This window comes from Pelecanus crispus, chromosome 26 (assembly GCF_030463565.1).
Source record: "Pelecanus crispus isolate bPelCri1 chromosome 26, bPelCri1.pri, whole genome shotgun sequence".
NCBI lineage: Eukaryota > Metazoa > Chordata > Aves > Pelecaniformes > Pelecanidae > Pelecanus > Pelecanus crispus.
The window spans coordinates 1799439-1851040 of record NC_134668.1 but is presented as its reverse complement, the minus strand read 5'-3'; the positions used below and the strand labels follow the sequence as shown (position 1 = coordinate 1851040).

The following is a 51602-nucleotide window of genomic DNA, read 5'->3' as shown; positions in this document are numbered from 1 at the left end:
TGCACTGCAGCAAAGACCCCATGCTGGAAACCCAGCCTTGCACCAGGATCCTGTGCCAAGACTTTGTGCTGGAACCCCAGCCTTGCACCAGAATCCTGTGCCGGGACCCAGCCTTGCACCAGAATCCTGTGCCAGGATCCTGTGCCGGTACCCAGCTTTGCGCCAGGATCCTGTGCCGGTACCCAGCTTTGCACCAGGATCCTGTGGCAGGACCCAGCCTTGCACCAGAATCCTGTGCCGGGACCCAGCCTTGCACCAGGATCCTGTGCCGGTACCCAGCCTTGCACCAGGATCCTGTGCCAGGACCCAGCTTTGCACCAGGATCCTGTGCCAGGACCCAGCCTTGCACCAGGATCCAGTGCCAGGATCCTGTGCCAGGACCCAGCTTTGCACCAGGATCCTGTGCCAGGATCCTGTGCCGGGACCCTGTGCCGGGACCCAGCCTTGCACCAGGATCCTGTGCTGGGACCCAGCTTTGCACCAGGATCCTGTGCCGGGATCCTGTGCCGGGACCCTGTGCCGGGACCCTGTGCCAGGACCCAGCCTTGCACCAGGATCCTGTGCTGGGACCCAGCTTTGCACCAGGATCCTGTGCCGGGACCCTGTCCCAGGACCCAGCCTTGCACCAGGCTCCCGCACCAGGCCCCTGCTCCGCTCCGAGGGGCTGGGGGGGGTGGGTGCTGGGCACCCCGGGGTGACGGCGTGGGGGAGGGGGCGTGCAGGAGGGGGCATGCGGGGCGGGCGGGGGGCCGGGCATGCAGGCGGTACCTGGGGGCTAACAGCTGGACTCGTCGTGGTGGGACGGGTCGCAGAAGAAGCGCGAGCCCCGTTTGGCGGTGCGGGCCGTGAAGGGGACGCTCTTCAGCGCTGCAGGGGGGCACGGTTTGGGGTACGGGAGGGGACAGGGAGACGTCAGCCCCCGCACACGGGTGGGAGCCAGGCACCCGGGCTGGGGCGGGGGGCGGCGGGGGCCGTACCGGTGATGATGTCCTCGATGGTGCCATCCTTGCCCTCGTAGACGGGGTGATGGTCCTTGGCCTGGCGCCGCCGCAGCTCCGCGATCAGCTCCTGCTGCTGCCACTTGTTGCGCTGCGAGGGAAGCGCAGGGGTGCCAGGTTGGGGACACAGGTGGCCCCTCCGTGTGCCCCCCGCCGCCACCGACCCGTGCGCCAACCCACGCTCACCTTCTCCTGCTTCTTCGCCTCCTGCGCCAGCAGCTTCTCCCGCATCACCTCCTCCTGCTTCTTCCGTGTCTCATTCTCCTGCTCCGCGTCCTGCCAGGGCGCAGGGTGGCGGTGGGAGCCAGCTCCCCGCCACCGCCGGTGCCACCGCCGCCCCGCGTGTCCCCCCTGCCTCACCTTGTAGGAGCGGATGAACCGGACAAAGACCGGGAAGAAGACAGATGGCGGGGTCGTCTTGGGGCTCTCGCCGAAATACCGCACCACGGTGTTGTAGGCGTCCTGGAACAGGGGCCGGGGCGGTCACCAAGGGGCTGCACGTCCCGCAGCTCCCGGTGCCCTCCCGGCACGAGGTGCGTGCAAGGCAAGGCTTGCACGAGGAGGGTGCAAAGCAAGGTGTGCACGAGGGCCGTGCAAAGCAAATGTGCATGTGGAGTGTGCAAAGCAAGGCGTGCACGGGGGCTGTGCAAAGCAAGGTGTGCACAAGGGCTGTGCAAAGCAAGGCAGGTGTACATGAGGAGCATGCAAAGTAAGGTGTGTGACCAGACGTGCACAAGGAGCACACAAAGCAAGGTGTGCACGAGGGCTGTGCAAAGCAAGGCATGCACAAGGAGCATGCAAAGCCAGGTGTGCATGACAAGGAGTGCCCAAGGAGCGTGCAAAGCAAGATGTGCATGAGGGCCATGCAAAGCAAGGCACAGACAAGGGCCATGCAAAGCAAGGCATGCACAAGGACCATGCAAAGTAAGGTGTGTGTGACAAGACGTGCACAAGGAGCATGCAAAGCAAGACAGGTGTGCACGAGGAGCGTGCAGAGCAAGGCAGGCGTGCACGAGGAGCATGCAAAGCAAAGTGTGGCTGAGGGCTGTGCAAAGCAAGGCATGCATGACAAGGCGTGCACGAGGGCTGTGCAAAGCAAGGCAAGTGTGCATGTGGAGTGTGCAAAGCAAGGCGTGCACAAGGACCAGGCAAAGCAAGATGTGCATGAGGGCCGTGCAAAGCAAGGCAGACAAGGGCTGTGCAAAGCAAGATGTGCATGAGGGCTGTGCAAAGCAAGGCAGACAAGGGCCGTGCAAAGCAAGATGTGCACGAGGGCTGTGCAAAGCAAGATGTGCATGAGGGCCGTGCAAAGCAAGATGTGCACGAGGGCTGTGCAAAGCAAGATGCGCACGAGGGCCATGCAAAGCAAGGCACAGACGAGGGCCGTGCAAAGCAAGGCGTGCGTGACGAGGTGCGTGCAAGGGCCGTGCGAGGCACGGCTGCTCCGCAGCCCTCACCTCGGCCGTCCGCGCGTCCTTCTGCAGCCGCTCCAGCTTGCCCTCGCTGGCGGCCAGGAAGGCGCGCAGGACGCTGTTCTCGTGCAGCCCGCACTCCCGCCGCAGCAGCTCCATGCCCCGGCCCAGCTCCTTCACGTCCAGCAGCACGTTCTCCAGGGACACTGCGGGGACACGGGGACGGGTCAGGGGACCCACGGCCCCGGGGGACGGTGAGCCAGGGGCGCGGGGACAGGGCGTACCTGCGGCTGCCTTCTCCACGAAGTGCAGCTCCTGCCAGAAGGTTGCCAGCTCGGGGTACTTCTCCCGCACCGTCAGAGCAATGAAATGCAGCAGCGTCATCTTCCTGTCCGTCGACTTGGTGTCCAGGAGCTGCAGGGTGATTTTGGGGGGGGGGTTAAGGGCTGTGGGATGGGACCCCCAGGAGCCCACGTGGTCCCAGGGAACCCGCGCAGGGGGGTCCGGGGGTGCCCACCAGGTCCAAGCTCTGCAGTTTGAAGCCGTAGACGGCGCCGCGTTTGCTGCTGTTCATGTAGTTGCCCAGCGCCAAGATGATCTTAAGGGGAAAAACGCCGGGGATGGGGGGATCAGGGAGGAACAAGACCCCCACGGGACCCCCCCCCTCGCCCAGCTACGGCAAGGATGGGGGGCAGGACTCTGACCCAGCTGGTCCCCACTGTCCCCTGGTCCCCCCACGCTCACCTCCAACATGTGCTTCAGCTTCTGGGAGGACTTGACGGAGGCCGAGGCCGCGATGATGGCGTTGAGCTGCTGCAGGGGGACAGGCCGGGGGGGCTCAGCTGGCGTGCAGGGTCCGGGCACCCCCAGCGGGTGCAATCCCCCCCTTCCCAGCTCCGTACCGGCGTCAGCATCTGGAGGTTTTCAGCGAAGTTGCCGAGGAAGGCCATGATGGCCATGCGCTGGGGCAGCCGCTCCACCTTGCTGAACTGCAGCATGAAGCGGTCCTCGTCCGCCAGCTCCTCCAGCGGCTTGCGCTCCCGCTCGTACTGCCGCAGTGCCTTCACCTCCGCCTCCGTCGGCAGGAACCGCATCAGGCACTCCACGAAGTCCACCGGCAGCGTCGCCAGGTCAAACCTGCCCCGCGCCCGCACCGTCGGGGACCAGCTCTCCACTGCGCCCTGCCCAGACCCCCTGCACCCCAGCCAAAGCCCCTGCTCCCTGCCTGGATCCCTGAACCCTACCTGGACCCCTGCACCCTGCCTGGACCCCTGCACCCCAGCCAAAGCCCCTGCACCCTGCCTGGATCCCTGCACCCTGCCTGGACCCCTGCACCCCAGCCAAAGCCCCTGCACCCCAGCCTGACCCCCTGCACCCTGCCTGGACCCCTGAACCCTAGCCAAAGCCCCTGCACCCCAGCCAAAGCCCCTGCACCCCAGCCTGACCCCCTGCACCCTGCCTGGACCCCTGCACCCCAGCCAAAGCCCTTGCACCCTGCCTGGACCCCTGCATGCTGCCTGGATCCCTGCACCTTGCCTGGACCCCTGAACCCCAGCCAAAGCCCCTGCACCCTGCCTGGATCCCTGCACGCTGCCTGGATCCCTGCACCTTGCCTGGACCCCTGAACCCCAGCCTGACCCCATGCACCCTGCCTGGACCCCTGCACCCCAGCCAGACCCCCTGCATCCTGCCTGGATGCCTACACCCCAGCCAAAGCCCCTGCACCCTGCCCAGACCCCTGCACCCTGCCCAGTCCCCTGCACCCCAGCCAGACCCCTTGCACCCCAGCCAGACCCCCTGCACCCTGGCCAAAGCCCCTGCACCCCAGCCAAAGCCCCTGCACCCTGCCTGGACCCCTGCATCCCAGCCAAAGCCCCTGCAGCCCTGCCAGACCCCTACACACTGCCCGGACCCCTGCACCCCAGCCAGATGCCTTGAAACCTGCCTGCCCCCCCCCCCCGAACACCAACCAGCCCCCCTGCACCCCAGCCAAACCCCCTGCACACCAGCCAAACCCCCTGCACCCTGCCTGGACCCCTGCACCCCAGCCAGACCCCCTGCATCCTGCCTGGATGCCTGCACCCCAGCCAAAGCCCCTGCACCCTGCCCAGACCCCTGCACACTGCCCAGTCCCCTGCACCCCAGCCAGACCCCTTGCACCCCAGCCAGACCCCCTGCACCCTGGCCAAAGCCCCTGCACCCTGCCTGGACCCCTGCACCCCAGCCTGATGCCCTGCACCCCAGCCTGACCCTCTGTACCCTGCCAGGGCCCCCTGCACCCCAGCCACCCCCCCAGCACCCCCACCCTGCACCCCGGCGTGGGTGGGCACGTACGTGTGGATGGCCCGGCAGATCTCCTCGGTGCTGCGGCCCGCCTTGCGCAGGGTGATGGCCAGGTTCTTGGCGCGGTTGGCCTCCAGCAGCGTCACTTTGCTGGCCGCCTTCTGCGACGCCTTGTTCTTGGCGCAGACGAGGTCGAGGGCCGGACCCTGCGCCTTGGTCTTGAAGAGCTCCTCGAAGCGCTCCAGGTCAAGGTCCTGGTGGGACGAGGAGGGAGGACTCAGAGGCGGCGGCAGCGGTGGTGGTGCCCACCCAGCCGCTCGGGCCGGGGGTCCCCGGCCTCACCTCCAGCACCCGCTCGTCGTCCAGCTCGCTGAACACCGTCCCGCTGATCTGGTTGGGCTTCAGCGCCGTCCAGTTGAAGACGGGCAGCCGGAACTTGGTCTTGATGGGCTTCTTGATCCGGATGGCTGCCAGCGGGGCAGCGGCCGGCTCAGCCCCCGCCGGGGCAGGGGGACACGTCCTGTGCCCACCCTGAGCCACCCGAGCCCCGTGCATCAGTCCCCAGGCTGTCACCATGCCCTGGGCCACCCCATCCCCGTGCTGTGGTCCTTGCACCCATCCCTTGGCGACTGCAACCCCGACACCCCGGTGCCTGAACCCTTCCCCTTCCTCTGCCCCTGTCCCCATCCCCTGGGTCCCTGCACCGTCCCCCAGGTCCCTGCACCGTCCCCTGGGTCCCTGCACCGTCCCCTGGGTCCCTGCACCGTCCCCCGGGTCCCTGCACCGTCCCCGCGCACTCCCCACCTACCCGAGAGCCCGACGGTGAGGGCGATGGAGGGCGAAGCCCCTGGCAGCGGTGGGGCCGGGGGACATTTGCCTGTGAAGGGAGGAGAGGGTGAGACCATGCCCCAGTGGGGATGGCCCAGTTTTGGGGACGCCCCAGCCTCAGGAGTGGCCCAGCACCAGGGACACCCCGGTTTTGGAGCCCCCCCACCTCCCATCCTGGGGATGCCCCAGCCCTGGGGACAGCGCAGCTCGGGGCTGCCCCAGTTTTGGGGCTGTCCCGGGGACTCCCCCGTCCTCACCTGGGAGTGGGGGCGCGGGGGGCGGCAGGGGGGGCGGCGGGGGGGGCGGGGGGGGCGCAGCCTCCACGGGGGGCAGGACCGGGAGTCGCAGGGCCTCTTCCAGGGGCTCGGGCTCGGGCTGGGGTGGGGGCTCGGTGCCCAGCACAGGGGGCGGCTCGGAGCCGTAACGCCGCCGGAAAGCCTCGTCCTTCTCCTTGATCATCCGCCGCAGCGTGTGCACCTGGTGACTCGTGTGCTCGTACGTCTCCTGGGGATGGCGAGCGTCAGGCCGGGGGGGGGGGGGGCCGGGACCCTGCCCCACCTCCCCACGGCCCCCCCACACACCTTGACCACCTCCAGCTCCTTCTCCCGCTGCAGCAGCTGCTTCTCCAGCTCCGCCACCCGCATCATGTTCTCGTTCTCCAAGTCCAGCAGCTTCTCCGTTAGCTGCAGGGGGAACACGGCTGTGACACCCACTCGGGGACCCCCACCCGGTGTCACCGCTGACCTCCCGGGGGCAAAGCCAAACCCTGGGAGGAGACGTCCCAGGACCTGGCGAGCAGCGTCCCCGCATCCCCCCACGCTCACGTACGTGGGACAGATGCTCCTCCAGCTCCTCCACCTTCTCCAGGGCCACGTTCTTGGTCTCGGCATCCTCCAGCAGCCCGCCCACGTCGAAGACGTTGTCCAGGTACGCCTGGATCTGCACCTGCAGCTTCTCACTCTCCGTGTGCCTCGACTTCTGCGGGCATCGGGGCAGCGTTAGGGATGGGGGGGGGGCTCCTTGGGGTGGCCCCCCTGCTCCCCGACCCCCCGTACCTGCAGGAACTCCTCCAGCCCCAGCTTGGTGAACTCGTACTGGAGATGGACGCGGAAGTTCATGTCCTCCACCGAGTGCACCACGATGTTGATGAACTGCATGCAGGCGACCTGCGGGCAGGGCTGGTGTCATCAGGAGCCCCCCCAGCACCCGCTGGTGTCACCAGGAGCCCCCCCAGCAGCCGCTGCCATCCCAAAGACCCCCCCCGGCCCAGGACCGGGTGTCCCACCATGAAGTCGATGCTGCTGTCCTCGTTGCGGAAGTAGTCCATCAGCCGCTCGAAGCGGTGCTTCTCCTTGCAGACCTGAGCGGGCAGTGGGCACGGGGTTAGCCTGGCTTGGGCCCCCCAGCCCCCGGCCCCCCCAGCCCCTGGGCTCCAGTCCCCTAATCCCAGTCTGGTCCTGGTGCCTCCCATTCCTCCATTCCCTGAGTCCTGGTCCCCGATGCCAGCCTGGTCCTGGTGTCCCCCATTCCTCCAGTCCCCTAATCCCAGTCTGGTCCTGGTGTCCCCTGTTCCTCCATTCCCTGGGTCCTAATCCCAAATCCCAGCCTGCTCCTGATGTCCCCATCCCAACCTGGTCCTGGTGTCCCCCATGTCTCCATCCCAGCCTGGTTCTGGTGTCCCCTGTTCCTCCATTCCCTGGGTCCTGATCCCTGATCCCAGCCTGGTCCCGGTGTCCCCCATGTCCCCATCCCAGCCTGGTCCTGGTGTCCCCCATGTCTCCATCCCAGCCTGGTCCTGGTGTCCCCCATGTCTCCATTCCCTGGGTCCTGATCTCAAATCCCAGCCTGCTCCTGGTGTCCCCATCCCAGCCTGGTCCTGGTGTGCCCTGTTCCTCCATTCCCTGGGTCCTGATCCCAAATCCCAGCCTGGTCCTGGTGTCCCCAGTGCCCCCATCCCAGCCCGGTCCTGGTGTCCCCCATGTCTCCATCCCAGCCTGGTTCTGGTGTCCCCTGTTCCTCCATTCCCTGGGTCCTGATCCCAAATCCCAGCCTGGTCCTGGTGTCCCCATCCCAGCCTGGTCCTGGTGTGCCCTGTTCCTCCATTCCCTGGGTCCTGATCCCTCATCCCAGCCTGCTCCTGCTGTCCCCATCCCAGCCTGGTCCTGGTGTGCCCTGTTCCTCCATTCCCTGGGTCCCGATCCCAAATCCCAGCCTGGTCCTGGTGTCCCCAGTGCCCCCATCCCAGCCCGGTCCTGGTGTCCCCCATGTCTCCATCCCAGCCTGGTTCTGGTGTCCCCTTTTCCTCCATTCCCTGGGTCCTGATCCCAAATCCCAGCCTGCTCCTGGTGTCCCCATCCCAGCCTGGTCCTGGTGTGCCCTGTTCCTCCATTCCCTGGGTCCTGATCCCTGATCCCAGCCTGGTCCCGGTGTCCCCAGTGCCCCCATCCCAGCCCGGTCCTGGTGTCCCCCATGTCTCCATCCCAGCCTGGTTCTGGTGTCCCCTTTTCCTCCATTCCCTGGGTCCTGATCCCAAATCCCAGCCTGCTCCTGGTGTCCCCATCCCAGCCTGGTCCTGGTGTGCCCTGTTCCTCCATTCCCTGGGTCCTGATCCCTGATCCCAGCCTGGTCCCGGTGTCCCCAGTGCCCCCATCCCAGTCTGGTCCTGGTGTGCCCTTTTCCTCCATTCCCTGGGTCCTGATCCCTGATCCCAGCCTGCTCCTGGTGTCCCCATCCCAGCCTGGTCCTGTCTCCCCCCCATCCCCCCATCCCAGCCTGCTCCTGCAGCCCCCACTGCCCCGGTACCTCCTTGAAGTTGTCGAAGGCAGCGAGGATGATCTCGTGGCCGCCCCTCACCAGGCAGACGGCCGCCAGCAGCTCCAGCACCAGCGCCTTCGTCCTAGGGTGGAGCAGCACCGTCGCCGTCGCACCCGGCCAGCACCGGGGACCCCCACCCCGCCAGATCCCCCCCGCTTACCTCGGGTTCTTGTTATTGAGGCTCAGGGCGATCTCGTTGACGGCGTGGGGATGGGACATGACCAGGTTGAAGCCGTACTGCGGGGAAGGAGCGGGGATGGCGTTAGCCGTGCCAGCGCGGCGGCGGCGGCGGCAGCGGCGCGGGGGCGGCAGTACCTGGTAGTTCATGATGGCCCGCAGACACATGATGCAGAGGTGGACATCGTCCTTCTGGCTCACCAGGCGCGAGTTCTTCAGCGCCCTGCGGCTCGGCAGCGTGCCGTAGCTGGGGGGGACACCGGGCACCGGTGAGCGGGACCCTCGCACCGCTGGTGCTGCACCGCCAGCGCGGGAACTGGCCCCGTGGGACCACGGTGGGGACCAGGGTGGGGACAGCGTGGGGAGAGCATGGGGAGAGCGGGGCTTTCGGAGGGGCAGAGGCAGAGAGAAGCGGAGGGCGAGAGGGACAGAGGCCGGTGGAGACGCGGAGCGAAGCCGCCGCGAGCGCCGGGCCAGCCCCGGGCAGCCGGTACTTACCCGGCGGGCGAGCGGCGAGGCGGGCGCGGAGAAGAGAGAGAGAGAGCGCAGCCAGAGAGGGGGGGGCCCGGGCCTGGAAGCAGAGACGGGGTGCGTTACCCCGGGGCGCGGGGGCAGAGCCAGAGCGGGGGGCGAGAGGAGGCAGCGCGGCCGCGGCAGGCAGAGGGACGGGCAGGCGGCGTGGGCACGACGGGGATGGCGGCACCGAGCTGCTGCGGGTGGGCAGGGCACGGCGCCCACGGCCAGCAGGCCGGGACACGGCACGCAAGGCAGCGCGGGATGTGGCATGCGTGGGACGGGACACGGCACGGCCATGCCATGTCAAGGCACAGCCCGGTGCTCAGGGTGCACCACGGGGCAGCCGGCACACAGGACACGGTGTGTACCGCACACGTGATGGGGCACGGCGCAGCACGCGCTGTGGGCAGGATGGTGTGTGGCACGGCACGCACCACAGGGCAGTCGGCACGCGGCATGCACCGCGGGCTGGATGGTGCACAGCCTGGCACGCACCATGGCACGATTGTGCACAGCACAGGGCATGATGGCACGGCACACACCACGGAACGATTGTGCACAGCACAGGGCATGATGGCACGGCACACACCACGGAACGATTGTGCACAGCACAGGGCATGATGGCACGGCACACACCACGGAACGATTGTGCACAGCACAGGGCATGATGGCACGGCACACACCACGGAACGATTGTGCACAGCACAGGGCATGATGGCACGCCACACACCGTGGCATGATTGTGTGTGGCACAGGGCATGATGGCCTGGCACACACCATGGCAGGATGGTTCATGGCACAGGGCACGATGGCATGGCACACAACAAGGCACGATTGTGCATGGCACAGGGCACGATGGCACAGCACACACCAAGGCAGGATGGCGCATGGCACAAGGCACAACGGCACGGCATACACTGTGGCACAATTGTGCATGGCATAGGGCACGATGGCACGGCACACACCATGGCAGGATGGTGCATGGCACAAGGCACGATGGTACATGGCATGGCACACACCCTGGGCAGGACTGTGCATGCCACGACGGCACGGCACGCACCACGGGCAGGACAGCGCACGGCACAGCGTGCACCGCAAGGCAGCGGGCGCACAGCACGCACCCCAGGCAGGACGGTGCACGGCACAGGGCACGACGGCACGGCACGTGCCACGGCGGGACGGCACGTGGCACGGCACGCAGCAAGCGGCAGCGCCAGGGCCGGCAGAGCGGGGCAGCTGCTGGGCGCAGCGGCGGGACGTACCCCTGCAGCCGGCCGGCACGGCGGGTACGTACCGTAGGGCGGTCTGGCGGGCAGAGCGGGCGAGGCTGCTGGCGAAGGGGGCGGGCAGGGCGCTGGGGTGCTGCAGATCCTCGATGGACCTGCTCCAGGCGCGCAGCTTCTCCAGCGCGCCGTCCTCGCCGCCTTCCAGGCCCTCAAAATCCAACCTGGGTGGGACACGCGCGCGGCGGGGGGCACACGGCTGCGGCGCGGCGCAGCCACCGCAGCAAGCGCTGAAGCGGGTGGCGGCTGGGCAGCGGGGAAGGGCAGGGAGAGGCGCGGGGGTGGCCCTGGGACCCCCCAACACCAGCGGGCGGGAGGGTCCGAACATCCCGTGTCCCTCGGGACCCCCGAGGTGGGTCCCCTCGCGCCGGCGGGGCTGCCCCGGTGCCGATAAGGGGCCGAGCGGTATCGGCCGCCGGCAGCAGGGAGCTGCCACCGGGCACCGGGACCCTTCATGTCCCAGGTCCCCCAGCACCCCAGGGACCCCCCAGCACCCTACTCACATGACGGCGCACTGGGCGAAGGACAAGTAGTTCACCAGCACGTCCAGCCCCTTGTTCTCATCGTTGAGGAACTCGCGCACCCACCTGCAGCACCAGGCACCCATCAGGGCCCGCGGGAGCCGGGGACGCCCCCCCAGCATGATCCCCCCCACCGCAGGGACCCCCGGCCCGGGGCAGGGACGCAGAGGGGGCTGCGTGGGTGTCCCGGGGCTCCGGCAGCGGTTGCAGCCCCTCTGCTATCGCCGGTGCCAGTGCTGGCGTGGCTTTATCTGCCCGCTGCAGGGCAGGGAGGGCTCGGCCCCGGGCGCAAGGTGGGAAGCTGAGCTGGGTGCTGGGGCTGTGCCCCCCTCCCCAGTCCTGAGCACCCTGGGGTGGGAGGATTTGGGGTGCCCTGGCCCCCCGGGAGGGTGTTAGGGTGCACGCGTGAGGCACCGCACAGGGCAAGGAGCCCGGTCGAGAGGTGCCTGGGGGCAGAGGGCGGGGTGGGTGTGCAAGTGAGGTGGGTGTGCATGGGGAGGGGGGTGCACATGGTGTGCGTGTGCTTGGGATGTGCATGTGCACGGGGGGGGTGCGTGTGCATAGGGAGTGTGCACAAGGCATGTGTGTGCACAAGGTGTGTGTGTGCATGGGGTGTGTGCATGGGGGGTGCGTGTGCATAGGGAGCGTGCACAAGGCATGTGTGTGCACAAGGTGTGTGTGTGCATGGGGTGTGTGCATGGGGGGGTGCGTGTGCATAGGGAGCGTGCACAAGGTGTGTGTGTGCATGGGGAGTGTGCATGGGGTGTGCACAGAGTGTGCGTGTGCATAGGGAGCGTGCACAAGGTGTGTGTGTGCATGGGGTGTGCACAGAGTGTGCGTGTGCATAGGGAGCGTACACAAGGTGTGCGTGTGCATGGGGGGTGTGCAGAGGGTGTGCGTGTGCATAGGGAGCATGCACAAGGCATGCATGTGCATTGGGGTGTGCATGTGCATGGGGCGTGTGCATGGGGGGTGTGTGTGTAGGGAGCATGCACAAGGCATGTGTGTGCATGGGGTGTGTGCATAGTGGGGGTGCGCACAGGGGGTGCGTGTGCGTAGGGAGTGTACACAAGGTGTGCACGTGCATGGAGGGGTGTACACGGCGTGTGCGTAGGGAGTGAGCACAAGGCGTGTGTGTGCACAGGGTGTGCATGGGGGGGTGCGTGTGCATGGGGAGCGTGCACAAGGTGTGCGTGCGCACGGGGGATGTGCACAGGGTGTGCATAGGGAGTGTGCACAAGGCATGTGTGTGCACGGGGGGGTGCGCATGGGGAGAGGGGCGGCATGCACGGGGGTCATGCACAGGGGGTGTGCACGGGGAGAGGGGCAGCGTGCACGGGGGTCATGCACGGGGTGTGTGCACGGGTGGTGCGCATGGGGAGAGAGGCAGCGTTCATGGGGGGCGTGCATGGGGGGTGTGTGCATGGGGGGTGTGCACAGGGGGTGCACATGGGGAGAGGGGCAGCGTGCACAGGGGGGCGTGCACGGTGTGTGTGCACGGGGGGGTGCGCATGGGGAGAGGGGCAGTGTGCATGGGGGGGGCGTGCACGGTGTGTGCATGCATGGGGGTTGTGCATGGGGGGTGCGCATGGGGAGAGGGGCGGCATGCACGGGGGTTGTGCACAGGGGGTGTGTGCACAGGGGGTGCGCATGGGGAGAGGGGCAGCATGCACGGGGGGGCGTGCACGGTGTGTGTGTGCATGGGGGTTGTGCACGGGGGGGTGCGCATGGGGAGAGGGGCGGCATGCACGGGGGTCGTGCACAGGGGGGTGTGCACGGTGTGTGCGCACGGGGGGTGCGCACGGGGAGAGGGGCAGCGTGCACGGGGGTCGTGCACAGGGGGTGTGTGCGCACGGGGGGGTGTGCACGGGAAGAGGGGCAGCGTGCACGGTGGGTGTGCACGGGGGGTGTGCACGGGGAGAGGGGCAGCGTGCACGGGGGTCGTGCACAGGGGGTGTGTGCGCACGGGGGGGTGTGCACGGGAAGAGGGGCAGCGTGCACGGTGGGTGTGCACGGGGGGTGTGCACGGGGAGAGGGGCAGCGTGCACGGGGGTCGTGCACGGGGTGTGTGTGCACGGGGGCACACACGAGGCGGGGTGTGCATGCACGGGGGGGGGGGCAGCACGCATGCACGGGCAACGAGGGCTGCACCCAGGAGCACGGCGAGCACGGGGTGCACACGCACGGCCTCGGAGCCCCCACGCCTGCCCGCGCCCCTGCCCGCGCCCGGGCGGTGAGTCAGGCCGCAGCGGGAGCCGGGGGGGCTCGGGGGGGCCCGTGGCCGCCCCTTTCCTGCCGGCGCCATCCCCTCGCCCCAGCCCGTTTCCTGTCTCCGGCTGCTGCTATTTTCAGGCGGCAGGCAGGGAAGAGCCGAACGGCGTGGCCACGGCGGGGCCGGTGGCGGGGCCCAGCCTGGCACGTGCACGAGCTGCCCCAAGCACGCGGGCACGACCGCGGAGCCGGGCACCCACCGGTGACATCCCCACCGTCCCCGGTAACGTCCCCATCCCTCCGGCCAACCCGTGCAGCTCCGGCGCATCTCTCCGCACGCCGGCGGGACGAGCGGCCGGCGTGGGGTCAGGGTGCCACCGGTTTGGGGACGGTGCCGAGCCCTCCGGTGCCGGGAGGAGCCGGGCAGGATCCAGCCACGCTGCTTCACGCCGGGCGTCATCGCCGGCCCCATCCGCCCGCGGCATCCGCCCCTGGGACCTGCCCGCCGGCGGCCCTGGCCAGCGGCACGGCCGGGGCAGGAACCGGCCCAGTTCCTGCAGCGCCTTCGACTTCCCCTGCAGCTGCGGCAGGGCCGGTGCCGGGACCCTGCACCCCCCCGGGACCCCGCACCCCTCCCCGGGACCCCACAACCCCCCCCAGGACCCCGTGCTCACCCAATGTGGTTCGTCCGCAGGCTGATCTCCAGCTCGCGCAGGACCTTGGTCGACTCCTGCACCCTCCTCCTGAACTTCTGGGGGCAGAGCGAGGCTGAGCCGTGCCCCCCATGGCCCCCCAGCCCCCCCGACCCCCCGCCAGCCCCTCACCTTCCGCGTGACGCCCGGCTCCAAGAAGCTGCGCAGTTTCTGGATGTAGGCGTGGGGGGGGCTCTTCACCTGGAACCTCTCCTGGGGTGGGGGGGACGGGGCGGGGGTCGGTGACACCGGCACGGCAGCCCAGCCCCCCCCCCCCCCAGGACCCCCCGTCCCACCCCCCAAGCCCCCCACCTGGTCGCAGATGAGGTCCCACTTCTTCTCGTTGTCGTACTGGCGCAGGAGCCGGGCTTTGTCCGGGGGCAGGTTCATGGAGCTCTGGGGGCAGACGTGGGGGTGTCACCCTGGGGGACATGGGGACATTGCCCCCCCCCACCCCGAGGGCCCCCAGCCCCACGGCACAGCCAGGGTCTCCCCGTGGGGCACCCGGCCCCACGGCACAGCCAGGGTCGCTGGCAGCGGGAAGCATGGGCAGGCACGGGGGCCACACGCGTGGCACGGGGATGGCAGTGCCACCAGCGCCATGTGCCAGACGCCGGCAGCACCAAATCTCCCCAGCGTCGACGCGTCCTTCCTGTCTGCACCCGCTTCCTCGCCGGCAAACCGCAGCCTCCGCTCCTCGACCGCGGCACGAAACCTGGCACAGGTGCCCGGCTCGCTGGGCATCTTCATGGCACAGCCCAGGGACCGCTGGTGCAGGATGCGGCCCGGGACAGCCGTATCACCAAGGACACGGACAGGACGCCACGGTGGAAACGGGGGATGCCGGTTGGCCATGGGCTCGGGGCTGCCCCGGTGGGCGATGCCACCCCGGCGGGTGATGCCACCCTGGCAAGGCAGCTCCCGGGCAGCGCCGTTAGCAGAGGCCAGCCACCGCCGCGGCCGGGAGGTGCCGGTGCTCCACCCGCCCCGCGGCAGCTAAAATTATCCCTCCCCTGGTCGTGCCAGCCCCGCGGAGCCACAGGAAACCGGGACAGAGCCTGGGCGAGGCCGCGCACACCCGGGGAGGGGGACAAACCCACGGGAGCGGGGATGTCACCCTCAGGATGGGGTCCCCCCAAAATCGCCCTGGGGACGGCGACCGTGCCTCCCTCCCCGCAGGGCCACGCTCGTTTGTGCGCCGCGGCCAACGGCAAAATCACGGGCCCCCTGGGGACACCCTGGGGATGGAGGCGGGGGGGGACACGGGACATGGAGGCCCCGAGTGGGGGGCACCGGGGGGGGCTTTGAAGCCCAGCCACCCTCGCCGGCATTCCCGCCGCTCGGCTTCCTGCCTTTGTGGCGGGAGCTGGGCCGCTCCCGGACGGGCACTTCCTTCACCACCGGCCCCCACCGGGGACCCCCCGGCTGCCCCGGGACTGAGCCCCCCAGGGACCGGGGGCTACCGGGGACGGAGCCCATGCCAGGGCCGGATCCTGCCCGTTCGGGGGCCGCCGGCGCTGCAGCCCCATCACATGATGAAATATTTTCCTCCCCAGCAGTAGCCAGGACGGCTCCGGGCAACGCCGACGCCTGGGGTGGGGATTTTAGGGGTGGCGGTACCGGGGGAACTACCACCCACCACCCCCAAAATCCCCACCGCCGGCGTTGCCCGGCAGGATGCGTGTCCCCCACCACCGGCCCCGCGGGGACCGGCTGCCGCATCCGCCCCGCGTGGGATGCGGGGACGGGCGACGGCCCCGTGGGCGGGTGCCACTCGCCGGCGGCAGGACAGTCCCGCGCTGGGGGTGCCGGTGCCCCCCGGTACCCCCTGTTCCGGCTCCCGGAGCCCCGCAGGGCCACGCTCGGCATTTCCTGCCCGGCCGCGGCTTCCGCTGGCTCCAGCTGCCACCGGGATGGCGGTGCTGGGGGTCGGGGGCCGTGTGCCCCCGGTGTCACCCGGCCGTGGTGTCTCTGATGGGGGGGTGTGCGTGTGTCCCCCCCAAACAACGCCAGCGCCGTGCCGGCACCGTGGACGGGTCGCCCCGCCGCGGGCAGGCCACGGGGCCACCCCGCCGTGCCGGGAGCCAGGCGCTGGTGGGACGCGGTGGCTCCCATGGCATCGGTGGTCCCAATGGCACCGGGGTCCCAGTGTGGGGACGGGGTCACCGCCGAGCCACGTCCCGGTAACGGGACAGCACCGCAGCCTTGGCCGGTGACCGCTGCGGGGAGGCCACCGCCCCGGCCGTGACAGCGGCCCAGGGACCACGCAGGGCACCCAGCCCCGGGGGGACACCGTGCCCCCGGGGACCCCCAGCCCCGGGGACCCCCAGCCCCGGGGCCCCTGCACCCATGGGTCCCCCAGCCCTGGGGACACCGCACCCACGGGGGATCCCCGGCACCAGGGTCCCCGCACCCACGGGGTGCCCAGCCCCGCGCGCCGCCTCGATGGGACTTTCCGGGGTCAAAAAGTCCCGGGACCGAAGGGGCCCCCCCCGGTGGCACCGGGAGTGGCGTCACCCCCCGGGGCTGTCCCGGGACGGGCTTCCCCCGCGGTTGCCCCCGGCCCCTGCCCATCCCCGCGGGCACCGGCGCTCCCTGCCCACCCCCGGTTCCTCCGGGCGCCGGTGCCGTCCCCGGCGGTGCCCGCCCGTCCGCAACCGGACGCCGGGAGGGGAGCGCGGCGGCGGGGCGCGTCAGGCCCGGGAGGGCGCACCGGGAGGGGTCCCGGGTAGGGGCGGACTGGGAGAAGCGCAGCGGGACCCGGAGGAGGCGCGGCGGGAGCAGGGACGGAGCCCGGGGGAAGCGCCCCGGGGCGGGGGGGGGGGGCACCGGGAACCGGAGGGGCGCGGCGGGCGGCCGGGGCCGCGGCAGGGGTCGGTCTCTCACCAGCACCAGGGCGAAGCGCTCCTCCAGCTCGCAGGGCTCCGGCATCGGCATCTTGCCCGGGGCGAGCAGCCCCGGAGCCGCCGCCGCCGCCGCTCCCGGGCCCCGGGGCAGCGCCTCCCCGTCCGCACTCTCCACGTTCCCCATCCCCGGCCCAGGCACCGGGGGGCGGCGGGGGAGGCTCAGGCCGTCGCGTCCGGCCGCCGCCGCCGCCGCCTCCCGGCCCCGCCCCCCCCCGCCCCGCCCGGCCCCGCCCCGCCCGCAGCGCCGCGGCGGGGCCGCCAGGGGGCGCCAAGAGCGGCCGCGCGGCGGAGCCACCGGGGGGCGCCCAAGGGCAAGGAGCGAGCGGGAGGTGCCGATTGGCCCGGCGCGGGCCACAGCGGCCAATGAGCGTCGCGCTTCTGTGCGGGGGAAGGGGGGCGTCTGGCCAACGGCGGCGCTCGGGCGCGGCCGACCGCCAATGAGCGACGGCAGCGTCTCGCCCCGCCCCGCCCCGGGTGGTGGCGGCGGGCCAATAGAACGAGGAGGGGGGCGGGCCTCCGCCGCGCGCCGGCCAATGAGCGCCGGGGGCGGGGCGGAGTGGGGACCGTTCGAGGCCTGGCACGGACGGCGGAGCGCGGCGCAGGTGAGGGGGCCGCGGCGGGGGGGGCCCGGCCCGGCCCGGCCCGGCCCGGCTGCGGGGGTCCCCGCCGCCCCCCGGGGCCTTCGCGGCGTCTGCGGGCCCCGGGCAGCCTCCCCCGCCCCTCCAGGCCTCGCCCCGGGGGGTCCCGGCCTGGGCAGCGCCTGCTCCGCCACCAGGCCTCGTCCCGGGGGGGGCACAGGGGGGCTCCGGCCCCCCGGGGGGGCTCGGTCTGTGCCCAGGGCGCTGCAGCGGGGTGGGAGCCGGGGGGGAGGCCCCCACGGAGGAGCCCGCAGGGGCAGCGGGCAGTTGCTGGTGGGCCCGGGGCAGCGGCAGGGCCGGGGGCAGGCACCGGTGGGTAAAGGTCGCCCGACAGCGACGGCCCCGGTTACCCATTGACGATAGCGCCTGGCGGCCGCCCTTGGGCCACCCAACTGGGAACGTCACCAGCGAAACCGAAACGGCTCCGGCCCCATCTCTGTCCCTCGTGCCAGGTGAAGGGCTGCTGGCCCGGCTCCCTGGCCCCGCTGTGGGACGCCCAGCTCCTTCTGCCGTCCCACCGGGATGGAGCCGGGACCCACCTGCCGCCTCCACCGGGAGGGCAGGCCCTGCCTGACGAAACTCGCTGTCACAGCCGCCCGCCGCGCTGGGAGGAGGCAGTCACACACCTCTGCATCCGCCCCACCCCACGCAGAGACAGCTTCCCCATTGCCTTGCGCAACCCTCGGCGAGGCCGTGGGGCAGCAACCCCTGCTTCTGCCCCGCCAGGAGGTTCCCGTTGGCATGGTGGCACCGGCCCGGTGATAACCGAGCTCTCGCTGTCCCAGTGCTGGGGCGAAACCGGCACAGCCCCGGGCAAACAGCAGCAGGCGCGGGGGTCCATGCCGGTGTGGCAGGAGGAGACCCCGGGCCCTCCCCTCCGCTGGGGCGGACAGTTGACAGCCCCGCAGCCTGCACCCCCTCAGGTCCTGTCTGCCCCAGCCTGTTCGGTCCCTTCCACCCCTTGGGGACAAGTGGCTCGTGCCACTCGCCGGGCTGGTTGTGCTCCCGCAGCTGCCAGGGTAAACAGCACCGGCCGAGCCAGCCGGACTGGGGGCTGGCAAAGGGGCGAGGAGGAGGAGGAGGAGGCAGCCGAGGCCCCTGCAGGGAGCCTCGCGCTGCTGGAGCCTCCTCTGGGGACGTCATTACGGGTGCTAATAGTAGCCTGGTGCAAAGACGCTTTCCAGCTGCCGGCAGCGTTCCCGTGGGGTTTGGGGTGTCCCCGGGGCAGCCCCAGTCTCGCAACAGCCTGCAAGGCTTGCACCAGCTGGGCGAGGAGGGCTCCGGTGCCCAGCCGGCGCAGAGCGTGGCGCATCCCGAGCAGCCCGCAGCTCCTGCCACTCGCTCCGCACGGAACGGGCAGGTCCTCGGCTCCCGCCGAGCTCCTTTGCCGCGCAGCTGCAGCTTTGGGAGCACAGGAGGGCTCCGGTGTCACCGTGACCCGCCTCCCCTCTTGCAGTTTGCACCTCTGCGAAGCGGCCAGTTGGGCCCACTCCCAGCCTGGCACCATGAACGTCTTCGACCGAAACATCAATTTTGACGCCCTCTTCAAGTTCTCCCACATGTGAGTAACACCTCAGGCAGGCTGGCTCAAGGCAGGGGGCTTGCGGGGGGCTGTGCCAGCCTCGCCGCCGGCCTCACCGCCACCTTGCCCGCAGCTCGGCCTCCACCCAGGAGCACCTGAAGAGGGTCTATGCCAGCTTCGCCCTCTGCATGTTCGTGGCGGCGGCAGGGGCCTACATCAACGTGGTGACCCACCTTTTCCAGGTGAGCAGGCTCTGGGGCGTCGTGGGTGGCCCCCACGCTCGCACCGCACCGCCCCGGCGAGGCAATGCCGGGCCCTCACCCCACCTCTCGCCCCACAGTTCAGCTTCCTGACCGGCCTGGGCGCCCTGGGGCTGATGATCTGGCTGACGGCCACCCCGCACAGCCGGGAGACGGAGCAGAAGAGGCTGGGGATGCTGGCCGGCTTCGCCTTCCTGACGGGTAGGTGGACACCGGGGACCCTCCCACATCCCGTAGGACCCTGAGCCTTGGGGAAAGGGGGGACGACAGGCTCTGAAATGGCTCCGGTGACACCCTGCTCTGTCCTTCCAGGCATCAACCTGGGGCCCCTCCTGGAAATGTGCATCTCCATCAACCCCAGGTAGGAGCATGACCCCCCTCCAGGCAGCCCCCACCACCCCCCGGGCCCCCTTCACCCCCTCTTCTCTCTCCTAGCATCATCCCCACCGCCTTCCTCGGCACCGCCACCATCTTCGCCTGCTTCTCGCTGAGCGCTCTCTACGCCCGGCGCCGCAGCTTCCTCTACCTGGGAGGTGAGGGGGGCCAGGGAGGGGACCCATGGGGGGCTGGAGGGTCCCTGCGTGGTGCTGGGGGCACCCCATGGCGAGCCGGGGCCGGGCCTCACTCCCTGCCCTCTCCCCGCAGGTTTCCTGCTCTCCGGCCTCACCTTGATGCTTCTCTCCTCCGTGGTCAACGCCTTCGTGGGATCCACTTGGCTCTTCACGGTGAGTCCCCTCCCGTCTGCCAGGCCCCCGCGGAGGATGGACAGACGGACGGACAGATGTCAGCTTCCACCAGCGATGCCGACGCGGGGCTGTTCCCGTCTAAACGTCCCCTTTCCGTCCCGCAGGCCAACCTGTACCTAGGGCTGATGATCATGTGCGGCTTCGTGCTCTTCGACACACAGCTCATCATCGAGAAGGCGGAGAGCGGGGACAAGGATTACATCTGGTGGGTGCTGGGGACGCGGCCCGGGGGGGACCGGGGCGGGCTGGGCCCCCCCTGAATGCATTGCTCCCTCCCTGCAGGCACTGCGTTGATCTTTTCCTCGATTTCGTCAACATCTTCCGGGAGCTCCTGATGATCCTGGGCATGACCGAGGTGGGTGACACTGCCGCGGGCACGGCTGTGGGGGGGACACAAAGCCACCCCTCACGGCTGGGGGCCGCGGGCCGCGCGCCCGGCAGTGACGCCCGCCTCTCCTCTTGCAGAACAAGAAGAAGGAGAAGAAATGAAGCGGCTCCGGGCCGAGGTGGAGCCGTCCCCATCCGCCCCCGTCCCCACCACCCCGTCCCTTCTCTGGTTCATTAAAGGGGTTACGCTTTGCTGCCGATGAAAAGCAGCCCAGAAGCTTTCGCACCTTGTGGGTTTTTTCTCTCGTTTAGCTGATTTTCTTTTTTTTGATTAGAAACCGGCCCGTTTGTGGATCCTGCTGGAGTTCGGCTCCCCCCACCCTCCCCGTCCCCGTTTCCCCCCCACCCACCCACCAGCACCCCACGTCCCTCGGGGGTCTCGCCGCTGCGTGAGCTTCTTGCAGCGGCTTCTCCCGGGCACCACGGCCCGGCAGCTGGGGCTTTATCCCCCTACCCGGGCAGCCCTGGGCCCCCCAGTGCCAGCTGGGGCGGGGTGGGGGGAACCCCCCAAAGCCAAACTCAGCGCAGGAGCCCCTCCTTTAGCACCAGTGCCAAGAAACACAATGGGAAAGAAGAGGATCCGCTGGGCAAGCTGTCCGGCGGGGCCCAAGGCGTTTTGATTCCGAGTTCTCCCAATCCCACCGTCGCCTCTTTGTATACCGGGATGATTCAATAAAAACGCTCGAGACTTGAACCTCTCGGCCCCCTCCCTCCCTCCCGCGGGCAGGATGCGGCCGACGCAGAGACGAGAGCGGCTGCACAAGAACATATATAAATAAACCAGGGGAGGGCGGCTTTATTGAGTTAAAAACCCGGCGGCGGGGCTTGGGGGGGGGGGGGGGCTGTACACTGCAATAGCACCATCGGAGAGAGCCGGGGCAGGGGGAAACGGGGCACCGGGACCCCCACCCCCCCACCACCCCGGGCAGCACCCCCAGAGCAGGAGCGGGGGGCGGCGGTGGGGTGGGGAGGTGCGGAAGACGTGTGAGCGCGGCTGGGGGGGCTCAGCCCTGGCTGCCGCAGGAGGAGAGGCTGTCGTAGAGGGAATCGCTGAGCGACTCGGAGTGCTCCAGCCCCGGGGGGCCGTGCCCCCCGTCCCGCGAGCGGGCCTCCGTGCTGCCCTCGTCCCCCACATCCGAGGCGCTGGGCGTCCGGCTGCTGCTGGCGCTCAGGGTGGGGGGCAGCGGCGGGGGGGCCTCCGGGGACGCCCCTCGAAGCCCCGCTGGGCTGCAGACGGGCGCCTGGGGGGGGGGGGGGGGGCACAGCGTGGTTATGGGGGGCTTGCTGTGCCCCACACGCACCCCCCCCCCCCCCCCCCCCCAAGTGCCAGTTACACCCCAGGGCTGGCAAAGGGGTCCCCCATCCCTGCGCCCCCCCCCCCCCCCCCCCCCCGTCACTTACCAGTGTGGGATGGTGCAGCCCCTCCAGCCCCCCGGGGGGGCAGGGGAAGGGGTCGGCGGCACCGCAGGCTTTGGCGTTGGGGAAAGTCCAGTTCTTGCTGGGCTGGACACGCCGCGGCTTCCCGGCATCGTCACCGGCGTCTGCTGGAAAAGATTTCGGGGTGGGGGTCAGTGCAGGCCTGCAGGGCCCCCCATGACCCCCACCGCGTGCCGAGACCTGTTGCACCTCGCATGACCACGAGCGCGCAGCCGGCACCATCGGCAGGACCTCACGCACCCCTGGCACGCAGGACACCGACCTTGGGGACCGGCGCGGTGGCCGTGTGGGCCGGGGGGGGCCGGGGGCCGGCATGCCGGGGTGCTCCGGTGTTTGCTGGCCACCAGCAGCTCCTCCGTGTTGGGCACCTCCCGCTCCAGGGTCCGGGCCTTGCGCGGCACTTTGGTGATGGCCGGCGGCCGCGCCGGCACAGCAGCGGGCAGCGGCTCAGGGCGGCCCCGCGGTTTTGGGGTGCTTTTGGCGGGCACCCCGCCGTAGTCAGGGGGCGGGAAGGTCCCGATCCCGCTGTCCAGCGTCCGCGTCAGCGACCCGCAGGCTGCCGGCACAAATGGAGGCATCAGTGCCGGTGGGGGGGTGGGGGGGGGTGGGGGGGGGTCCACCCCAGTGCCCCCCTCCTTGCCATATCCCCCCCCCCCCCGCCACCTCGGCACCCTCTTACCGGCGAAGTGCTGCGACGTCCCTGACTCGGACAAGCTCTCGTCCGACGGCAGCTCATCCCGGAGCCCCACGTCGGGTACCTGCGGCGGGGGGGGAGAGGGTGAGTGGTCATGGGGGGGGGGGGTCCTGTCCTCCCAGCGAGGGCACACGGCTGGCGGTGGGGGGGGGGGGGGGGGGGGGGGGGTCCTCACCTTGTCAGGGGGTTCCCGCAGGTGTCCTACGATGCCATTGCGGGGCAGGCGGCAAAGCCGGGGGTCTTTGGCGTCGGGGGGGACCTGCCGGAGGTCACACAGCTCCCGCTTGTGCTCCAGGCGGCTCTCGTAAGCCACGTCCTTCCCGTCCACCCTGGGGACGACGCCACGTCAGGGTGGGGGGCACCCACCACCCTCATTCCCACTACCACCGCCGCGGCCCCGGGACCACCGCTGACCTGTCAAGCAGCTGCTGCATGAAGGTCTCGGCCGTCACCTCCTGGTACATCACCGGGAGGTGGCTGGGGCCGCAGGGGGACCCCCGCGGGCGCCCCTTCTCCAGCGCCAGCCCCTGCAGAAAGGCGTGCTCCTCCCGCAGCGCCTTGCGCAGATCCTCCGCCTTCTCCATCAGCTTCGAGATGTTGAGGCTTTCGGCTTCCAGCTTGCGGGCGGCCAATTTGACTTCCCGGCGCAACGGAGCCGGCGTCCCGGCCCACTCCCGGCCCCGGCTGCCGTCGCCGCGCCGGTTCAGAGCCGGCAGCTTGCTGCGGCGCAGCCCGAACCAGCTGGCCAAGCCGCCAGCCGCCTTGCCCTTGGCTTCGCCCACCGGCGCCCGCTCCTGCCCCTGCAGCCGCAGCACGTTCTCCTCGATGCCCTTCATCACCTTCTCCTCGATGGCCGAGTGCCCAGCGGCGCCCGGCGGCGGCCCCGTGCCGGGAGGTTCGGGAGCCGGCGGGGTTTTGCGGGGGACCCCCGGCGCCTTGGCACCCGCCGGCTCCTCGCCCCGTGCCGTCCCGGCTTTGCCGGCACCCGCCTTGGTGGGCAGCTTGGTAGGGCTGCCATGGGGGCTGCGGGCGGCTTTGGCGGGGGGAGCCGGGGGGGCGCGCGGTGGGGTCCTGCCGCCGGCGGGACGCCCCTTGCCCCCCGCCTTGCCGGGCTCCCCCATGGAGCCGGAGGAGTAGCAGCGGGCCAGGGGCTCTCCGCCATGGGCCGGCTCGGGGTGCTTGAGGCTGCCTCCCAAACCTGCCCGGGGAGGGGGCCGTGGCTCGGCCCCGTGGCCTCGCTCGGGCCGCCCCGGGCCGGGGGGCTCGCGGCCCTCGGCCCCCCGCAGCTTGCCCAGGGCGGCCAGGCGCTCCTTGAAGGGCAGGTAGCCCGGCTCGGGGGGCTTCTTGCCAGGGCGGCGGGACGGGGCTGAGCCCCCCGTGCCGCGGCGGGCGCTGGGGGGGGGAGGCGGCCGCTCGCTCCCCGCTGCCAGGGGGGCCCGGCGGCCCGGGGGGCTGCTCAGCCGCCTCATAGGTGCGCAGCGGGGGGAAAGCGGGGGGCTCGGGGGAGCCGGGCTCTGGGGGGGCATCGGGGGAGGCACGGCGGCTGAGCGCCGGCGAGGCCTCGGCGTTGCCGCTGCGGCAGGGGATCTTGGAGGCGCGGGCGAGCTGGGGGCTGAGGCGCAGCGCCGGCGGGGGGGGGCGGCAGCTTGAGCACCTTGGGCGGGGAGGGCAGGGGGTTGCCCCCCGCCCCGGGCAAAAGTGGGGCGAAGCCCCCCTCGGGGCTCTCCTCGCCCGGGGCGTAGAGCCCCAGGAAAGCGGGGTGCTCGCTGTGCCGCTGCCGGGGGGGGGCCCCAGGGGCTTCGCCGTTGCTGTGCCGGCAGCACCCCGCCTCGCCCCGCAGCAGCCGCTCGGCCAAGGCGCTGAGCAGGGCCCCCCGCGGCGGCGCAGCCTCCTCCGGCGAGGAGCAGGGGCTGCCCTCGGCCCCCCGCCACCCCCCGGCAGCCCCCGGCCCCCGCAGCGGGCAGGGGGGCCAGCCCGGCGCGGCGCAGGGCTCAGGGGAGCCGGGGGAGGCCGGGGGGGGCCCTAGCAGTGGGTCCGTCTCCTCCAGCTTGCGCAGCACCTCCAGGATCTGGGCTTTCTTCTTGAAGAAAGGGGAGAGGGCGTCCAGGGGCGGGGCGCCGGGGCTGAGCCCGGGGCTGCCCGATGGCATCAATGGGGTCACCTGTGGGGACCGGGCACCGTCACCCCGAGCACCCGGCACTGAGCCCCACGGCACCGTGCTGGGGTTGGGATGGGGGGGCTGGGAGAGGGGGACGCCCTGGGGGCACCACGGGTGGAGGGGGACAGGGAGAGGGATGCGATGGGGTTTGGGATGGGGACACAACGGTGTCAGGGACACCAGGGGGAAAGGGGTTTGGCACCAGGGACGTCACAGGTGGGGGGGGGCTCAGAGGGGACGATGCCAGGGACCCGGAGAAGGGGACACCACAGGCTCGGGGACAGGGACGCTGTGGGCAGTCAGGCTTGGAAAGGGCGATGCCACAGGCTCAGGGATGGGGACACCATGGAGCCGGGGAAGGGGACAGAGCGGAGGACACCATGGGCCCGGAAAGGGGGACACCATGGGCTCGGGGACACCACAGGCTTGGAAAAGGCACTGGCCTGAGCTTGGGGAAGGGGATGCCACAGCCTGGGGAGGGGGACGCCACAGCCTGGGGAGGGGGACACCAGAGCAGGGGGGGTCACAGACACCGGTACCCACCTCCGGCGGGGGACCGCAGCGGCCGGGGGGCAGCAGCGGGGGCGGCTGCTCAGCAGAGCCTGGCTGGGGGCTGGCTGGGGCGTCCGGGGGCACCGGGTGCAGCGGCAGCTGGAGAGGAGGGAGACGCTGGGTTAAGCTTTTGGGGGGGCTCTGCCCCGTGACACCCCTCACCCTCCCCGGCACCGACGCAGCCCCAGCCGCACCTGGGGCAGGGATCCGGCCGAGAGCTGCAGCTTCTGCTGGAAGAGGTCACTCAGCGCCTGGTTCTGGCGTTCCAGGTCGAAGACCCGTTTCTTCAGCTTGATGCACTCCTCGCGCAGGTCCTGGCCGGGGCGGCAGCCGGGGGCATCAGCTGGGACCCCCAAAATCCCCTCCAGCCCCCCTGGGACCCCGGTAAGTCCCCTCCAGCCCCCCCAGGACCCCCCTGCCACCCACCTTCTGGTTGAGCAGCGCCTGCACCACGTGGTTGGCGACCTGGGGAGCAGAGGGCAGGGGCCTGGGTGGGGTGCGAGAGCATGCGCAGCCCCGCACCCTGGCACACGCGTGTGCACACGTGTCCCACGCTCCCCATCCCCGGTACCTCGTCCAGGCAGCGCTCGTAGGTCTCCCGCTGGTTCTCGTTGGCCTGGGCCAGGGCCGAGTTCTCCGCCTGGGGACAGAGCGGGGACGGCTCAGGGGACACAGCAGAGGGGCACGGGCGCCTGAAGCCCCCCCGCCATGGCACCCAGGGGCCCCCCCCGCTGCCTGGTGGGACCGGGGGCCACGCATGGAGGGACGGGGCTGCCCCAGGAGCACGCGAGGGCCACGGAAAGCAGGAAAGTGTTGCCCAACCCCCCCACCGTGGCGTCTGGGCTGCCGGCTCCGTGGCATCGGCCACAGCTGCCTGGTGGCATTGGCTGCCCAATGGCAGTGGCCACGGCTGCATGGTAGCCATGGCTGCACGGCGGCACTGGCCACGGCTGCCCAAAGGCAGTGGCCACGGCTGCCTGAAGGCAACGGCCACCGCTGCCCAATGGCCAGGGCTGCCCAAAGGCCACGGCTGGCTGGTGGCATCGGCTGCACGATGGCAGTGGCCGCGGCTGCACGATGGCCATGGTTGCACGGCAGCACTGGCTACACCTGTCCAAATGCAATGGCCATGGCTGCCTGGTGGCACTGGCCATGGCTGCCCAAAGGCAATGGCCACGGCTGGCTGGTGGCACCGGCTGCACGATGGCAGTGGCCGCAGCTGCACAGTGGCCATGGTTGCACGGCAGCACTGGCTACAGCTGCCCAAATGCAATGGCCATGGCTGCCTGGTGGCACTGGCCACGGCTGCCCAAAGGCAATGGCCACGGCTGCCCAAAGGCAATGGCCACGGCTGCTTGGTGGCCCTCGTTTCTGGTGGCCATGGCTGCCCAGTAGCACCAGCCATGTCTGCCCGGTGGTCCCAGCTCTCAGTGGCCCCGGTTGCTGGCCCCTGCCGTACCTCCAGCTCCCGCAGCCGCTGCAGGAGCTCATGGCTGGTGCCCGTCTCGCCCAGCGCCGCAGGGCTCCCGTCTCCCGGTGCCTCAGCCACGCTCTCCGACATCGCTGGCTGCGGGCAGACGCGCGTCAGGCCGGGCTCTGCGCTGGCCCCTGCCCGGGGACCCCCTGGCCCGCTGCTCTGCCAGGCCCTGGGCACCCCGGACCCCCCCTTACCTCGCTCGGGACGACCCCAGCCCCGTCCCTCCGCGGTGTCACCTGCGGGGGAGAAGGGGGCTGAGGGGGGGCACGGAGCCTCGGGGGAGCCCCGGGGCTGAGCCCCAACCCCACCGGTACCGGCACCCGGAGCCGCAGGGACCCCTCCCGCAGCCCAGCCACCCGTGTCCCTTCCCGGGGCGCGCAGGGACCCCGGGACCGGCCCCGGCCCACGCAGCACCCCCGGGGCTGACACCGGCCTCGGGGCACCGGAACGCGCAGCTCCCGGTGCACAGAACCCCCGGGGTGCAGACGGGCCCCCCCCCGCCCCGGCTCTAGCCCCGGTGCCGGACACCCCGCTTCCCCCGGGGCTCCCCCCCGCCGCCGGTGCCGGTGCCTCCCCGTATGCGCCGGAACAGGGGCCGGCCCCGAGCACCGGCCCCGGCCCCGAGCCCCGAGCACCGGCCCCGAGCACCGAGCACCGGCCCGGGCCCCCCCCCGCCGCGCTCCCGGCCCCGCACTCACCCCCGGGGCTCCCGGCGGCGCCGCCCGGCCCCGTTCAGCGCGGCCCCGGGGCCGGTCCCGGTGGCGGCGGCGGCTCCATCCCGGCCCGGCCCGGCCCGGCCGCGCTATTGTTGGGAGGCGGCGGCGGCCCGGCTCCGCCTTCCCGCCGCGGCCGGGGAGGAGCCGGGGCCGCCGCCGCCGCCGCCCCCGGTGCGCGGCTCCGCCAGCGCCAGCCCCGGGCAGGGAGCACCGGGGAGCCGGCACGGAGGGGTCGGGGCAGCGGGGACCCCCGGGAGGGGCAGCACCGGGACACCGGGCGTCCCGGGAGAGGCAGCACCGGGCGTCCCCGTGTGGCACCGGGCACCCCCGGGGGTACAGCGCACCCCATGGAGCGGGACCCCCCTGGGGCACCCAGCACCCTGTGGAGAGGGACCCCCAGGAGCCCGGGCACCCTTCGGGGAGGCCCCCGGGGGTCCGGGCCACACGGGGCTCCAGGCCGTGGCCCCCACGCTGCACCCCACGAGCTGGGCAGGGGTTGGGGTTCACGCGGGGACCACGCGGCCCCGGCTCACCCGCAACGCCCCGCGCCCCGGCGAGGAGATTCCGGGGAACCGGAGGAGACAACGGGAGGGTTTGGGGGTGACGGAGGTGGCGAGGCCGGGAGGGAGGTCACCGGAAGCAGGCGAGGTCGAGGCGCGTGCAGTGCTCGTGACAGCCCTGTCCCCCCACCCGCGGACCCCCGCATGGCTGCCCCACGGGTGGGAGCGCTGGGACGGCCTCGGAGCAAACTCTGCCGCCTTCTCCCACCCAACACAATGACAGCGGCAAAAGTAACCGGAGCGCCGGTATTTACAGCCCTGCTCGGGGCGCAGAGAGAGGCTGTGGGGGGCTCCCCACGTCCCCACCGAGCCCCGAGCCAGCCGTCCCCAAGCGGGTGGGCTGCGTGACCTTGGCCACGCACCCTGGGACCCTGCCGGCACCGCGCACAGCAGCACCGTGCAACCTCACCGGACCTCGCTGGTGCTGTCCCCGTCCCCCTGCAGCCCGCGGGGCCAGCAGCGGACCCAGGCGGGTCCCCGGGGTGGCCCGTGGTGCCCGTGGGTGTGTGGGCCCCCCTCACGCTGCCCCCGGCGCAGGAAGCGGCCCCTGGGCCGGCGGCTCCGGCTGCGTCACGGGGGGAAGTGAGGCTCTGTCTGGAGGGGAAGAGCAGCCCGCGGCCCCCCCAGGCCCCGCCGGCAGGGGATGGCCAGGGGGGCCCCGACAGATGGACAGACGGACGGTGTGGCCGTCCCCTCCCCCAGCCCAGGGCCCCGCAGGGGCAGTGCGAGGGTCCCTGCGGGGAGGGGGATGCAGCTCCAGCAGAGCCAGGGGCACCCGGAGCCCATGTCCCCCTCCCTGGTGTCCCCCCCCACCCCGGTCACCCCAGGCCGAGGGACAGCAGCCGCTCACACCCGCCGCCCCAGGCACCGCGAGGACGCGGCACGTGCCCAAACCACACGGCTGCGGACATGCCAGCGCGGCAGGGAACCGTCCCCTGCACCCAGGCCATGGTCCCACGGCACGGCCACGACAGGCTGGCCTTGCCCTGCCCCACGCCAGGGTCCGCACCCTGAGCCCGGGGACATGGGGTGACAGCCCCGAGTGTCCCCAGCCTTGCTGGGCTGCAGGAGCTGGGCTGCTCCTGGGGCAGCTGGGATGCACCGGGGACAGTGAGGACAACCGGGATGCACGAGGGACAGCAGGGACAACTGGGATGCACCAGGGACAGTGGGGACAGCCAGGATGCACGGGGGACAGGGGGGATAGCTGGGATGCACTGGGGACAGCAGGGACAACTTGGATGCACGGGGGACAGTGGGGACAGCTGGGATGCACCAGAGACAGTGGGTCAGCCAGGATGCATGGGGGGCAGCGGGGACAGCTGGGATGCACTGGGGACAGTGGGGACAACTGGGATGCACGGGGGACAGTGGTGACAGCTGGGATGCACTGGGGACAGTAGGGACAACCAGGATGCACCAGGGACAGTGGGGACAGCCGGGATGCGCCGGGGACAGTGGGGACAGCCCACGGATGGCAAGGATGCACCAGGGATGGCGAGGACACCCTGGGGACAGCCAGGATAGACCGGGGACAAGTGGGATGTGCTGGAGAAACAGCCTCGGGGTAGCAGGGACACATCGAGGACAGCTAGGACTCACCAGGGACATGCCAGGGACACAGCCGGGATGGACTAGGGACACTGGGGACATACCAGGGACAGAGCCAGGATGCAGTGGGGACACTGGGGACATACCAGGGACAGCCAGGATGCAGTGGGGACAGCAGAGACCCAGGGGGGTGACAGCTGGGATGTACCAGGGACAGTGGGGACCAGCAGGTGGGATGAAGGACAGTGGGGGACACACCAGGGACAGCCAGGATGGACCAGGGACACTGGGGACATGCCAGGGACAGCCAGGATGGACTGGGGACCCCAGGGACACATCAGGGACAGCCAGGACAGACTGGGGACACATCAGGGACAGCCAGGATGGACCGGGGACACCAGGGACATGCCAGGGACAGCCAGGATGGACCAGGGACACATCAGGGACAGCCAGGACGGACTGGGGACACTGGGGACACATCAGGGCCAGCCAGGATGGACCAGGGACAGCAGGGACATGCCAGGGCCAGCCAGGACACAGCAGGGAGAGCCGGGGAGAGAGCCTGGATGTAGCAGGGGATGGTGGGGACACAGCAGGGACACCCCGGGGACAGGCGGGATGCGCGGGGGGCACGTGGGATGTTTTGGGGACAACAGCCCGGGGACAGTGGGGACACACAGCAGGGACAGCCAGGATGCACCGGGGACATACTGGGGGGGGGGGGGGGGACCGGCCGGGCCGCCCGGTGCCGCTTCCCCCGGGGCACCCCCCCGCCCACCGCGCTACGTTCCGGTGCCCGGCGGCAGCGGGGACCCCCCCCGCCCGCCCTCCGCACCGCGAGGCTACCGGTGTCCCCGAGCTGCGGCCCGACTTCCCCGGGGACCACCACCCCCCCCCCCCGCCCCCGCCGCTTCCCGCCCGCCCCCCCGCCGCGGCGCGGCCGGACTCACCGGGGGCTACGGCGGGGCGGCGGCGGGGAGCGGCATGGCCGGGGCCGGGACCGGGACCGGGACCGGGGCTGGCCCGGCGGCGGCGGCGGTGATGTCATGGCTCCACCGGGCCGGCTCCGCCCTGCGCCCCCGCCGCCGCCAATCCGCGCCCGGGGGCGGCGGGGGGATCCCGGGGCGGCGGGGACCGGTGCCGGGGACCGCGAGGGTCCCGGTGCCGCCGCCGCTGCGTTCCCTCCCCCGGCGCTGGGCTCGTTCCCCCGGCCCGGTGTCCCCCCCCCCGCCCGCCACCCCGAGAGGGAGCCGGTGCCCCCGGCTGGACCGAAATAGGGGAGCGACAGCCGGAACCGGGGGGGGGTCTCACCGGCAGCAGGACCGGGGGTCGGGGAGCAGGGGGGTCACCCCCTCCCCGGGAGGGCAGCCCCGAGCCCCCGGGACAGCACCAGCTGCTCCCTCCTTCGGCTCCTCCACCACCGCCCTCGCCGCAGGACACAGGGACGCTGGGTGCCCATCGCCATCACTTTATTTTGGGGGGTTACCCCCGGGAGGGGAGCCCCTCCCCAGATGGAAACTCCACGTCACCCCCCCCACCTCGGAGCCCACCGCAAAGGACCCCACAACCCCGGGGGGCATGGGGAACCACCCCGGCCTTTCCCCAAAGTCCCCATTCGGCTTTTCCCAAAGTCCCCGTTTGGCTTTTCCCCAGGCCAGCCCGGCTCCATGGGGGTTTCCCACAGCGAGGGCAGGCAGAGCCGGGGGGAATAAGGGTCTGGGGTCCCCGCTCTGGGGTTTCAGGCCCCGCCACTCTGGGAATGATGCCAGCAGAGGAGCTGGAGCTGCAGCTCGGCCCGGTGCCGGGCACGGACACCGGCGCCTGCAGGTTTTCCACACGCATGCCACCGCCGGGCTCTGCCGCAGCTCGTCGCGAGCAAGGATTCGGAAGGGAGGGAAGAGATGCCGCATGCTGCCGGTCTCAGCTCACAGATGCCGGCTCCAGGTTCCCGTTGGCGGCCGCTCCACGGGCCTGGGTGGAAGAAGTGGCTTCCTCCAGCCTCCGGTCATCCCTGGGCCCCGGGCGGCACGCTGCCAGCGGCAGGTGACTCTGTCGGGGACAGAAAAGGCACGCTGGGCTGGCTGCAGCAGGACCTGCCTGGGCAGAGGCAAGGGCGAGCCCGTTTTTTTGTTGCTCCCACACGAATTGGCCGTTCCACAGGGACGGGAGCGCCAACAGACCGGGAGACGTTTCCTCTGGGCTCCTGCTTGAAACCGACGGCTACAGCAAACCGGGGGTTTTCAGTCAGGGCCTGGGGTGCTCCAGGGCTGAGGTCCCCCCACCCCAATGCTTGGCTCGCACCGCGGGGACTCCTCCACTGCAGGAACAGCGTCGGAGGGGCGGCAGGGGATGCAGGACGGGGCGTCTGAGGACATCTCCAAAGACAACATCCTGCGGGGATGTCCCGAGTGAGCAGCAGGCTCCGGGTGGGACACGAGAGGAGCAAGTTGGAAGTGAAAAATGAGACTCAAAAGGAGAAAGCAGAAGCCCTTTGCCCAGAAGATGACAGCTCTCCTTAAAATCCTCAGATGGGAGAAAACGGGCTTCCCGCAGCGGGTAGTCCCCAGCCTGTGAGACAGTCCCACTGCGTCCCAGACAGCTCCCGCGACACCGTCCCACGCACAGGAAGAGGGTGGCACCGAGCCACCCACGGAGAAGAGGCGACTGCCCGTCCTCCGCCGCTCCCCCGGGGCCCGGCTCTGGCTCCCACCCCCTCAACGCTCCTAATATCATCCAGACCGTGGGCGTAGCACGGGTCCGAACTGCGCTGCATGGAAGAGCAGCCCACCCTGGGGGCCTGGCTGCATGGGCGGGAGGGCAAACGGGGACTTGTCCCCCTCCCGGGAAGACACAGCCTCTGGCTCACGGCAGAGCCCCGGGGGCTGCAGTTTGCCCAGAGCAGGAGCCGTGATACCGCTGGAATCTCCCGGTGCGCTCTCCCGGCTGTACCTGCGCGGGCAGCTCAGCCGGAGGCTCGGCAGCCGGGGAGAAGACGTGAGCAGAGGAGCTTCCTCTGTCTGTCGGCACCGTCGGTGGAGGGAGGCCTGGGTGGGAAGGCTCCTCCAGGGCCAGAATGTCTATGGGGGCCTCAGCAACGTCTCTGAGGGACTGATCGAGGGCCACGGAAGGATCAAAGAGCAGAGGGGACGGGGGACACTGCATGCCATCGCCCACCACGTCCAAGTCCTAGGAGAGAAAACAGAGGGAGCGGCTCATCAGCAGGAGGGGTCCTGTGGGAGACAGAAGCACAAATCCTCGCAGCAAACCCTTCTCCGTCACCCCCTCGAGCAGTGGGGCAGGAGCGGGCAGCAGACTGCTCCGCCGCTTTGTAGGCACAGGAGGAGGAAGGCAGAGCAGCGGGCACCGTGCCACCGGGTCCCCCAGCCTCGGCAGCTGGGAACGCAACCACAGGGGCCTCCTCCTCCTCCAGGAACGGCGCGATCCAGGCTGGCAGTGCCGCACTCCCACTGAAAACAAGGTGTGGGGCGCGAGGTCCAGAGCCCAGCGTGACGTGCTGCCCCACAAGCATCCCTGCGGGAGCCAGGAGGGCTGTGAAGGGGTCCGATCCTGCCCTCCTCCGGACACCCGGAGCAGTCACCCCTCTCCCTGGATTTCACACAACCCTCTTTGCTTGCCCTGACACAATCTATTGGAGTGGACGGTCTCCAGCTTGCTCCTCCGTCCGTCCTGCTCGCTGCCGTCTGCTGCACGCGTGGATAACCCCGCTGACGCCAGAGGCTGGGATTCCTGTGAGGCTGTTGTTAGAGGACGGGGTTTGTTTTGGTTTTGGAGGGTGTTTGACATCAAGGCGAGATGCCTGCGACTCACGAGTGGCACTCTACCAGCTTAGCGTGACATGAGATAAAACACAGATGCCCTACGCAGCCGTATGCTGCTGCAGCTCCGAATCCCTCTGAGGACGGAGGGCTCTCGCAGGGTGTCTGCGGTTACATCCACACACGGCTCGGGGTACAGGGCAGGAGCAGGGCGCCCGGGTTCCTGCCTGAGGAACCCAAAAACCCCGCATGGAGCAGGGGACCCTCTCAAAGGACAGGCTGGGGGAGAGAAACAGTTGCATTTTTCATTTCTGACCTGAAAAAACCCACCTCCCACAAAGGCTGTTTTCACAGAAAGCGGCGTGCCGGCTCTGCCGCGCAGGAAGGAGGGCTGGGGTCTGGTCCAATGCCCAGCAAAGGCAGGGGGAGCGTTCCCCCGAGCCCGGGGGTGCTGGGCCCAGCCTGACCCCACAGCAGCAGCACTCGCTCTCCCATGTTAACGCTGTGGCTGCTGCCATCCCTGGGACTCCACAGCTGCTGGCAAACCCTCCTCCATCAGCCAACTCTAAAGCGGTTATGAGATTTGTCCCCTGATAGATGTGCTCAAGAATCTCGGGGACTTCCGAATACTACAGCAAGTGACGCCTCATTTAGAGGAGCAGCTCCAAATGACCACAGTGTTTTTTTTGTTTAAACAAATTTCAGAGGATTTCAAGCACGCAGGCTTAACATGCATGCAGGACATCAGAATAATCTGGGGATTAAAATCCTCATGTATTCCTCATGGGAGAGGAGAAAAAAAAAAAAAAAATCCTCTTTTGAAAAAGCCCCTAAATACGGCTTTAAATGAGAGCACAGCCCTTCTAAAGGAGCAGTCACCAACCCTACAGAAACAAACATCTCCCAAACCTTTCGCATTCCTGCACGTTCACCAGGAGACTCTCCTTCGCCAAGCCAGCAAGAATAACAATAATTCTACATTATCTATGCTGGGGAGGTAGTGCTTTTACATGATGTCCACGCGTGCTCCACGTAGAGAGCACCGTGTCTGCTGCACTGCAGCCTGCTCCACGAGTATTTCAGCGTGACTTCACGGCACATAATGGAAACAGCAATATTCAGGGGAAGCTTTTCAGCAGGTCACGTTGCTTGCACACCATGGCCTAGAGCACACTGCACAACTTACATCGCTGAACTCCAAGGGCAAGCTCTCCGTGGGCTGGAGCTCAGCAGCACTCAAGTACAGGTCCGTGGGGGCAGCTTCCAGCTCCTCAGGGACAGCCAGAGCCTGCTCGGGTACGTACATCTGCGGAGGCAACTGGAGATGGAGCGGGCAGCACGGATCCTCGGAGAGGCTCACAGGAACCGGCTTGTTGCAGGGCACTTCCTCGGAGCCTTGACACGGTTTAAACAGAGTCTGGTTAGTGTCCTGACAGATATCTGGGGAGATGTGGTCAAGGGAAACCTGCGCAGCAGACAAGCTACAGACAGACATGCATCCAGAGGCGTAAATGCTCCCCGCTCAGCCACCACCCTGCAGCAAACGGTGTTAAAAACCCCCTACGTTTCTCCACGGTCAGGAGTCCAGACTCCAGAGTTGCACCCCGACTGCCTGGCAATGTGGGTGATGTTACTTGCATGATGGAAAATGGGGACAACAGCGACAGCCTTCCAGCGGGGGCTGGAAAATGTAGCTGGATCCCTGTAAAGCACTCACAGATCCTCAGATGGAAGATATTACAAATGCAGGGGCTTACTTTTATTTGCAGACATCTATTTAAAAGGCATCTGCACAAGCCTTAATATCGAACACGCAGCAGAGATACGAGCACACACAATGCTTTTTCCACAGCCAGGAGTTTAGTTCCGGTTTTTCTATCTTCCCAGTGCATTTTCCTTCCCAATGGAAAACCTATTCCTGCCAGAGGTGTAAATGGGATTTCCTGCCTTTAATCACAAACAGAAACTCTGCTCCAACTGCATCGCGCTTGCAGAGCAATCCACCAGCAGAGCAGCTACAGACCAAACCCCATCCTCTTCCAAGAGCCCTGCGAAACAACAGACGGACCCACCGCTGAGGCTGCACGAAGGTCTGCATAAACAATGTTTTTACTGACAGTTGTGAAATTTCTACTTAATGCTGCAAAGAACAGCTGAGATTGTCACCTGCGTGGAGACTGTGCCTCACTGCTCACTTGGTGACACAACCCGGAGCTGGGGCCAAGGCAGATTTTGGGTGCGGATCAAGTCTTTCTTGATCCTCAATACCTCAATATCAAACCCACCCAAATAACTACGCAGCTGTTCTCAACGTTTGTGGGGTTCATGCCACACTTTCCTCTTCCCACAGTGCAGTGTAGGAGAGGAAAAAAACCCCCCAAACTTCCAAGCCCACATAAACCGGCAAAAGGTGCCAAGTTTAACCCAGTTTCTTAAGCCGTCTAGGTTTCAGATTTATCCTTTCCTCCTCTCCTCCCTGCGCTGAGGCAGCTGTGAACACGCTGATACGACTTCCCGGCAGGCTGCGGGGAGCCCGTAATCTGTGCTAGCAGCAACGGTACCTAGGCCAGCCCAGAGGAGCCAGATCTCGCAGACACTCGAGGGCAGATGTGGTGAGGAAAGCGTCCCTGCATGAACAGCAGGGTGGGGAAGCCAGATTTTAATCTCTCTGAATGACTCCCAGACCAAGCGCTGACTTTATTGGTAGCCAAAAAGCACGGATTGCCAAGATGACAAAATCACATGCTCCACCTGGAGCTCAACAGCCCAGCTGGGTTTGGTCCCTTTAATGCATTGTCACAAACAATCCAGCTCCTGAAAAGCAAACAAAGCCCAAGAGCCTCCCGACAATGCACAAAGCAGAGCAGACTGCAGATGTTATCAGCTCAGCGGGGCTAGCCAAAGTAAAATCTTGTTTGTGTCAGTGAAAGTCAGCTGACAGCTCAGACATAAGGAAATCAAACCTCGCTTTTTCCACTCCCTTCTCGGTCTGCCCTGCTCAAAGTGAGCCAGCTGCAACCCACAACTTGCTCAAACCGTTTTATAGGTATTTATCCTGTCTTTATTTTGAAGTATATGGTCACTAGAGAGAAACAAAGGCAGCTTCCTGCTCCTCAGGCTGCTCCCTGTGCATAGCTGGAGTCAAGTCTGCCAACTTCAGTAACAAAACAAAATGAAGAGCTCAAACAAAATGAAGAGCTCATCCTCCCCCTGGCTGCCAGCTCTGCTCTGGGACCCAGGGCGGGAGCTTCTCCTGACTCACACCAGCAACAGCTGCTAATGCATCTCCGACACGATCCAAACCTGCTCCTGGACGCATCCACCTAATCCCGCTTAGACAAGAGCTGCGCAGATGCAGCTGGAGCAACACTTGGCTCGTGGATCCCATGTTGGGGCAGTGATCCCTGAGCTGGGGGGATCCCAGTGGCAATGTCAGTGCTGACCCTCAAAAAGCCGAGGCTGTTTCAGGAGGTTGAACAGCTCGACGCTCTTCACACACAACGTGCGCGAACTTTTCAAGGAGTAAAAGGAGACTGAGCTGATCCATGGCAGCCCCAGATAGGCTAGGAGCTGCTCCCTCATGCAGGTCCTCCCAAAAATCACTGAGCACATGCTTCAGCAGTCAGACACCATTTCCTACAAACATCCCTCACAGCAGGGCTCATCCCGAGAGCTCACAGACCCCGCTCAGGATGGCTGGTGGCACCCAACACCTGCAGCCAAGCCAAGAGCATGCTTGCTTCTACCCCTCTTTCACACAGCCAGAAACTATCTCGTGCCTCCCTTGGGCTTTGTGAGGTTCCCTTGTCGCTTCCAAGTGAACTCACAACCCTGTTTGCATGCTCTGGATCGGCCAGCAGACCACAGGAAGGCTGCAGTGGGACCTGCCCGGGCAGAGGCAAGGGCGAGCCCAGCTTTTTGTTGCTCCCACACGAATTGGCCGTTCCACGGGGACGGGAGCGCCAACAGACCGGGAGACGTTTTCTCTGGGCTCCTGCTTGAAACCAACGGCTACAGCAAACCGGTGGCCTTGATTTAGGGCCAAAGAGAAAAAAGGAGGATCAGACACACTTCAAACTGCCAGCAACCAAGCAGCACAGCCCAAGGCAGCACAGGCAGATCAAAGGATACGCGCAAGGCAGTGCCTGGTCATCGGGAGGGACTGGTTGGAGCATCGGACGTCATCGACAAAGGCCAAGCACCTCTGGCTGGAGCGGGTGGTGTGCGCCTGCAAGTCCAAGAGAAGAGCTCAGAGCTGCGCTGGAGAGTCGTCCGGCCCTGTTCCAGAGAAACCCCCTCGGCTATACAACACTTGCATCCTGCTTTCAAAACACGCCAAGACCAAACTCTCAGTTCCACTCCAGCAGAGCCTCGCTCCTCATTATGTCCTTCCCATTCAAGCTTTTATTAAACAGAGCCGAGATAATATGGCACTACTCGATTTCAACAGGAAGAACTTCACCTCAGAATTATGTTTCAAAGAACGAGGTTTCTCAGACTTATCTTTCAACTTTCTGAAGTCAGTTAAGGGAATGCTTTGAATTTTAAAATGGTTACAAAGAAATGGCTGCACACAGCTTCTAATTTAGTTTCACGTGTGATGCAAAGGGGCCTGCCTTTGGGTCCCCACAGGTCTAGGAGGAGTCTGGGTTTCACCACTATAAGAAGGAATATCTTCCATACATTTTTCAGTGATGAAAATCAGGCTACCTTGTACTGAGCCATCCCTTTCAAAAGGGTAAATTCTCCAACCCCTCACTTTAACTTTTGCAGTTTTGGTGCCCATTTAAAATGGCTCTAGGAACCCCCGATGTTTCAGCCAATATGGGGATACTGAGGGTGCTGGACAGGACCAGACCTTTATGTCCTTGCAGGAAGGGTGTTACAGGGGGCAATGTGGCAGGGCCAAAGCAGACCTGGCCCAGGATCGCTCCCAGGAAGGGACGAGAGGAGAGACACAGCTTGCAAGAGAGGCCGTAACTCCAGCCGTACCCGGTCCCCGAGCTGCTGGACGAACCTGCTGGGCCGCGCCGTCGGTCGCCAGCATCCTGCGCTCCTTCAGCTGCCGGTGGAGCAGGGCTTCCACGCCGTAGCGCTGCCGGTAGCGGCGCAGGCACTTCAAGCGCTTCAGGTTCTCACGTTCCTTGGCCATCAGCCCCTCCGGGCCCGTCAGAAGGCTGCTGCCTGCGGGGAGCGAGGGAGAGGTCAGAAAATACCACCCCACCTGCCACATCCTTTCATTTTTTTGCCTATCAAGAGCCAAAATCAGCTGTCAAGAGCTCCAACAGCTGACTAACGACACAGATGTCAATGCACGGAGCGAACGAGCAGCGAGAGATGCACGTATAAACAGGAAGCACATCTTTCGGTTACGTAAGAGGATGACAAAGCAGACTCCATCCCAAAACTTATCCCAATTGCTCTGTGTGCACGAGGAGGCGACTGAATATTTTTAAGCATCTTTTAAAATAATTTGGCCACTCAAAAGTCTATTGTGATTTCTGCAGGCAGAATAGCAGTTTGTCAAATTTCAGCTCGCTCCTGTGCAAGTTCTGGAAGCTTCCAGTAAGCACTCCCAGCTGTAATTACAGGGCAACGCTCGGGATCTGCTTTTCTATTACTGGTTTGCTAAAACGAGTTCTACAAAATTGTTATGTACCAAACTTCCAGTTATTTTTATTTGAGACCGAGCCATATTATACCATTTTCCAGGATGAGCTATTATAAGACTGTGCTAGAGAAAGCGTTCTTTGCACTGCAATACTTGCAACCAGTTATACAACCTGGTTCTGCCTCTGCTGAACTACGAACTCCTGCCTCCAAGAGCATGTTCTGTACAGGGAGAAATCCAACCGAGGCAGAAGTGCTTTTGCAAGGGAAAGTTGCATCTGTGCTAAGGAGGAATAAGTCGTTACACCAGTACTGCTGTAATAACCGAAACAAACTTCTGCCCGTACAGACAGGACCTTACAGATGAATAAATCTTTTATTTATAAAACCAATAACAGGAAACCCCATACAAAAAAAAGAGCTTTTGCCTCAGAATTAACTTTGTAGTCTCATTTCCTGACAACGCTGCAAACTTTGAAGAGCAAAGAAATCCGGCAACCTTTCTAACCCAAACGATACCAATCTCCAGGCACGAGGCCAGCCACAGAAATATCTTCTCTAACTGAGTTTCAGTTCTACGGTAATTCTCACCCTTACCGAGACAGCACTGCTCTGAAATCTGTTTCTATAAAGGGCAACCCCCCCCATTTTTTTAATATAGAGTTCTGTATGTGTTTTAGAGAAGCTCTGTGCCCTCAGCCAGATGAATATGGATCAGTGACTACCTGTACCAGTACTTGCCTATGGCTTCATGTTCTCCCTTGCGGCTGTGCAGGTATCGGCGCTTCTTCTCCTTCAGAAGGTGCTGGAGTCGTTTGAACTGGTCAATGTAGAGAGACTGCAGGCGGATCAGCTTCTCCCGCATGATCAAAGCCACCTCCTCAGCTGTGTATACACCAGCATGCCTGAAAAACACCCACACAAACAGGGTGAAGTTTCTAAGGGTCCCCTGGGGCTGTTCTCCTGACCGGACGACATGGGCGTTATCAGAAACATGGGCTGGGCAGGGCTGGATTACGGGAAAGTTGCATCTGTGCTAAGGAGGAATATGTCACCCACAGATCAATGGGCGACGAGCAGAAATACTGATTTTTACAGATTTATACCACCATCTCCTCCGGTACCCCACCGAGCTTGGAACGCTCTGCACACTACAACTGTGTAAGCAGCCTGCAGCCACCAGCATCCAACTTACTTCAAGGGATCCTCCTGGTCGCTATCAATGCTGTCAGCCTCGCTGTCCGGGTCCCCTCGCCATGTCTGGTCCACTGTGATAGGGTCCTGCTCGCCATCGCTCCAGCTGTCCTCATCTGAAAAGACAAGTCGCCCTGAGCGATAGGACACTGCCCTACGTCCCAGAGCTCGCTGCTCCAGCACAGGGCAGCCAGGAACCCCGGGAGCTCGGCTCCGTGGCCGCGTGGAGGTGAACCAGCTCTGCCTCTTGCCAGGAGAGACTTCTCCTCCCCAGCACGGTGTGAGCAAGCGACATGGAACAACAGGAAACCCACCAACTTGGCACAGACAAAGCACAGAGCTCCTGTGGAGCAACGCTCCTGCCTACCTAGGAACCACGAACTACTGGCTGGCCCCACCGAGCGACCCTGTGAGATGGGATGCTCAGCACCGAGGCAGCGTTTGACAGACACTGCTAGAGACTAACCCAGCAAAGAGGGAAGCTAGCTAACATTTCTACTTTGCAACTGCAAGGGAAGAAAACCTGCAGGATTTTGGTCTGGCGGTGTGACTTGTCTGCAGTCAGTGGCAGGCGAGACACGTCAGAGTTTGCAGAACACACTCTTTTACCCACAGACCCCTGGGATCTTTTTTTCACTGGATTTAAGTAGTGATATTCTTGGCATTTCCACAGAGAACTCCAGGTCTTCTCTCACTGGTTTTCGCTTTCAATTCTTACCTAGGATCCGACTGGCTTCGCTGCGGCTGCTCTCTGCAGTCTGGGAGCCCAGCTCTGTTTTGGCATAAGAGCTAAGCTGGCAAAGGAGAGTCTCGCTTACAGGCCCAGGATTGGACTTCTTCATCTGAGCTTGGAGTGCCAGAGTGTTCCTACGGGCATGTTCTGCACAGAACGACACGCTGCAGGAATAAATCATGAGCTCATTACAACTCCAAGCCCTCAGCCAGCAAAAAGAACAAGCAATACAGTGAGAAGTGCTCCCTGGCACCTGGAAAGCACATCCCCTCCACGGCTCTCTCACAGAGAGAGCTGCTGGCTGCAGGTACAGCTCGGAAATGCCAGAGAGCCCTGGGTGGCTCGCAAACCACACACCACCGCTGAAATGCCACCTCTGGCACTAGAACCGGCAGCCACATGGCACAGCAGCAAGGAGAGAAAAGAGCTTTTTACTTAAAGCCACCGAGGTGAGCTCTTCTGCTTCCAAACATTCACACTGGACTCTCAGTTTCCACACAGAGCACACTGGCCCACATTGGATAGATCCTTTTTATCACAGAGGGACTAAGGGCAGAATGAAGACTACCAGCGTCCACATCCCCGTAACCTCTGAGAACGAAACGTGGGTCGATGCTCCTGTAAGGGAAACTGTTCTCTGCTGACGTGCTTACTGAATGTCAGTAACTGTTCTAGATCCTTCCATCCACAGCAGTCAGAACATTTTATACGCATCAGAGAACAAGAAGCACAACCAGGTCATCAACTCCATGTAACACATGACCAGAGGATCTGTGCTGAGGACTATCTGTAAGCACACACAGCGCCAAGTTAAATTTGCTGGGCTGAGTGGAGGTACAGCACCGCGTGGGTGTGCGTACAGCTCTTACAAAGGACCTGGATCACTGCAGCCACCTTCTGATGGGAGAGGGCAGCGCCCGACAGTCCTGCGGGACCAAGATGACTCCATGCAGTGTCCAGCACTCACAGAGTCTTCTTCTAGCTTAAAAACACTTCAGGAAGAGGGAGCCGCTTGTCTGAGGTAACATAAGTGCAGCAGCTGAATCAGGAGAAGGACCTTCTGCCCGTTTTAATTCTATATGGTATGGAACCGGAGAACCACGAGACAGAGGTACTCACCCATCCTTCTTCTCCGGTTTGGGTGCAGCGTTGGGACACCGCTTTCCATTCTTTGTCGAAACATAGCTGCACTGCTTGAAAGGGGCACTCCTGTCTTCAAGGATGTGCTTAATACAAAACTCCTGCCCCTCCAGCCGCGGCTGGGAGCACTGGCGGTGGGTGAAGGCACATGACAGAGGCTCCTGCGGCCGCGGCACAGGAGTAAGGCGTCCTCGGCTTGACGGCAAAACATGGATGCGAATTCTGTTCATGCCAACACCTGCTCAAAAGATGCAGGCCAGTTAAAAGAAATGAAATAAACTACTGATAAAAAGAAAGAGGACCAGCATCTGCTAATGCATCCCAATAAAACTTTCTGACCCCCTTGAACAGGCGGGAGATGAAGTTGCTCCTATGCAGATAGTTTCTCTAGTGTCCGAGGAAATTTTTAGCTTTGCAGTAACCCCATTTCTGCACAGAATGAAACACATCTCACTCACCTGAGCTACCAAGCAGCAACATCCATGCCAAGGTATGGGCACAAGAACCACTGCTGCCTGACGGCACTGTGGCCGGGGGAGGGGTACACATCCCAAAGGGACCCCTCTACCCCCACCACCCCAGTACAAGACCCCTTCCTCCCAGCGCTGGAATCTGACAGCCCCATGGCCTCCCAGGGTACAACACTCCCTTCCACACCCAACCCACCAACCCCACACTGCCCAATACAAACCCCATTCCTTCACGGCATCATCTCTCCCACAGCTCACAGCCTCTTCCTAAGTGGGCACCATCTCCCAACCCTGCACCCACCCCACGCCTCCCACGGGCCCAGTGCTCGCCCCAGCCCTGCACCCCTCCTCCCCGTACGCAGCTTGCCAGCTCCTCAGTGCCCAACACAGCACCAGTGCAGGACCCCCTCCTCCCAGTACACTCCCCCGTGCAGCTCCTCAGTGCCCATCCCCTGCTCCCGGTGCCTGCCGGTGCCCATTCCCACCTGCTGGTGCCTATTCCCGCTCCCGGTGCCCATCCCCTGCTCCTGCTGCCTGCCGGTGCCCATCCCCTGCTCCCGGTGCCCATCCCTGCTCCCGGTACCCATCCCCGCTATCGGTGCCCATGCCCTGCTCCCGGTGCCCACTCCCGCTCCCGGTGCCTCCCAGTGCCCATCCCTGCTCCCGGCGCCCACTCCCGCTCCCGGTGCTCATGCCCTTCTCCCGGTGCCCATGCCCTGCTCCCAGTGCTTCCCGGTATCCATTCCCACTCCCGGTGCTCATGCCCTTCTCCCAGTGCTTCCCGGTGCCCATCCCTGCTCCCGGCACCCATGCCCGCTCCCGGTGCCGGCCCCTCTCCCCCCACACACGTGCTCCGCCACCCGCCCCGCGCCCAGGCCCCGCGCATGCGCAGTCGCGCCGCCCGGCCGCCCCCGGCGCCGCCATTTTGTCCGCGGGTGGCGGGCGTGAGCGGCGCTCCCGAGGGAGGCCCAGGCAGCGCTGCCGGAGCAGAGAGCGGGGCTGGAAACCGCTCCCCCGGCCGGTGCGGGGTGGACGGGCCCCGGCGGAGCGCGCAGGTGTCGCGACGAAGGGCTGCGCGGGCCCCGCTCAGGGCTGGCTGCGCCGCCGCCATCTTACCTCGCTGCCGCCCCGGCCTCCCTGCTGCCTCGCCGCACGCCCGCCCCGCCACCTCACTGGCCCGCCCGACCGCCAATCCGCAGCGGGGGCCGGGGGCAGTTCCGCGCGCGATTGGCCGAGCCCGCTATCACTCCGCAGGGACCAGCCACGCCCCCTGGAGTCACATGAGGGCGGCGCGGCGGGAAGCCGACACGTGGGCGCGGTGGGGCCCGGGGCTCCCGTGGGTTTGGCAGCCCCGGGACAGGGGACGGGAGCGGGGTTGTGCTTTGGCTCCGGGGAGGCAGACGCTCCCGGTAGTCCCAGGAACACCGGCTTGGTCCCAGGGCACCAGCCGGGGCTCTACCCCTTCCCTTCCCGGTTTCCCGGGAGAGCTGCGGACAGACATTGCTCCCCGCTGATTAACGGAAAGGGAAGGACGAGCAATTCACTGCAAAGCCCGACAACCCGGGAGCAGCCGGCCCAGCCGCCGAGAGAGGCTCCAAAAGCAGCAGGGGGAAGCGAGGGACCGGCCTTTGCCAGGAGCCTGAAACCTAAAAACCGTACCCAAAACCGTAGGGGATGGGTTACCAACGGCAAAGGCGCTGGCGAGGGTCAGCAGCACCGATCGCTCTTAAAAAACAAGCGTGATGTAGAACAAGAGTTTCACAAAACCGTAAGTAGACAGTACATTTATTGAAGGTTGTTAAAGTAAAATCTGAGAACAAAGGAAATCGGCTTTTCCAAAACATTCAACCAAAACTCAAGTGGCTGCCCCAGCCCAGGGTTGAGGTCATGGTAAAAGCTGCTTCCAGCTCGGCTGCGAACAGCCATGCGCCAACGGAATCCCCTGGAAAAGCTGCCCTGCGCACGGTGACCCTTCCAGCCATCCATCCTGCACAGCCTCACCCTGCACCCCAGTTGGGAAACGCACTGCGCTGCTCCTCTCCAAACCGACCCCTGCACAGCCACGGACCGAGTCCACCAACGCGTTTCACGCCTAAAACCGGCTCTACACGCACCCGCAGCAGGGCCCAGCCAGCCAGCACCCAGCACGGGGCCGCTCTGCCCCAGCGGGCGCTCTCCAGCTCCAGGCAGAAGCCCCTCGCTCAGCACCGCTCATCCCCGCCAGCGGCAGCCAGCTCCTCTGGACTCTCCCCCTAAAAAAAGCCATGGGGGGGGTAGGCCCTGGGCCAAGCACCCGCCATCCATCACTTCACCCTGGCTGCTCAACGCCAGCCGCCCTGAAACGCCACCGAAAGCCCCCAGCAGCCCCTCGGCACACCAGCTTTCCAGCGGAAGCGGTGGGACCTGCAGGAGGGGAGTGAGGGGACAAGAGACGGGATCCCAAAACCAAAGCAGCTTTTGGAGCAAGGAAAGCAGACCCAGGTAGAGCAGCTCCCACCAGCCCGCGGTCGCAGGAGCTGGGATCCCCCCACAGCGCGAGCAGCCGCCGGTCCTTGCCCTCCCCTCGCACCGCTTCGTCCCCTCCATCCCCCAAAAGCTCGCTCCTGCACCCACTTTCTGTCACCAACAGCTCGAGTGGGGACCACCCAATGAGCCACCCCAAACCCTCACCGGGGTCCCCCGCAGCACCACAAAATTAAAATCAACAAAAACACTAAGATATAAGTTACTGCTTAAATTATTTGTAAAACGTCTTAAATTTTCTGTGACATACTTTAAATACCCCCCAGGGCCCCCTCACAATGCGTGTTCCCCAGAGGGGGCTTTAGTCGCAGCAGGGACAGAGCCCACCACGAACTGGAAGTCGCTGGGGGAGGGAAGCAAGGAATAGAGAAAGGGTTTCTTATCCTTTCACAGCTTCAACAACTCCGCGCTCTAAATATCAATAATAAAAGTTATAATATAATAATAAAATAGTTCTTCGTGAGGCAGTGGAGATCGAACAAGCCCTTTCACGCCCCCGCAGGGGCAGCCCCGGTTTGGGCTTGGGCTCTGTACAAACTCAGTAGTAAAAAGGGGCTTTACTTGGGGAGAGGGGGGAGCGGGGGGGGCGGTTCTGAGGGCAGGGGGGGTGGTCGGGGCTTGTCCGTGTTGGCGGCAGCTCTGGAGCTGGTGGAAGCCCGGGGGTTCAAGAGCTCGCCATACGAGTGGAAGTCAAAGGCAGGGGGCTGGGTGGGCTGCATGCCCTGCGCGCTCAACAGCGAGTGCAGCATGTTGACCGTATCCTGGTAGTCACTGGCCTGGTTGGCGTTGTGCCCGTTGGCCCCCGTGGGACCCTTGTCCGATTTGCTGTGGGTGCCCCGGACTTTGTTGGCCTGGGGTAAGGGGAGGCTGCCCGTATCCGAGCTGTGCCCTGGGAGGTGGGCCGCCCCGGGGAGGTGGGGGTAAGGGAACGGCATGCCAGGGCCTTTGGAGACCTTGCTGACTTTGGGCTGGTGCTCGTGGGCTGCGGCCGTGGCTGCGGCTGCCGCCTCCTCTGGCAGGGGCCTCTTGCGGGAAGAGGCAAGGGGACCGTAGCTTTTGTGGGGCACGGCGCTAGGCTGGCTGCTGTGTTTAGAGTCTCCCGGCCGCTTGTTCGCCACGCTGCTGGGGCCGGTGCCAAGCTGGGCGTGTAAGTGTTTGTGAGAGTGGTGGTTGTGGTGGTGGTGGTGGTGGTTAGAAGAGTGGCCCTTGTGTTTCTCCTTGTGCTCCCGGTTCTTGCCGCTGCTCTCGTCCGAGGAGCTGTACCTGTCTGCAGCGGTTGGCACCTTGATCCGCATTTTTATCTCCTCCTGCTTGGATGGGAGTGGCCTATCCCCACCTCCACCTGCCCCCGGGATCCTCAGTTTCAGAGCCGAGGCTTTGTCACTCTTTTCAGGGCCGGGAGGGCGCTCAGGGTTCTCCGAGCCACCGATGGGGATTTTCAGGATGATTGGAGAGGGGTTGCTGTCCTGCTGGACTTCCCTCTCCCGCTGCTGCTGGACCAGGAGATTCTGCGCGGCGTAGGCATACTGAGACCGCACATTGGCCTCCATGTTCTCCAGCTGCCGCTTCTGTGCTGCCAGCTCCTCAGCATGCTTGGCCCGGTACTCTTTGAGCGACACTTTGGCCGACGGGGCATTCTTGCCGCTCTGCTTCTGATAACCAGCGCCATCTTGCTGTAAAGGATGCTCAGCAGCCGATGAGCTTTCATTAGTCCTGTGACTCTGGCCAGCCTCCAGCTTGGGTGGAGGATGCCAGTGCTCAGGCTGGGACATATCCGCACTGCTCTGGTCGCTGGGCGAGTCCGCCGAGGCCGGCAGAGAAGGCCCTGCTCCGGCGGTCGAGGACGTTGACATGCTCATTAACCCAGCGATGTTCATGTCCGAACTATTGTTCCTGGAAATCATGTTGAGGATCGTCTGCTCCGACAGGCTCTCATCTTCACCATGGTCATCAGCCTTTGACTTCTTGGCTGCTTGAGAGGCCTGGAATAAAAGCAGCAACCGGTCATTTACTTACGCCGTCACTAGAGCTGGTTTCATGCAAGCAGCTCACCTGGTACAGCGCAAACTCTCATTTAAAGACAGACCCGCTTTGCCCCCATTTCTCCTTGTGGAAAAAGACCCAACCACTGCAAGCGGGGTTGCCAGAGCAGTTGAAAAACCAAGGTCGCTACAGAGTTAACTCTGAACAGATGAACGCAAGCACTGAAGCAACATTTTGCAGATGCAGAGCGTTCAGATTTCCCCCCACACATGCCCTTCAGACACTGTCTTGCATTGTAATACCGGAGATGCCACACAGCCTTGTGCACAAAGAAGAAATCAGAACCCGTGTTCTCCTGCAAGCACCCGCGGTCTGAAGCAGATTCTTACCCGCCAGTTCCGGATACGTTTAAGCCGGTTGGGAGTTTTCTCAAGGATCTGCAGGAATTCATGAGTCAGTTCTGCAGAGGAAACACAAACCCAAGGAAGAGGGTCAGGGGCAGGCAGACCAGCACTAATCCATCAGGGCAACCCCCTACTTACTGACGAGCAGAGCTACTCCAGGAGGGGAAACGCTGAGAACTAGTATCACTGACCACATTTAAACTCATCTCACTGTGCGCCTTTTGCCATCTCTGTTGTACCATAGAAACTGCTGCTGCACTGGAAACCTTGGCAAGACCTGAAGTCCTGGAGTCCATGAACCGGCCGGCGGCCGCGTTTGAACGGCAGACCCAGGAACAGAGATGCCAAAATAACATAAGAGCCTTTGGGGGGGAACCTCGCTCCAAAACTTACCATCTAAGAGCTCCAGAGTTACAGTGCCATCAACGTATTCCCACCAGTGCTTCCCGTCCGTGGAGACTGGGATCTCCCAGTTGGACCACTTACAAGCCAGGTGGATACAGACGCAGGCCACAACGGGAGGGGTGTACTGCAGGCTGAAGGTGGTCAGGTGCAGGCTGACGTCACCAGCAGGGAGAGAGAAACAGAAAGCCATGAACTCCCAAGCCTGAACTTCAGCACTCACAATCGCCCACTGAACAGACGCTGCGCAAGAGGTGGACATGGTGGGGAAGTCCCTGCCATTCCTCCCCCAGTACAACCCTACTGTTACGGGCGTCTCTATCCCGCTCCACCGATTTGCTTGTTCCTTCCCCGTTCTCCTGCAGATAATTTGGGTCCAGGCAATTCTGTCAGCTCAAGGCTCTGCGGCTCGTGCAGGAGCAGCGAGGCACGCTGCCACCCTGCTCCAGCCCTCTTCCGAGGGAGGAAGCGGGTGGCTGGGTTACCTGCCAGCCCCCACCTCTGCTGTGGGCCCTCCTCAATCCGAGAAGAAACTCGGACACTTCCAAGTGCAACTCCTGAGATGGCATCCAAGGAGCAAACTGGCCCTCTTCAGCTTTTAGGAAGGGTGTGGTCTTTCCCAAATGATTTTTAGGAAAAGCACTGAAGCTTTGGCTGTGAATAGCACCATATGCTGGAGTGACTCAGGAGCGTCTAAAAGGGAGCCTGGCCACCTATCAAGCATTTTCATTAGTAAATGAATTTACCACATGACAGCTCGGACATCAATGCCAGGAGGTCTAGGTAGCACTGAGGAGAACCGATGGACTAAGAAAGCATCCTACTCTCTACCTGCAGGAACACCAGGTCCACTAAGCCCTAGAAACTGTGACAGCAAGTTGGGTGCAGAATTTACCCACTGTCACACTCATGAACCGGCCCTTTCAAAGGGCGCTTGATGGAAATGGTGCCACTGAGCATCTACGTGCAGCCGCAGGATGGCATTATCTGCATTTCTTTGCCATGCTCGGGTTACTTAAACATTTTTCCCATCAATGCAATGTGGAGAGACAGAGATACACATCTACAGCCAAAAAGCCTGAAGCTGTTTCATGGATACAATATTTAGCCATACACCAAGGAGTCAAACCAGGAAATTCAGAGCCTTTATCCAGTCTGCCAAGGTAAAAAGTGAAGTAACGGTGCACAAAGAGCCTTAACTCTGCCCCATAATGATGCCAGAAGGAAATAAAAGTTAAACATCCGTGGCTATGCCTGATAAATCCAGTTCATCACTTAAGCACCTTAATCAGGCATTTCATGGCATCACTTTAAGGCAAAATTGAGGCTGCCTGGCTGCATTTCTTACTTTCTGCCTGGATTTCTTTCAAGTATAACCTTAACTCATAATTCCTTGGTTTTGCAATTATTGCTGCAGGGATAAAACACGTTTCGAGGATGCATTTACCCACACATTACTAACACCACCTTCCCCTTTACGCTAGTTTATGCAGGAAACCCACACCGTGCCCTTTGGAGCTACAGAGCAGCTTCAACAAACAATTTTCTCAGCACGCTGTGGAGGTGAGCCGGTAACACCTCTCACAGGCAGAGTGCAGAGAACCGACTCACCCAAGGCCATGCACATCCACAGCTCGGCCAGGGCTTGGAAGCGTTCTCCAACTCTGCAGCTTTACCTGTGCTAGCGCCTAAACCACCTTTTTCTCCCATCCTTTCACTTCTGTGAGCTCTTTCACAAAACCACAAGATTTTCCGCGTCCACAACTTGGTCTGTTTCCAAACGTTAACTCTGTGACCTGCCTGAAGGTGGTAATCCAGGAAATGAAATTTTTAAAAAAAATGTCAGAAGTCCCAACACAAGGGCTGGTATCAGCCCGGCAGTGAAAAATCTAGTGACAAAACTACCCACACCTCTCAAGGTGAAACAAACCAGGGGCTTTTTTTGTTTCCAAGACTCTGCTTACAGGACTGTCTGTCCAGTCATACAGGCCAGACAAGGCTATCATTTTCTCTTGTAACGTCTCATGCCTGCATCCAACTACCCTTTTTCTCCCTTTATACTCTAGATCAGCCTTCTCTGAGGTACAGACCATATCTGCTGACAATTTGCACAGCACCTAGTTCAGTGAAAACTCTCTGACACCGAGGTACTAAAGCAAACAAACGTATATATTCATTCAAGTCTACCTTTTTGTTTTGTTCTTTAACCTTCACAACTATCTAACTCCCCACAAAAGAAAGCAGCAAAGCTCCTGAGCATCCCATCTGCCTCACTTATATGGCTAATTTTGCAGCTGGTTTTGACCAGCAGCTAGCAGGAGAAAGGATTCCTGCTCTTTCTGAACCAAACTGAGTGATCCCCAGTTGCTCGCAGGCTGACCAATGCCCTAGGGATCACCAGTAGCACATCTCCTCCAGATAAGACCCTCTGTCAAATATGAAGCAATTGTAAAATAATAACCTGTTGGTAGCCATGAAATAGGAAGTTTGCGCCAAGTCCTTGCTGGCTGAAAGAGAAAAGAAAAAAGCAGGGCGTTAGTCTGCGTATCCTCACAAACGTTATTCCATTTTAGCGCAAGAACCGCGGGCCTCTTGCCACCACACACAAAATAGAGCCAGCACAGTTCAACTAACTCTACGCCACAGCTAGAAGGATTTTAGAAATTACTGTACACAGAGAGCTTTGCGTGGTTCAGCAGAGCCACAACATCACGTCAGTCACTTGCAACTGCCTCTGTTTTGACATTCATTATGGTTATTAAGGAGACTGACTGCAGGCAAGTTCTCGGGCAATCCCAGCTAAACACTACAAGGTATTTTCACAGCTCTTCTCTGTCAGGCTGAGGTTACACAGAGGAGAAGCCGCAAGCACCCGACGTCTGACATCGCTTACCTCGCACTAGCTGTGTGCACTTCACCACGTGGGTATGGGGGTGGTCAATAGTGATCTCAAAACCTGCAAGAACACAGACATATGGCCATCAGAAAACCAGCAGCACACCCCCACAGATCTACGAACCTCACGTTTCCTGCTCCTGGGGGACAAGGCCTTCTCCCCTTCCCTCCTACAGCCCCTGCTCTCTGCTCGGAGGCAAGCAGGAATAGAGGAGCCCGTTTTCCTGTATCCAGAAGACTCAAGTTCTCCAGTCACAAAACCCGAAGGTCACTGCTGCTGCCAGACCTCCAAGCAGCTAAATGACTTCTGCGTTTGAAAGACCTCACTGAAAACAAAACAACTATTAAGGATTTTAAAAATAGCAGGACAAAGCCTCTTACAGCAGCTGGGAGGAAGGAGAAGACAATGGCATCTGCTCAAAGGAATTTGTGTCACCCAAAAAGCTAAGAGGAAGCAGACGTTTTCCCTTTGAAGGAGCCTACAGCGCTAAAGACAACTGAACTTAATCCTTGCTTCAGTTTCCTATTCAGTTTGGGCATTATGTTTTAAAGAAAAAAAAAAAAAACCAAAACCAAAAAAGATCAAATCGGTCCATGTGTGCAACAGATTTGGTTCTTCCCCTGCAGAACATTCTAGAAGAACTGGGACGTTAAAAACGGCAACTGGAGAACCGAGCCGTTGCAGAACTGGGGTCACAGTTTGGCCGCTGGCTCGCCAGGCCAGCGCGTGCGAGCTGTCAACACACCTGCCCCTCCTGTCCCCTTGCAAGGGAGGGACCGGTGGCACTTACTCTGAACCACGTCAGAAATGACAAAGGCCTACTGAGTGTTTTGGAGTGGAACGCTATCTACAAACTGCCTCTGAAATGGAACGTATGTTAGTAAAAACAAGTTTTAACAGTACATTTTAGACAGGAACAGGATACCGGATCCAACGGCCACAGCCCTAAACGTAGGCTCCAGCTTCTACTTTCCAGAAAACCCAAAAACTGTTGCTGGTTTGTTTGTTTGGTTGGTTTTTTTTTCCCCCACATTCAGCTATCTGATCAAAATATTAACTTTCAACCCAGGTTTTATTAGACATCTCTCGGTGCAAACTGCTTCCTGGCCACAGGACTAGAGCATTATCGAAT

At 64.7% G+C, this 51602-nt stretch overlaps 5 protein-coding genes and 2 non-coding genes across 10 annotated transcripts in view; 1 reads left to right on the top strand and 6 right to left on the bottom strand.

Annotated features, from left to right (window-relative positions):
- Nucleotides 1–775: 775 nt before the first annotated feature.
- FMNL3 (formin like 3) lies at nucleotides 776–16765 on the bottom strand. Its single transcript, XM_075725091.1, has 26 exons — nucleotides 16622–16765; nucleotides 14048–14131; nucleotides 13868–13948; nucleotides 13718–13794; nucleotides 10815–10898; nucleotides 10323–10475; nucleotides 8651–8759; nucleotides 8496–8572; nucleotides 8324–8417; nucleotides 6807–6881; nucleotides 6577–6687; nucleotides 6350–6499; nucleotides 6103–6204; nucleotides 5779–6025; nucleotides 5502–5570; nucleotides 5036–5160; nucleotides 4745–4947; nucleotides 3313–3547; nucleotides 3155–3223; nucleotides 2928–3008; nucleotides 2695–2824; nucleotides 2456–2616; nucleotides 1359–1460; nucleotides 1189–1274; nucleotides 978–1108; nucleotides 776–867 (listed from the first exon to the last, which is right to left on the bottom strand). Exons 1-26 carry the CDS (start codon nucleotides 16763–16765, stop codon nucleotides 776–778), a joined length of 3072 nt encoding a protein of 1023 aa, XP_075581206.1.
- Nucleotides 16766–17209: 444 nt separating this feature from the next.
- TMBIM6 (transmembrane BAX inhibitor motif containing 6) lies at nucleotides 17210–20566 on the top strand. The gene is made up of 10 exons (XM_075724963.1): nucleotides 17210–17243; nucleotides 18736–18840; nucleotides 18935–19043; nucleotides 19142–19262; nucleotides 19374–19422; nucleotides 19497–19594; nucleotides 19707–19786; nucleotides 19912–20012; nucleotides 20090–20162; nucleotides 20273–20566. Exons 2-10 carry the CDS (start codon nucleotides 18785–18787, stop codon nucleotides 20294–20296), a joined length of 711 nt encoding a protein of 236 aa, XP_075581078.1. The 5' UTR covers nucleotides 17210–17243; nucleotides 18736–18784; the 3' UTR covers nucleotides 20297–20566.
- A 632-nt stretch (nucleotides 20567–21198) lies between these two features.
- NCKAP5L (NCK associated protein 5 like) lies at nucleotides 21199–26596 on the bottom strand. The gene is given in 13 exon segments (XM_075725088.1): nucleotides 21199–21435; nucleotides 21596–21735; nucleotides 21894–22187; nucleotides 22311–22389; nucleotides 22501–22654; nucleotides 22740–23725; nucleotides 23727–23951; nucleotides 23953–24486; nucleotides 25027–25134; nucleotides 25230–25349; nucleotides 25462–25500; nucleotides 25607–25675; nucleotides 26495–26596. Coding segments are annotated over 13 exon segments (3087 nt in total).
- A 4663-nt stretch (nucleotides 26597–31259) lies between these two features.
- On the bottom strand, nucleotides 31260–42033 carry KANSL2 (KAT8 regulatory NSL complex subunit 2). 2 transcript variants are annotated; one of them, XM_075725015.1, is made up of 9 exons: nucleotides 41772–42033; nucleotides 40638–40816; nucleotides 39921–40035; nucleotides 39463–39630; nucleotides 38133–38295; nucleotides 37247–37343; nucleotides 34302–34555; nucleotides 32289–32525; nucleotides 31260–31388 (listed from the first exon to the last, which is right to left on the bottom strand). In XM_075725015.1, exons 1-9 carry the CDS (start codon nucleotides 42020–42022, stop codon nucleotides 31260–31262), a joined length of 1593 nt encoding a protein of 530 aa, XP_075581130.1. In that variant the 5' UTR covers nucleotides 42023–42033. The 2 variants fall into 2 exon arrangements, with proteins under 2 accessions (XP_075581130.1, XP_075581129.1); XM_075725014.1 differs by having other exon boundaries at nucleotides 31260–31386; nucleotides 32284–32525; nucleotides 41772–42022.
- LOC142596119 (small nucleolar RNA SNORA2/SNORA34 family) lies at nucleotides 31465–31593 on the bottom strand. The gene has a single exon (XR_012831821.1). It is a non-coding gene; the product is annotated as a small nucleolar RNA SNORA2/SNORA34 family (small nucleolar RNA).
- On the bottom strand, nucleotides 37032–37160 carry LOC142596118 (small nucleolar RNA SNORA2/SNORA34 family). Its single transcript, XR_012831820.1, has one exon. It is a non-coding gene; the product is annotated as a small nucleolar RNA SNORA2/SNORA34 family (small nucleolar RNA).
- A 2948-nt stretch (nucleotides 42034–44981) lies between the features above and the next one.
- Nucleotides 44982–51602, bottom strand: part of CCNT1 (cyclin T1) — a 9291-nt gene continuing 2670 nt past the window's right edge. For all 3 annotated transcript variants that reach the window (XM_075724948.1, XM_075724949.1, XM_075724950.1), the window contains 5 exons: nucleotides 50468–50530; nucleotides 50036–50081; nucleotides 47566–47729; nucleotides 47158–47228; nucleotides 44982–46767 (listed from right to left, as the gene is read on the bottom strand). In XM_075724948.1, the coding sequence (XP_075581063.1) occupies nucleotides 45343–46767; nucleotides 47158–47228; nucleotides 47566–47729; nucleotides 50036–50081; nucleotides 50468–50530 (1769 nt within the window). In that variant the 3' untranslated portion in view covers nucleotides 44982–45342. The remainder of the gene's footprint in view (nucleotides 46768–47157; nucleotides 47229–47565; nucleotides 47730–50035; nucleotides 50082–50467; nucleotides 50531–51602) is intronic.

Bases quoted from the DNA above. Each gene is read 5' to 3' on its own strand.
- FMNL3 (XM_075725091.1), bottom strand. From the start codon at position 16,765: ATGGGGAACGTGGAGAGTGCGGACGGGGAGGCGCTGCCCCGGGGCCCG. The intron at 8,573-8,650 runs GTACTGCCGCCC...CCTTCCCCGCAG, and splicing joins GGGCCATCATGAACTACCAG to TACGGCTTCAACCTGGTCAT. The intron at 3,009-3,154 runs GTGAGCGTGGGG...TTTCCCCTTAAG, and splicing joins AGCTGAAGCACATGTTGGAG to ATCATCTTGGCGCTGGGCAA.
- TMBIM6 (XM_075724963.1), top strand. From the start codon at position 18,785: ATGAACGTCTTCGACCGAAACATCAATTTTGACGCCCTCTTCAAGTTC. The intron at 19,044-19,141 runs GTGAGCAGGCTC...CTCGCCCCACAG, and splicing joins TGGTGACCCACCTTTTCCAG to TTCAGCTTCCTGACCGGCCT. The intron at 19,787-19,911 runs GTGAGTCCCCTC...TCCGTCCCGCAG, and splicing joins GATCCACTTGGCTCTTCACG to GCCAACCTGTACCTAGGGCT.
- KANSL2 (XM_075725014.1), bottom strand. From the start codon at position 42,022: ATGAACAGAATTCGCATCCATGTTTTGCCGTCAAGCCGAGGACGCCTT. The intron at 39,631-39,920 runs GTAAGTTGGATG...GGTGTTTTTCAG, and splicing joins GACCAGGAGGATCCCTTGAA to GCATGCTGGTGTATACACAG. The intron at 38,296-39,462 runs GTACTGGTACAG...CCCCGCAGGCAG, and splicing joins GAACATGAAGCCATAGGCAA to CAGCCTTCTGACGGGCCCGG.